This window comes from Portunus trituberculatus, unplaced genomic scaffold (assembly GCF_017591435.1).
Source record: "Portunus trituberculatus isolate SZX2019 unplaced genomic scaffold, ASM1759143v1 PGA_scaffold_310__1_contigs__length_181738, whole genome shotgun sequence".
In the NCBI taxonomy this organism is placed as follows: domain Eukaryota; kingdom Metazoa; phylum Arthropoda; class Malacostraca; order Decapoda; family Portunidae; genus Portunus; species Portunus trituberculatus.
The window spans coordinates 107,270-179,358 of NW_025541478.1; the positions used below are offsets into that span (position 1 = coordinate 107,270).

Here is a 72,089-nt window from a genome sequence, read left to right on the forward strand (position 1 = left end):
CCTCACTTAAGTAATTCGCTTATCATTTTTTTTGTTGTGGTTTAACATCTATTTAATATGGCTTCCGCTCAGTTTAACGTTAAAGATTTTGTGCCGACCCTTCTCTGGAACAACTTAAATATGCTAATATAAAGAAGGACCAATGGAAAGCCATCGCTAAACATTTTGATGTTCCCATCACGTCTCAGATGACTAAAGAGGTCATTAAGAATGTAGTTGTTGAACATCTAGTGCAAGAAGGTCAGTTGCTAGGAAATGCCATAGAAGAGTTAACTCCCATGTCAGCCTCTACGAGGACTATAATACACAGTCCCCAGGAAGAACAGGATAAGAGTAGGATAAGTCAATGGGAAATTGAGAAGCTTAGACTAGAATACCGGCTGCAGGAAAACAAATGCAACTACAGGCAGAAAAGGAAGAAAGAGAATTTCAGTTACAACTTAAAAGGCAGGAGAAAGAGTTAGAAATTCAGGAGTTAACCCTACGAAATGACGCTAAGTTTAGAGGGGAAGAAATAGATATAAAGAAACAGTTAGCAAGCTTTAATCCTGCTACAGCTGCTCCGCTAGTTCCCCCTTTTGATGAATCTGATGTTGACGGGTCATTTCGCGCTTTTGAGAGCATTGCTCATAGGAATAAATGGCCCCAGGATCAGTGGGTGTCTCTCCTTGTCCCTAAGCTAGTAGGAAAAGCTTATAGGGTATACAACGGCCTTAGTGATGAGGTAGAATATGAAGAGATCAAAGGTAACATTCTAGACGCCTACTCTATCACTTCTGATGGATACCGACAGCAGTTTCGAAAGTATGTGAAACCAGAGTCTCACACCTATGTTGAATTCGCTAGTGAGAAACTAAGACAATTTAAGAAATGGTTAGCCGCCCTTAACATTACCACCTTTTCGGAGTTGCTCAATCTAATGGTCCTGGAAGAATGGAAGAACAAGTTACCATTTAATATTCTGAGGCATGTGGAAGAACGGGGAGAGTGATCTTATGTCTGCCGCTAAAGTGGCTGATGCGTTTGCTTTGTTGATGGGATCCCTGGGTAGTAGAGGTCGTGGTTCACTGTCTAATGTTAGGTCCTCCTTTGGGGAAGGTTTTGGGGCGCAGGTGGTAAGCCAACCGGATTCTCGCCAAATGCATATAATTCCCCCTGGTGTACATACTGTAAGAAGCCAGGACACACGATCCAGAAATGTAGACACCCACATTGCAAGGGTTCTCAACGTCAATTTTCTTTTGTGGCCCCTAGACCTAACACATTTGAGAACAAGAAACCAGTGGCCCTAGCTAACCCTGTCAACTCTCCTCTAGAACTTTATGACCCGTACATGTATCAAGGTAAAGTGTCCTGACTGATGGTAAAGACAAGGCAATAAATATCAAGGTTCTGCGTGATACAGGTGCTGCCCAATCCATCTTAAGGGAAGATGTCATCCCTAACATCAAACAGGCTTTCACTGGGAGAAGGTGATCCTTACAGGTCTCGAATCACAGCTCTCCTATCCCTTGGCTAATATTAGCTTACAGTGCCCGTTCATTTCAGGAGAGGTTGAGGTAGCCATTAAACCTGGTGAACTGCCAGTACCGGGGTACATCTTGTACTGGGTAATGATCTTGCGGGTAACTTGGCTGTTCCAAACTTAATTGTTCTTGATTCTCCCTTAACAGAAAGTCCCACTAAGATCCTGGACGAAACATCCCCTCACTTCTTCCCAGTGTGTGCAGTCACCAGGTCTCAGTCCAAGTCCCTGCCCTTTCATCACCTCCTCCACCAATGATTGCCTCTACTGACAATTTGTATAATGACATCATTTCAAAGGAGAATTTGATTAATGCTCAGGAACAGGATCTCACTTTGGCTAAGATCAGACATGTGGCCAGTGAGACAAAGGATATGTCTAAATTGCCTTGTTTTATTATCAGGAAGGAGTCCTCATGCGTGCCTACAGACCACCTGAACTGAAACAACTAGACACCTGGTCAGAAACCCATCAAGTTGTCATCCCTTGTCTGTAAGACCAGCCATTATAGAACTAGCTCATGATGGATTGTCAGGTCATCTAGGCATCCAAAAAACCTACAAGAAGGCTCTTCAACATTTCTTTTGGCCAGGAATGAAAAGGATGTGTCACTCTATGTAAAACATGTCATATATGTCAGGTTGTGGGTAAGCCTAACGAACGCCTTGTGCCAGCTCCTCTGACGCCTATTCCAGTTCAGACGGAGCCCTTCGAAAAGATCATACTAGACTGCGTAGGGCCCTTACCCAAAACCAAACGAGGGAATCAGTATTTGTTAACCCTCATGGATCCCACTACCAGGTACCCTGAAGCATTCCCTCTTAAGAACATCACATCAAAGACCATTGTAAAACATCTAATACATTTTTTCACCTCGGTAGGAATTCCAAAACAAATTCAGTCTGACAAGGGTAGCAATTTCACTAGCCATTTTTTCCAACAGATAGTGAATGAGCTAAACATCGACCATGTTACCTCCTCGGCTTACCACCCCCAATCCCAAGGCTGTCTGGAGCGGTTTCACCAAACATTAAAATCCATGCTGAAGAAGTATTGCTTGGAGCATCAAGGAGACTGGGATGAAAGTATTTCTTTCCTTCTCTTCGCTTTAAGAGAATCTCAAGATTCTTTAGGTTACTCCCTTTGAATTACTCTATGGTAGACAGATCAGGGGGCCTCTCAAAATATTAAAGGATCAATGGTTTACTCAAAATACTCCTTCAAGCCCCAGTGTGTCTGACTACATCAGTAACCTTAAGAATAAAATCAGTGAAGTCAGATCTTTTGCTAAATCAAACTTCCTCAAATCTCAAACTAAAATGCAACAGAATTCTCTTCCCAAATCTGTCATGAGAAGTTTCAAACCAGGAGACAAGGTTTTACTTTTCTCCCACTCCAGGCAATGCTCTTCACAGTAAGTTCATGGGACCTTATGTTGTGGCTCAAAACTAAGCCCATTAAATTATGTGGTCCACACTCCTGACCGTCGTAAGGATTCCCAACTTGTTCATATTAATCTAATGAAACCTTACCACTCCAGAGAACCAGAGGACGACTTGTCTCGCGCTGTACCTGTATGTCTGATAAGAAAGGAGTCTGGTCCTGTGCCCCCCGAGGAAGAGTCCGACATCGAATTCCTCTTCTCGTCACCTAAAGAACGCCCCTCAAACAGCCAAATCATGTCCAACCTGGATGAGGTGTTTGTTTCCTTAACACCTTCACAACAGTCTGATCTTAAAAGTTATTGCCAGACTCCTACCCATTGCCCTTGATAGAGGACCTTATAGATAGTATAGGAGTTGAGCCAGCTCTTGGTTTTCTGGATTGGCAGTTGAGATCCATAACACAACGCCTCTTGGTTCTGCCGTGGGATCAACCATTACCCAGCATTTCACCACTGCGACACCGCATAAGTATCACTTCCCTCGTCCGTGTTTTCCACATTGCCTCTATATAGGATTAGGATTATTGTTAGGTATTAAGTTGGGTTCTTTATTGTTGTATTTATTACTGTGTTATATGTATATGTATAATGTAACGTATATGAACGTATGTATGTAATATATATGTATGTAATGTAATGTACTGTAATGTAATGTATGTGTATGTTATGTGAGGCAATGTATATGTATGTAAATATCTGTAGTATGTAATGCAGACTAACATTAATTAAAAGTAATGTCATGTAATGTAATGTTAGTCTGTAAATAAAAATGTAGTGTAATGTTAGCATGTAAGAAGCACTTCACCTTCACCTCACCCCACCTCACCTCACCTGTAATGCAATGCAGTGTAATGTAATGTAACGTTAACCTGTAAGTACCTGTAATGTTAGCGTGTCAATACCGTCACCTCACCTCACCTCACCTCACCTGTAATGTAATGTAATGTAATGTTAGCCTGTAAGTGCCTGTAATGTTAACGTGTCAATACCTTCACCTCACCTACTTATAGGGATGGTGTGTTCCTGCCGTAAGCTTCACTGCGTGCGCGCGCGCGCGTGTGTGTGTGTGTGTGTGTGTGTGTGTGTGTGTGTCTGGAGGTGTACGGAGGGGTAGCACCTTGGTAAGAGGATGGGCGGAACGGCATGTCACGGGAGATCTGAATTATGCTGGTCCCCACGTACGCGCGCGCGCTCGCGTGTGTGTGTGTGTCTGGGGGTGTACGGAGGGGTAGCACCTTGGTACACTGTAATGAATCGTTTTTGTATAAACGGATAAAATGCGTTTTTTTGTTACACATTAAAAACATTTTTGTTACACTTTAAAAACACATTTTTTTTTGTTACACTTTAAAAACACATATTGGGGTGTTTTACGTTTTGTTGGGAACATGTGATATTTCAGTGTAAACATATGTGTTAAGATAAACACACGTTAACTAGAAAACATCTTTTATTTTCATGTAGGCGTTTAACAAAATTTTACGTTTTTTACTAATCACTAGTGTTATAGATGTGTTTAAAAAACAAGGTGTTTACTGGAAAACTTCATTCCGTTTTATTGTTAATAATGCGTTTAACAAAACATGACATTTTTAATTAAACACTAGTGTGCCCATGATGCGGTTTTATAAAAACTGATCCAGCCGTTTTAGTGCCTGTTACACTTTAAAATCGGATCTAGCCGTTTATAAGTGAAAAATACGTTTTCCTTCAAACACTTTTTTCAAAAAAAGTGGTTTAAAGAAAACACACACACACACACACACACACACACACACACACACACACACACATATATATATACATATATATATATATATATATATATATATATATATATATATATATATATATATATATATATATATATATATATATATATATATATATATATATATATATATATATATATATATATATATATATATATATATATATATATATATATATATATATATATATATATATATATATATATATATATATATATATATATATATATATATAACAATAATCCCTTGGCGTACCCTTTGTGGCTACACCTCTTTGTAGCGGCTTTGGTATATAGATAGATCCTCTTTAGTGTTAGCGGCTTTGGTATATAGATAGATCCTCCATAGTGAAAAAATACAAAACAAAATCCTTAGATAACATGAGAAACATTTTAGTAACATCATCTTCTTTCATAGTGAAAAAAATACAAAACATAAAATGCTTAGATAACATAATAAACATTTTAGTAACATCATCCTCTTTTATAGTGAAAAATGCATGTAGAACATGAAAATCTAGGGAACCTAAAATCCTTATCCAATGAAACTCTGACATTGTGCAATGAAGTGCTTGTAGTCAGATGACTTTTCAAGATGATAATGGTCATGCATAACACATTGCTGTAGGAACCCCAAGAGCTGAGAGTAAATACGGGGATATGAGAAATCAAAGCAATAATAACATGCCAATAATGTTATAAAGATTTCTCCAGCACTTTTGAGATTCTTGCAAGCAATCTTACAATATATCCATCTACATATTTACTTCCATCGAGAAACATCACAATGCGAGGAGGAGATAATTCACAGGAGGTGCACAAATCATTCTTGTCAGCATCAGAGATGTTAAAATCCGCAACCGTAAAGCAGGATTTCGATTTAATACCTTTACCCTTCTTAAAGGCAACAGATTTTTCAATGAATCTGATGATGTCCACGGTATGCTGATCATTCTGAAAAAGTAATCATAACTATTTATTTTTACTTTGCCTACCGAGAGATTATATATACATGTTTTTTTTCAATGTTAGATTTATATTGTATAAAAGATAAAGTAGAATCAACGAAGACAGGAACTGACAAAAATTGTCTGAACTAAACAATGATAATATGCAATAAGTCTCAAACACAAAAAATTGCTATAATAGTTCCTGTTGAAAAGAAAAAAACCTATGCATACATATCTCAAAGTAATGGTTTTAGATACCTTTTCTGATGGAGAGAGAGAGAGAGAGAGAGAGAGAGAGAGAGAGAGAGAGAGAGAGAGAGAGAGAGAGAGAGAGAGAGAGAGAGAGAGAGAGAGCGTGTGTGTGATTCACCTCGGTCGTCTGCTGGTCATCCAGCCAGTCTTCCCCATTACGGAGCGAGCTCAGAGCTCATAGACCGATCTTCGGGTAGGACTGAGACCACATAACACACTCCACACACCGGGAAAGCAAGCCTACAACCCTTCGAGTTGCATCCCGTACCTATTTACTGCTAGGTGAACACACCCCACACATTAAGAGACTTGCCCATTTGCCTCCCCGCTTACCGGGATTCGAACCTGGCCCTCTCGTCGATTGTGTGTATGTGTGTGTGTGTGTGTGTGTGTGTGTGTGTGTGTGTGTGTGTGTGTGTGTGTGCGTGCGTGCGTGCGTGCGTGCGTGCGTGCGTGCGTGCATGCGTGTGTGTGTGTGTGTTTCACTGTTTGATCTGCTGCAGTCTCTGACGAGACAGCCAGACGTTATCCTACGGAACGAGCTCAGAGCTCATTATTTCCGATCTTCGGATAGACCTGAGACCAGGCACACACCACACACCGGGACAACAAGGTCACAACTCCCCGATCTACATCCCGTACCTACTCACTGCTAGGTGAACAGGGGCTACACGTGAAAGGAGACACACCCAAATATCTCCACCCGGTCGGGGAATCGAACCCCGGTCCTCTGGCTTGTGAAGCCAGCGCTCTAAGCACTGAGCTACCGGGTCTGTGTGTGTGTGTGTGTGTGTGTGTGTGTGTGTGTGTGTGTGTGTGTGTGTGTGTGTGTGTGTGTGTGTGTGTGTGTGTGTGATAAACTTAAAAAAAAAAAATTCTTGTAAATATATTCTTATATAGAAAACATGCCAGATGGGGCAAGTGTATAGTCACGTACCCAATAAACTGACACATTTACAAGAAAATAAACACTTCCATCATTGTTACGTGTACTAGAAGGTACTTGATCACTCAGAGTCTCTACAATTTTCTCCAATCTGTCTTTCCATGTTGATATTTCACATAGCAACATGCGTTCCACTTCACGCAGTACCTAAAAAGAATATCCAAAAGATTGTCATTTACAAAAAAGGAAAATCAAACACTATTGTTCGAAATTATGGATTAGAAATAAGTAAATAAAATCATCAACAACAGAATTTGAAGGAATGGTTATCAAACGAAATGAAATTAATAGTTGCATGCAAAAACAACAAGGATTAACATAATTTCTTTACTCTTGACTCTTGAAAACATGGGAATTTCTCCAGTATTGGTGCCAATTTTCCATTTGGTAGATATGGCAACCATTGTCTTCTGTTGCAGTAGGATTCCCTAAGCAGCATATCTACATGTGAGCTACTGCATGCTGAAGTATTCCAAACTTTCTGGATTTCAAGAACATGCTTTTCAAACTCTTCTTCTGGAAGAGCACTGCTGGCGTCTGTAACTGTGTGCTTCCCCATGGTGAATCTTTTAGGGGGCAGCTGTTGTTCTTGAGTTACAGGAAGGCTTTTCTTTTACGTCTAAAACGCTCTGTGCGTATACTTTGACTGAGTGCTTTCGCATACTGGCTCTGAAATGAATGTGAAAATATCGAATATTTGAATTAACAAATAACTTCAACTACTCAGTACAAGTGTGCCTTGTCGAGGTGGCTATTCTGCCACTTTAGGGAGGATTCACGAATTTATCCTCACTTTTTTTTATTATTGCCATTTTCTAGCCACAAAAGTGTATATGGGCTCAAAAATTTATTTGAATTTGTTGGAATTAAATATCGTTATCAAACTAACCAATGTATTCACAGCGTAAGAATTCATTGAAAGTGGACATTTATGAAGGAAGTGTGTATTGTAGATTAAAAAAGAAAAAAAATCTTACCCATTTATGTTTCCCTTCCCTCTCGATACTAGGGTAAGCAGCTAACATCTTCTCTCCAATAATCTTGTATGCCGGATAAAAGGTGCGGTTACACTAGTCACTGATACCCCTGGGCTGGGCGATTTAGCCGGGGCTGGGCGCCCAGCCCTGGCTAAATCGCCCAGCCCAGGGCAAAGTTGAGTGGACGCGCCAGACCGTTTTCTCCCCAGCTCTAGGCCTGGGCACACCACTAGGAACTAAGAGACTATATTATTCACGCAAACAACTAAACCCAAATTTTCCTAAATAATAAAATATCTAGATATTGTATCACTATATCTGCAATTTATTTATTTTCATGCATGATTAGTTATAATTAGCTGCACACAAATTATTAGAAAACATCATCCCTCGCTTGACCTGGGAAATCCTCAGATGTAAACAAACACACGCTGCAGGGCAAGGTTTTAAACATGGCTTCTGTTGAAAAGTCCATTGCGTGGCCACAAGAGGCCATATATAGTCTCCTAGAGAAGCCATCTTGAGGTCTGATGCGCTTTGTTTAGATCGGCGCACCAAGTATCAAAATCAAGATCAAGAGTGCCCAGGACTGGTGCTGGGCTATGTGTAACCACTTGCCTTGTAAACCCAGGCCCAAGGCTGGACCCAGGGGTAGCAGTGGCTAGTGTAACCGTAGCTTAAGGGTTTTCATCAAGCAGAGGGCAATACTTCATGTAGTAGTTCTTGGATTCTTTTATCAGCTGCAACCAGACCCGTCTTGATTTATCTCCCTGTTGTAAGTCATCTCGGGTTGCCCGTGAGAGTTCTGGCAAAGGCAATGCTGCAATAAAGCAAGCATAAAAAAGTTGCTAATTGTGTCATGTCATGGTGCTTGTAGACTCGGCTTTTGACAGAACAAGTTAAAACTACCTGTAAAGTAATGCTTCCCTCTAACTAAATATAAAATTTATTGATGGAAGTATGTTCCTATAAAAGCTTCAACTTTAACAAGAGACCATATTCTAAATATTACTAAAACAAGCTGTGTGGTCATCTATTTCAGTGAGGAACATATCTTTCTTTACAATGAAAAACGTTATGACGTACTTACATAATGTGTTGCATGATTTGTGACTGGCATATGCCTCTGTCTCACTTGAACTTGTGCTTGCCTTTTCGTTGTCACTTGCACTCCTGCTGGGTTGAAGTACATCGCCTGTAGTACATGTTACCAAACTTCGAGTAGAGTCAGGTATTTGCTGAGCTACAGATGGTGTATAAGTTTCTCCATCAGCCAACAATAGTAAGACTTCATCAGCAATTTCTTCCAACACCTCATCGTCGTCCACCTCTGTACCACATTTCGCTAGAACTAACTTCGTAGGTCCTACCAACTCCAAACCGAGTTTTTGTGTTGCTGTTGAAAGAAAAACTGTTGAAAACTATTTATACGCAAAATGGGCAGAGCAGTTGCATATATGGGTGTCCATCATTACGTTTCTAAAATACACAGAAAACCCCAGTAAATAATACAAAAGTAAGGGAACCTTGATATACAGTAATAGTTGGGGACAAAGACTATCTGATGAAATAAAAGTTTTGATAAAAGGACGTCTGGAAGCCAATCTGTTATTGAATAGCGTCAAGGAAGTATCTGGAAAGAAATAAAGAAAAATAAACATTGCAGATTACTTGCACATGCATAAATTTTCTTACCTTTTTTTCTTTAGTTCTTCAATTTCTGCTACTGACACAACCGATTTCCTTATGATGCGATCAGCACACCAAATACGGAAAACTGGCATTCTGGAGCATTTTAGGAATAAAGTTGAGACAGTTGTAAATCAGTTTTGACATATATGCATACATACATATATGCTTCACACAATGGAACACACAAATGCATCATAGATACTGACTGATATGAAGCGTTTAATAATTCCGATAGGTTTAGGTTAAATTGCCCTTCCATGTTTTTTCTTATCTTTTTTTCTTTTTTCATTAGTTTGTTACAATCCATCCATCTATATACCTAGGCCAAAAGGGTACACCCCAGAGAGGGCGCAATCTAGTGGTTTTAAGGGTGTCTATACACTCCACTCTCTGTGTGTGGTGTGCCCACTGTTTCTGGGAGACCATACAGTGTAGGGGATCCTGTCCCCTCACTTAATTATTTGTTTAATAGAGTGATCCTTCTCCTACAATTCATCTTAAGGCCATATCACACAGGCACATTTTCCTGCGACAACATTTACGACGACCTGCCATCCTTGGAAATTATCAAAGACAATTGTTTAATTGTTGTAGTCGCAGAAAAATAAACGACGGTCTTTGATAATTTCCGAAGACGGCAGGTCGTCGGAAATGATGTTGCACAACACGATGTCGCAGGAAAATGTGCACGTGTGATACAGCCTTAAATATGTAGACACAACCTATAAAGCAGCAGGTGGTTTTATATCAGAGTTTTCCTTCTCCTATGATGCAGTGTAACGTCATGCTCATGACTGTTACCATAGGTCTATATAAATTCAACAAAGTGACAATATCGGTTAGTAACATACATTTCATTGTTGACATGGTATACACTCAAAGGCCACTTGTTTTCAATATCAATAAAACTCTGTACTACTTTATTTCCAGTAGCTTTCAAAACATATGCATTATAATGGCCATCAAATCCTGAAGTAATCAAGTTTTCCAATATGAAAAACTTCATGCTGTCATGTATGAGGTTTTGAAGCACAAGACCAAAAGTTGGAACACCTTCTACATAATTAAGATGCAAAATAATTCCAGGTTTATAGGTGTGCCCATGAAGGCAAACTTCAGGTGATATGTAACCTGTTAGTGGATATGCAGTATTCAAATGGTGCTTTGTGAATAAGTTCAGACACTGTTCTTTCAATCCTGGAAGATCCTTCTCAATATCTATTACGCTACCATTTTTCACTAAATCGCCTGAATAAAGGAAATTTACTGCATGATCCAAAAGCATCGGACTAGAGCCTAACATTCTGTAGCACATGTACTTCTCATGAAGATCAGCCATTTATTTTGGTAAATTCTTAAAATTATGCCACTTTTTTTTGTTTGAAAAATCCACTTGTCTGTGGATTTTTTTTTTTTTATGTATCTGTTTCTGTAGTCAATAAATTATCTATCTATCTGTCTATCTATCTTTTGGGGGGCTTCCAGTCACACAGCTTTGCTTGATAGGGTGGAATCGAAAGCTCTTCGTCTCATCAACTCCTCTCCTCTCACTAACTGTCTTCAGCCTCTTTCTCACTGCCGAAATGTTGCATCCCTTTCTATCTTTTATCGCTATTTTCATGGTAACTGTTCTACTGATCTTGCTAACTGCATGCCTCCCCTTCTTCTGCGGCCTCGCTGCACCAGGCTTTCTTCTTCCTCTCATCCCTATTCTGTCCATCTCTCTAATGCAAGAATTAACCAGTACTCTCAATCATTTATCCCTTTCACTAGCAAACTCTGGAACTCCCTCCCTGCATCTATATTTCCGAATTCCTATAACTTGTCTTCTTTTAAGAGGGAGGTATCGAGGCATTTGCTCCCCTAATTCTGGCTGACGGTTTTGGCACTTTTTACACTTTTTAGAGAGCCAGCTCACAAGGGCCTTTTTTAACTTTCTATTTTTGGCCTTGGCTGGCCCTCTTCCCTCCGTAAAAAAAAAAAAAAACTTCCCTTAGGAGACACGTCAGTTATTGTCCCTATCAACTAAACACAAGCTACCACCCACTATCTCTTCCCTTCTTCTCTCTTACACTTAACTATCTCACACGCTTTCCCACCATAAATAATCTTCCTGTCAAATAAACACAACTATTCTCTTTCCTTTATATCAGAGCGACTCCTCACTGTGGGCTCTCCAGCAGCGCCTGGAGGGAGGCGTTTTTCAGGGCGGTGCTTCTGGTTTACCAGTAAGTTCCGGCCACCTCCTGCAGCCATCCTCAGCCGCTGGTCGTCCTGGCACCCGTCATGCCACCAGCACCAGTTGAGGGTGGTCAAGAGTGTGGTATTGAGGAATGCGCACCCTCTCTGTCACCTAAATCCATTCATTGCGCAGGTCTCTCCTCCTTCTCCATGAGAAGGAGAGACGTCGTCATCGTTAGCGATGGACAACCATAAGTGTGTGTGTGTGTGTGTGTGTGTTTGATCTGCTGCAGTCTCTGACGAGACAGCCAGACGTTACCCTACGGAACGAGCTCAGAGCTCATTATTTCCGATCTTGGGATAGGTCTGAGACCAGGCACACAACACACACCAGGACAACAAGGTCACAACTCCTCGATTTACATCCCGTACCTACTCAATGCTAGGTGAACAGGGGCTACACGTGAAAGGAGACACACCCAAATATCTCCACCCGGCCGGGGAATTGAACCCCGGCTCTCTGGCTTGTGAAGCCAGCGCTCTAACCACTGTGTGTGTGTGTGTGTGTGTGTGTGTGTGTGTGTGTGTGTGTGTGTGTGTGTGTGTAATTCACTTTTTGATCTGCTGCAGTCTCTGACGAGACAGCCAGACATTACCCTACGGAACGAGCTCAGAGCTCATTGTTTCCGATCTTCGGATAGGCCTGAGACCAGGCACACACCACACACCGGGACAACAATGTCACAACTCCTCGATTTACATCCCGTACCTACCCACTGCCGTGTGTGTGTGTGTGTGTGTGTGTGTGTGTGTGTGTGTGTGTGTGTGTGTGTGTGTGTGTGTGTGTGTGTGTGTGTTTATTTACCTAGTTGTAGTTTTACAAGGCCTGGGCTTTACGCTCGTGTGGCCCCGTCTCCATATCTACACTTATCCAATTTTTCTTTAAAAAAGAAACTTCCTCACTCAAACTGTTCCAAGTCTCAACACATCTTTGCGGGAAACTATATTTTTAACATCTCTCAGACATCTTCCCTTCCTCAGTTTTTACTATGCGATCTTGTGCTTCGAATGTCATATTCATCTCTCAGTATCAGTGTTTGATTATCCACTTGAACAATTCCGTTAATCAATTTATCAGATCCCTTCTCTCCTTTCTCTGTTCCAGGGTTGGTAGATCCATAGCCTTTAGTCTCTCCTCATATGTCATGCCTTCAAATTCTGGAACTTGTAGCCATTTATGTAGTCTCTACAACTTCCTTATGTCTTTCTTTTTATGAGGGGGTCCATACAACTCCTGCATATTCCAATCTGGGTCTTATTATAGTACTTATCGAGTTGCTTGTGTGTGGCAAGAATAGTTAAACATCCACTTTTCTGAAAATACAAACAATCGTGCGCGTGAGCGCACACACACACAACACACACACACACACACACACACACACACACACACACACACACACACACACACACACACACACACACACAGAGAGAGAGAGAGAGAGAGAGAGAGAGAGAGAGAGAGAGAGAGAGAGAGAGAGAGAGAGAGAGAGAGAGAGAGAGAGAGAGAGAGAGAGAGAAATAGAAATACGTTCAACTCAAAACCAAGAAAAGATAAAACAAACATTCGGATCTCTTCCTTCAGAATGTCAGACACATTCAAATATATATGAAAATGAAAAAAAAGTAAGAAATATTCTTTGGCAGCGAATGAGAGAATGAATCCTTCTCAAAAGTGAGAGGAATGATAAGTTAACAACATAAGAACATCAGAAAATGAGGGAAGCTACAAGAGGCTGTCACTTCTACACGGGGCACTCCCTGTATGAGCAAGGTTATCTAATTCCATCTGTCATAAAGTTATCTAATCTTCTTTTAAAGCTCCCTATTGACTCACCACTAACAACATCATTGCTGAGTCACTTCCATTCATCAGCCAATACTTTACTTCAAAAAGAAAAAAAAATCCTCATTTGTCTCCTAAATCTGAATTTCTCAAATTTCAACCCATTATTTCTGATTCTATCCTCGCTACTGATCCTAAGAATTTCGCTCATGGCCCCAATTCCACTTATATACTTCTATCAGGTCCCAGCTTAACCTACTTCTCTCTAAGGAATGCATATTTTGTTTCTTTAATCTCGCTTCAAAAGGAATATTCCTCATCCCCTGTATCTTTTGAGATATCCTTCCTGTGATGTGAGGACCAGCTTTAAACTGCATCACCTAGATGCGGTCTGACCAGCGCCAAATGTAATTTTGATATTACTTCGGGACTTGTACTTTTAACACTCATCAAAATGATTCCTAGTACCCTATTTGCCTTATTTCTGGCCTTTATCCAATGCTTTCTTTGACCAAGAGCGGAGCTAACTATAATTCCTAAGTCTTTTTCCTTTCCTGAACCTACCAGGGCCTCGTTGTTCATCGTGTATCTATCTCGTGGATTTCCTCTTCCTACGCTACGTAGTTTGCATTTGTTAATGTAGAACTGCGTTTGCCATTTGTCTGCCCCTTCGTTCATCCTATTGAAATGTGCCTGAAAGGCGTTGGCATCCGAATCTGAGCTAATCACTCTACCTGTTTCGTAAAACCCAATCTCTTCCTTACCTATCCCAACAACATCTTAAGAAATCCTAACAAATCGTAAAAATATCCTACTACCCACATACAACACTATTTCTCATTTTTTCATTAAAACTGTGTAACGACTTATGTAAATACTTCCCTTTAGGATCGGAACACCATGCAGACAAAACGATTAGGTATTAGATGCGTTTTTAATGACCATCTTTCACTATTATAAGTAAGAGAGTTTGTGTGGTGTTCAGTCTCTTAGGAAACAGAAAAAAATTTATATCCTATCTTCACAAATCACAAGACAATCAAAAGCAACAAAAAATGGAGTGTTGTCCGGTGAATTAACACAAAGATCCTGTCCTTCACTATTCACAAGACAACTAAATGCAATAAGTGTGATATCCATTGTCAACACGTCTCAATTAAGTACAAAAGAGTCCGATTCTTCACTACTGATTTGGAACGAACGCACGCGGTAAAGAAGGTCACGCGGTGTCCATTGCCTTAAGAACACTGAACTCCTTTCCTTCACTGTGATTGGACAAAAGCAGGTGTGTTAAGACAGGTAGTGTGAAGTGCAGTGGCTAATAGTGATGGCGAAGAAAAAGACACTAAACCACACAGAAAAACAAAAGCTGAAGGAAGAGGGATATGGAAAGGAGAGCCGCCCACGCAAATACACAAACTGCTTTACTTCACTGTGACTGGACAAAAGCTGGTGTAGTGGTGCACGTTGATGGCCACGGAAAAGAAACCAAACCTACATGGATACTAAACGAAAGGAAGAGAAACATTGACACAAAGGCAAAACGACCCTTCAGAACACCAGTACACCGTGTATGACTTTCCCCTCAGCAACCTTCCCTTAAGAGTAACATAAACTATTGCCCTTACGAACTAACCACAACCTGCCACACTCCTTTTCCTTCCCTTGCACTAGAGCAGGGGTTCTCAACGTGGGGCACGCGTACCCCCAGGGGTACGTGAGAGCAATTTTGGGAGTACGTGGCAGGTTTCTCAAAATGCTTCAGTTTTGAATAGCTGCAAATTTGTTTGTAGTATACAATGTGGCCTACATGTGCTAGACTGGATGTGATCTTCACTAGAACCAGGACACGTTAACAATGTTAACAAAGAAACTCTTGGAGTTATATCACTTGAGAAAAAGCTCTCTTGGATTACAGTTGCCACACAACCTTGCAAACCTATAATATTTGTTCTGCTTTATTATTTTATACGTTATTCACACACACAGTGACTTATTTATCACTGTTACTAGTTACAAGTTGCAACTAGCTGCAAGCAACACTAGTTCACTGCCATAATGATCAAAAATTGTCTGATATATTTCCTTTTTGGTAAATGTATTGTATGTTAGTCACATATAGTGTCTCCCTGTGAGGTACCAGTTCCTATCGACACTACCTCATAGAAACATACAAATATTAATTAAGAATTTTGTCTGCTCCCCATATACAACTCAATTTAAACTTAATAAAGTAAGTCAATAAACCATGCATTTATTCTTACCCTTCCAGACGCTGCATTGTGGGTAAGGGGTACGTGATCAATACTGAAAGACTTCGAGGGGTACATAAGATTAAAAGGTTGAGAACCCTGCACTAGACTAACCTCCCTCACTCCCAGGTACTTCCGACGCTTTCCTATCATCTCTTGCTAAAACAGCTTCTATGAAGTTAGGTGTTTTGAGGCGTCTCCGCCAGTTTTTCTCGCCCCTCCAACTGCTTACTCTGTATAAGGGCCTTATCCGTCCCTGTATGGAGTACTCTTCGCATGTTCCTGTCCTTGACGAACCCATATGTCCCTCAGAGGTACATAAACAGGTACGACGAATGAAACTTAACAAAGCATGTGGTCCTGATGGTATTCCTCCAGGCGTTTTCTCACTCTTGCCAGCGCAGTGGATTGTTACACTTGCCACATTATTCAATAATATATTTACATCCAATGTGTTCCCTCATACTTGGATAAGAGCGAAAGTTTTTTGTTGTTTTTAAGAGAGGAGACAAGGCTAATCCTAATAACTATAGAGGAATAAGTGTCATAGATGGTATTGCAAAACTATATGAGATGGTGTTAGGTGAACGCCTAAATCAATGGTTTAAACCAGATAGAACGCAGGCGGGAGCTCAAAGGAAACGTGGTTGTATGGAGCATATAGTGACTCTTAGACTTATTACCAATATAGCCAGAATGAAGAAGATTAAATTGTTTGTTTTGTTTGTAGATTTTTCGAAAGCATATGATACTGTCCCAAGACACAAATTGTTCATGGTGCTGAAGAGTTTAGGGTGTGGGGCAATAATGCTGGCAGCGATAATGGCCATGTACCGCACCACTGAAAGTGTTATCGGCTCTGCTTTGTTTACATCCACACAGGGGGTCAGGCAAGGCTCTCCAACCTCTTGTTTGTTGTTTATTATTTTTGTCAATATGTTAATAAGAACTATCAAAGAGAAATGTCAGCCAGAAGGTTTTATAGAGTGGTTACAAATATTAATGTTTATGGATGATACAGTTTTGTTATCGACAAGTAGGGTGAACATGTACGAGAAATTGAGGATATTAAAAGACTATTATAGAGAATATGGTATGAAGGTAAACAATGAGAAAACCAATTTTTTTGTCATTAACGGTGGAGCAGGTGATGTTGAGCCGTTTCAAGTAGGAGAGATGATTGTAGAGCATTGTACCAGCTACATATACTTAGGTTCACCATTCACGAGTGATGGCTCTGTAACCTCGTCCGTAAAGTTACATGCCAAAAATAAGTTGTGTCATGTGCTCAAATTCATTTCATTTTTGAAGAAGAATAATGATATTCCGTTTATAGTGAAGAGACGAGTGTTCGATGCAGCATTACTATCGTCCCTCGTGTATGGCTGTGAGTCGTGGGTGTGTGCTGACATCAATCAAGCCTGTGGTGAAGCTTTACAATTGGGCATTGAAACAGCTGCTGGGGGTGAGGAAAACAACACCTAATTATGTTTGCTATGTGGAGTCAGGCTACCCGTCTCTTCCTGATTTTGTTAAGTACAGACAACATCAGTTTTTTAGAAAAATGTGGAATGAAAGGTCCAGTATGGATGATGATTCACTTGCTTTTGCAATCAGGAAAGTAATTGCAACAAATACACAAGCAGGAAATTTTGTGAGTGAGTTAATAGAGAGTGAAATACCACAAGTATCTGTACTATTAGAAAAAGCAAAAGTTGTGTCAGAGAGTCAGTAGCATCGAGGTGTGTGGTGTATAAAGATCTCAACCCTACCTTGACTACTCATGATATATACACTCGAGGCAAACCCTGAATGAATTTCATAGATTTGAATTTACAAGATTTAAAGTGTCAGGCCACACATTAGCCATAGAGACTGGGCGATGGAATAGGCGTGGCCGGGGTCGCTTACCACCTGAAGAGCGGTTGTGTACTTGTGGTGCAATACAGACAGAAAGACACGTGGTGGAGCGCTGTACCCAGACACAACATCTCAGGAACAGATATGCCTACCGCACACTGGAGGACATCTTCAATATTTTTCAAAATGAAGTAGTTTGTGAGATATTATACAACGTACTGCAAACATATAAATGATAAAGATAGTTGGCTATTTTGGATATGTGTATTTTACATGTTAAGAATGAGTATAGGTATGGAATTGAATAGGCTATGTAAGTTTGGTAATTTTTCTATTCACGGGAATTTTTATGAGAGCTTTCAGGTTGATATAATTGCTATTTGAGTGACTTGATATTTTTGTGGACTACAGTATTTCACTTGTCTGTGGATTTTTTATGTTTTTTTTATGTATCTGTTTCTGTAGTCAATAAATCATCTATCTATCTATCTGTCTATCTATCTTTTGGGGGGCTTCCAGTCACACAGCTTTGCTTGATAGGGTGGAATCACTGTTTCAATCTGCTCTTCGTCTCATCAACTCCTCATCCGATCTTCACTCCTCTCACTAACTGTCTTCAGCCTCTTTCTCACTGCCGAAATGTTGCATCCTTTTCTATCTTTTATCGCTATTTTCATGGTAACTGTTCTACTGATCTTGCTAACTGCATGCTTCCCCTTCTCCTGCGGCCTCGCTGCACCAGGCTTTTTTCTTCCTCTCATCCCTATTCTGTCCATCTCTCTAATGCAAGAATTAACCAGTACTCTCAATCATTCATCCCTTTCACTAGTAAACTCTGGAACTCCCTCCCTGCATCTATATTTCCGAATTCCTATAACTTGTCTTCTTTTAAGAGGGAGGTATCGAGGCATTTGCTCCCCTAATTCTGGCTGACGGTTTTGGCACTTTTTACACTTTTTAGAGAGCCAGCTCACAAGGGGCCTTTTTTTAAACTTTCTATTTTTGGCCTTGGCTGGCCCTCTTCCCTCCGTAAAAAAAAAAAAAAAACTTCCCTTAGGAGACACGTCAGTTATTGTCCCTATCAACTAAACACAAGCTACCACCCACTATCTCTTCCCTTGCACTAGACTAACCTTCTCTCTTACACTCAACTATCTCACACGCTTTCCCACCATAAATAATCTTCCCTGTCAAATAAACACAACTATTCTCTTTCCTTTATATCAGAGCGACTCCCCTCCACGCTCAGCACTCGTTCTACACAATAAGGCTCCACATTTTAAATCCCATACCTTACCTCTTATTCAATCAGCCTCGTTGAAGATATTATATGGTATGCAGTCTTGCCATCTGTCTGCTCCCTCACAAATAACGACTCTGGAAGTATTGATAATTGTACAGCGAGATGTTCCAATCAGCATAGCGCAAGGATACTGATACTGATGAGTGTTGCGCAGTAACCTTTGTAACGACACCACTCTATCATGGTGTACAATTCAATGCTGGTGTGAGGGTTGGGTCTGGCAGGGTGATAAGGTGTTCATCTTACCGCCTGTACATGATCTTCTCCACGCTCTCGCTAAATCATACTCTGTTACACTGGAGGCTTGGATCTTCGTGCGTTATTAATTCAGTGTTACTACGAGGGATGGTTCTTTGAATGACAAAAAAGGTGTTCGTTTTAATTCCTCCATATGAAAATTTTAGATACCTTATTTATTTATTTATCTTTTTTTTTTTTTTTTTTTCGACACACTTTCGGGACTTTCATCTACGGTGAACCTGTTTTTTTTATCCTTCTATTTCTTATTTTGCACATTTGACCAGAGCCCATTTTCCATAAAACTAATGAAATATTATCTATAAATTGCCACCAATTCTTGCTTTTAACTTGTGAAGGTTGGTGCTTACCTGCACCTGACTTGTACGTGCTTTCCTTCCTTGATTTACCCTCATTTCATCTGGAAAGCCTTAGTGATGCAGCAATTATCCTGTACCCTCACTTTTATCAGAGAGAGAGAGAGAGAGAGAGAGAGAGAGAGAGAGAGAGAGAGAGAGAGAGAGAGAGAGAGAGAGAGAGAGAGAGAGAGAGAGAGAGAGCAGTATCTATGAGTTAATATCATCCTGATCATATCAATTCGGTCAAAACTTGTACCAAAAAGTCTTCATCACGTGCAGTCAGTGTCCACCTCCGCTCCTGCTGTCACTCCCTGCCCAGCTAGCTAGCTCACTGATCGCGCCTCCGCCACACTGCGGGAGGCGTAACAATGCATCTACTTTCTCTCTCTCTCTCTCTCTCTCTCTCTCTCTCTCTCTCTCTCTCTCTCTCTCTATCTATCTTCGTATCTATTTATCCATCTATTTGTCTATCTATCTATCTATCTATCTATCTATCTATCTATCTATCTATCTATCTATCTATCTATCTATCTATCTATATATATATATATATATATATATATATATATATATATATATATATATATATATATATATATATATATATATATATATATATATATATATATATATATATATATATATATATATCTATCTATCAATGCATCTATTTTTATCTACCTATCTATCTATCTATTTATTTATCTAACTATTTATCTATCAATTTTTCTACCTATTTATCTATTTGTGTATCTATCAATCTATCTATCTATTTTTATCTACCTATCTATCTATCTACCGGTCTGCCTCGCATCACCCTCTCCTACAGACACACAGCCAATGCTTCAGTAAGTAACGCATTACTTAATTTACTTCCAGGCAATACACCAGCACTTCGTGTGCGACGCACATCAATCACCAAGCTGCCCTGCTCTGCCCTCTGAACCCTGAGCCAGCCCTTCCCTCCCTTACGCTACTTAGCCTAATGGACTCAAGTCTGAATAGGAGAGGAAGCTTACGTGGACTTGTACTCGTACTACTTTCCCCATGCAAGATATAACTAGAATTTTGAACACGTTTAGAGGTGTGTCCCGCTATTACTGGTTCATGTGCATGCGTCTTCTGAATCTTGGCTGAGAGTAGGAGAGTCGGGTATTAGCGGTAACCTAACCTAACTTACCCTAGCACTCACAGGAACCCGGCTGATCGTCTGTTGCCTAAGAAACAAACTATGATGAGAGTGTTTAGGAATATGGATCATCAGTAATTCCTGTGGTTAAAGAATAGTCAACAAGAACTGTACCTTCACAAATTACCAACGTTGTTACTTGTGTTTGGCACCACAATTACACTCCTTGTGATGGAACAAAGAACAAAACATTCAATAAAACCTTTCCTCACTAAATGACGTACGTTAAACAATGACTTTTCCTGCCAAAGCCATCAAACATTATTGCGTGTCTTTGTACCGAGGATAAAAAGCGCAGAGGAGCGTTAAGACTGCGAGTGTGAGACATACAACCAAGGTGAAGGTAACGATGTACACCAGTGACTAATACTTACTCACACTGTGACATGACGAACACCAAACTCTGCCGGGTCAGGTACAAACACTCTGCTACAGGGAGAGTTCACTCATCATTAACACAGAGGTAAAAAAAAAAAAAAAAAGAAGAAAAGTGATAATAGTAATGGTAATAATGATGATCAAGATGATGGTGATGGTGATAATATCAACAACAACAACAACAACAACAACAACAACAACAACAACAACAATAATAATAATAATAATAAAGATTATGTTGATATAAATAATAATGATAAAAATGATAAATATAATTTTGACATTGGATAAAAAGAAATACTGACAACAATGACGATATAAACAACGTTAATAAAAGAAGCTTGTAAATAATAAACGTTCTGTCTGGCTCCAGCAGTGAAACTATTGAAATCGATCAGAAAATTCGGTAAAAATATCAACAAAAAGAAAGAAAAACGTGCTAATTTGTTCTTTGAAAAGGTGAAAAAATTAAACTCATGATGAATCTAATTTTTGTTGGATATTTTCATGAAAAGATTAAATTTATTCTCGAACTGGTGAGAGAGAGAGAGAGAGAGAGAGAGAGAGAGAGAGAGAGAGAGAGAGAGAGAGAGAGAGAGAGAGAGAGAGAGAGAGAGAGAGAGGGAGAGAGAGAGAGAATGGAGGCTTATATCAGGGATCAAAATCTGTGATAATCAGTGTAAAGAGGGACAAAACTTGACAGGGCTGATACTGATGATGATAATGATAACAATAATAATAATAATAATAATAATAATAATAATAATAATAATAATAATAATAATAATAATAATAATAATAACAGTAACAACAACAACAACAAGGGGAAGGACAGCAGGAAGTGCAACAATGTACCTGATTGCGAGAGTTACCACATTACCACAACAATTCATGTCCAAGGCGAGCTGTGTGTGTGTGTGTGTGTGTGTGTGTGTGTGTGTGTGTGTGTGTGTGTGTGTGTGTGTGTGTGTGTGTGTGTGTGTGTGTGTGTGTGTGTGTGTGTGTGTGTGTGTGTGTGTGTGTGTGTGTGTGTGTGTGTGTGTGTGTGTGTGTGTGTGAGGTGAATCATTTCCACAGTCCTTAACCTTCTCCTTTACAATACATAAGTAGGCTCCAGCTGGTGTCAGTCAGGATTGAAGAAGCCGCCACATTTACAGTAAATAAAGGTGTAATTGTTTTGGACAAGTTCAAAGTGATTTCTAAGTCAGCCATTACGAAAAAAAACTCTCCTTGTAAGTTTATTAGTATTTACAGAATGAGATTATACTAATTGTGTGGCACGGCAGAGTTATATGAACTAATAATGCACCCTGCAGGCGCACTGTTATTAGTCCTGCCCAATAATAAATCATTAGGGCACAAATACAACCCCATCTCAACATCAATGCCAGGCTTCATACCAATGGGCCTATCATTCAGAAGATTTGCTGTTTCAAATAAGACAGTCTGCAGTTCCCCAAAAGTCAGTCTAGAATCACTAATAGCAATAGCTAAAGCCCGTTTCACTGATCTTATTAAGGCTTCACTGCAACCATTTTGCCAGGGGGCCTCAGCTGATTTATTGAATACCCATGTGGTGCCCTTGTTGACACTGGAATTCATGATCTCTGGTACATTCCAATTTTGCCTAATCAGTTTCAGTTCCTTACTTGCTGCAACTAATTGAGTACCTGAATCTGAATGTATAGTATGAGGATATCCTCTTATGGCTACAAATCGTCTGAATACAGTCAGAAAACTTTCAGTGTTATATCTGTCTGCCAAATCCAAGTACACTGCACGGGTCACAAGACAACTGAAAATGATACCATATGCTTTACCAACAGTACGCCTTTTAACTGTGTCCTTGATAGCAAATGGCCCAAATAAGTCTAACGAAGTGTAATAGAATGGAGGGGCAGGTTTTAGTCTCTCAGAGCATAATTCACCCATTCTCTGTTCAACAGTCACTGTTTCTAACTTTCTACAGATAATACATTGCCTCTTAATATTCTTTATTAGGCGTCGTGCACCTGGGGTCCAAAACTTGTGTTGCAATTTGGCTAACGTTTTCTCTATTCCTCCATGATCGATCTCATGTAGATGTTTGATATACAGTTTAACAACCTTACTGTTTGAGGGCATGAGGATAAAGAGATCCATGTTCCAATTTTCTTTAAGCCAACGAGACATTCTTTCACCTACCAGTATAATACCTTCACTGTTCATGTTAACTCCTAGTCTCTGATAGTCATGCTTCCAGTTGGGTTGCAAAGCCTTCTGCTCTACTCGGACGAGATATTTTTCGGCATCTCTAAGTCCGTCCGTAGTGGGTTGACACAAAGCAGCCTTAAAGGACCTCGTCTTTGCTGCTGCGATTACCCGTGCCGTCACTCGTAGCAGTTTGTTGTAGCTACTATACCTTTCTATCTTTATGAGGGTAGAATCTGACTCCTGTACCGTGGCAGCTTCACACATCAAAGTGACACCTACTCTGTCAGGTAGATCTTCATTACACAACTTACTGATTGGCCATTCAGAGATCCTGTCTGAAAGGAAATCCGGTCCTTTCTGCCACAAGGAATTGCTGCGTAGGTAGTTAGGATGACAAGGCCTAGTTGTTAGGTCAGCTGGATTTTCACTAGTTTTTACCCACCACCAGTCATTAGGATCTGTCTTCATCTGAATTTCAGCAACTCTGTTAGCCACAAAAGTACCGAAACCATAAGATTCCTTTTGAATTTGAGCTCTTACGATGGATGAGTCAACTATGTGCAAGACAGACTGAAATTTCCAATCAGATTCCTTTTCAATAGTGAGACGTAAACGGCATGACAACACTGCACCACACAACTCTAAACGAGGTATCGTTATCTGCTTGACAGGAGCTATACGATTTTTTGCCATAATTAGGCGTGACTCAAAGCGCCCGTCATCCAACTCCCACCTGATGTATGCACATGCACCATAAGCGAGTGAGCTACCATCCGAGAAAATTACAAGGACCGGGTCTCCTACTGCATTGTTAGGCTTGACACACCTAGTAAAAGTTACAGACTCTAATTCATACATTTCGTGGAAGAGCTTAACCCATTTTTCCTTCAATCTGTCTGGTAGCACATCATCCCATCCGTATGCAGCACCTGCATTTTTTTCACTGGTAACAATTTCCCTCATCAACAATTTTGGGATCAATGTAAAAGGGACAATTAAACCCAACGGGTCATACACAGTTGAAACTTGGCTTAGTACTACTCTCTTAGTTAAAGTCTTAGGTATTTGACTCTCCAAATTTGATTTAGTTAAGCAGGGACCTTCTCGTACATTCCTGAACTTCTTTGAAAAATTCAACGTGACCCTGTATCCAAATGTATCTTCCCTAGGGTCCCATTTTAGACCAAAAATCCGTTGCTCATGACTATCTAGGAGACCCAAATCTGTGTCACTCAGTTCGTCACCAGCCATAATCCACTGCTTGATTTTAAAACCTCCTTGGCTCAAAACTAGATCAATATCACTGACTAATTGTCGAGCTTCATGCATATCATCACAACTGTGCACAATGTCATCTACATATGAGTTTTTGGTTACAACATCTTTAACTTTAGGAAACTTTGTTTCATACATCTCCACGGTCTTCTTTAGGGCTGTCATAGCAATGACACCACTGGGTTTATCACCGAAAGTTACTGCAGTCATGATGTAATGGTCAGGTGGTCTTTCGTTGTCCATATTCCGCCAAAGAAACCTATGGGTATGTTGATCCAAAGTTCCCATTTTCACAGAGTTATACATCTTAGAAATGTCACCTGTAACAGCAAACTTTCCCTGACGAAACCTTATGAGGATGCCTAATAAACTGTTCAGGACATCTGGACCTTTGGCCCAATAATCGTTCAATATATGGCCCATGTAGGAGGCTGAGGAGTTGAACACAATGCGAAGGGGAGTTGAACTGGAGCTAGGTTTGAGGACTTCATGATGATGAATACAATGTACTGGTCCTTCATAGTTGTTCAACTCCTTGATGGATAACCTTCTGGCAACCCCTCTGTTCACCATATCCTGGATTTGGTCATTATATAATCCACAATAGTGCGTCCCCAATTTACTGAGTCTTTTTTCAGTTGACTTCAAACGAGCAACAGCAACAGATACATTATTAGGTAAATCTTCAGGCTCTCTAATCCAAGGATATTTGACAGTCCAACATTTTTCATCAGGATCATGGTTCAGACCTGCGCTAATCAATGCCAACTCTCTCTCTTCCTTAAGGTTGTAATTTTTGTCTCCTGGGGTACATGAACCACATTTACAACCTCCACATTTGGGGACACAATAAGTACCTAAACCTTCAATTTCAAAAAACTTCTCTAAATTCATCTTCAACTTAGTTATCTTCCTCTCTTAACTCACTAAGGTTCCTGGAACAAGCAATATGACTAATCCTGACTCCAAAACATTGCTCCCTGGTTTATGGAACTTGATCAAAGGGTGTGACCCACGAATGCAGTACCCGAACATACTCCGCATAAGCTGTAAGGTACCCACAGACGATATAACCTCAGGCATTAGGTTACACCAGTCCGTACCTATTAATAAATCAATGTCGCCCTCTGGCATGTCAAGATCAGTAACGGAAACGCCTTCAAATAATTTCGTCACTTCAGTTAAGTCTACCTTACAAACGGTTGATGTTATGCTCTCAATACCGTATGCAGTAATACGCCAAATTTTCCCATCCAAATCCTTGAGGGGGATGATATATTCTCGACTATGCAGCCGTTCGGTTCTCCCACCATCCTTAGTGACTGACAGAGTTACTTCTTTACCGGTGAGGCCCAATCTAGACGCTGCGTCAAATCTCACCAAAGTTATGTCACTTCCAGGATCCCAAAGTGTGTTCAAAGGTGTGGAACAGTTGGTGGAATACAATTTGTTCATCATCAACAGTGTCCTGTCTCTTACTCTACTTTCCAATTTTCCCGTCAGTGTCATGTGGAACATTAGCCCCTCAATATAGGCTTCATGAAGTAAGGGATGGTGGTCCTTGCCACACCTTTGTCCATCCGAGACAATATTACATGGTCTCTTCGACCAGCACTTCTTTGACATATGACTCCCCTTTAGACAACTGAAACAAATCCGATTTCTCTTCACTACTTCCACTTTATCACTATTGCTCATTCCACGAACTCATTACAATTATGTATGCTGTGGGAGTAAGAATCATGTAGCCAACACTTAATACCCTGATATTGAGACTGCTCTGAATCACCCTTTCCCAATCCTAGATCACGTATGGACTGTGTTAATTGATTCAAGCATTGCTTCATTTCATTCTGATCTTCCTGGAGTTTCTTGATAATAGATGTCATGCCACCATCACTTCCTTCTTTATCTACCTGACTAATGGCATTATGACAAATTTTGTTGCTTGCATTACATCTTACGCTTGAATCCATATACTCAAGTACCCTTTTTCCCTGAGTAAAACTCCATTAATCTTTCAAAAAGATCTGTGGAATTTCTATATTTCTCAGACCAAATAACCCACTCACGTCTCTGTGTGCCAGGCATAATTCTCTCCACAAAGCTCACCATGTTTACAGTGTTCATTTCTCTCTCTAGATTCATCCTTCTCATGTCAAGCCAGCATCTTTCAAACTTTTCTACCATCCTAACGAACCCTTTGATATCACCTTCATTGATAGGTTTGGTTGACTTCAAATCACATAACAGGGTATCCACTAATTTACAATTATCTCCAAATTTTTCATCTAATCTGTTGAACATTTTGTCATAATCATTCTCTACTCCTTGGACGGCATCGAGTGCTGCACCACTCAGACATGACCTTAGAGCATAAGGGTCTTTACGAAAACTACTTTCCATCAATCTCTTATAGTCTTCCTTGAAGGTGGGGTAGGTCCTAATCTCCCCATTAAACACTGGAGGCTGAATACTTTTCACCTTAAGCAATCCATCTTTGTCTGGATCCTTCCCTGAACACAATTTACGTTCAGTGGCCACCAAATCAAGCTTTCTCCTTTCTAGTTCATCAATGTATTGTTCAGCTTCCGCAATGACACTTTCTTCCTCACCATTTTTTACGAGGATCGACACGTATTCCTCGTGACATCGTTCAACTTTCGTAAACACATCACATACCTCTGCACAGATGTCACTTAACACAACGTTAGCGTCACGCCGAGTAACTGCTTCATCAAAAAGCTTGCATTTCCTCGTGAATGTCCTCTTGGCTACCGTGCGTGCATCCTTCACCTTCTGTATGTCCTTCCCATCCATCTTGGAGCCGCGTTGAAATGTAGGATGACCAATGATAGAGCGGGCAGGACGTTGCAACTTTAATGCTGTGTTGTTTCAACCTGCAAGTGCCACTTATCATAATAACAAACCCCTAGATGATTACATGTATCTCCCAAGCAACTGCTAACTAAGCTAAACACAAGACACATAAACCACAGCAGATATCATGAATCACACACAATAAATATGTTCTGCACATAAGTCACATCATCAAAGGCGTACATAGTAATATACGTAGAAACTTACGCGGTACCTCCCGTCACTGGACACCCACAATGCATCCTAAAGCACACACAGATCGGCGGACCCTGCACAACCCTTGGCGATAACAACGTCGGTCACCGGCATTCCACCACCTACTCCCAGTATCGCAGCCGTCACCGTGTAAATCCTTACAAGGCCGACCCAGGAGCACGGGCACCTCACACAGCCGGCACCGCCTGCGTGTCGACAAACCCCTGGCCACGTCACGACTGGCCACCCAGAGTGAACCCATGAAAGACCTCACCTCCGTAACTAATGTAAATCCTCACTCAAGTAACATACAAAAAATACAATACATACATTTTTATTAATATAACAGAGAAATATACTTACAAAATACATGAAACAAGAAAACTTAATAATACACAGGACCGTCCCGAATCCGGGCGAAAACGAACGACCACAACTACCGCTAAGTATCCCAATTAATCGTGATTCATGATACAGAGGGTGACACACAAATATGGCTCACTGTCAGATTGAATATTTAATGTGAGACAAAGTACCACAAGAGTATTCCCAGAATTGAAGATATGAACGGAGACAGGAAAACATGTAAGACTCTGCAGTTGTAGTGGTTGTCACGAGAAGGGAAGAGGCATACAGTGAAGAGAGGCGTTATAGAGGTACGGGACAGGAGACGCGGGAGAAGACCAAGGTGGATGTGCATGCATTGAAGGGAAGAGTTCAGAGAGAAACATTAGTCGTGTGATGATGTGTACGAGCAGTCTTGGTAGAGGAGACCTGGCAAAACATACACGTGTAAAAAGGTCTCCAGAAAAAAAAGAATGTATATCTGGTTTTCCTATTTCTATTCTTAAAGTGTTGAAATATTGGATTTTTTTTCTTTTACAAGGGAAGAGGAACGTTTTCATTCCAACATATTAGCTGTGGCTTTTTGCCAGAATGCCAGTCATTTACTTCATGTGAGGTCACCTTTCTACACAAAAAACAATAAGAATAATATGTTGATAAAGAGAGTAGTTATATATATATATATATATATATATATATATATATATATATATATATATATATATATATATATATATATATATATATATATATATATATATATATATATATATATATATATATATATATATATATATATATATATATATATATATATATATATATATATATATATATATATATATATATATATATATATATATATATATATATATATATATATATATATATATATATATATATATATATATATATATATATATATATATATATATATATATATATATATATATATATATATATATATATATATATATATATATATATATATATATATATATATATATATATATATATATATATATATATATATATATATATATATATATATGTTAGAGTCAGAACCCGAAATCAGCCAGAACTAGTTTCAACTAGTCAGAAGTAGAAGTATAATTTATTGTTTGTAAAAACTAGTATTACCTAGGCAAAACTAGTTTCTTAACATAAAGGCTCGGTAAAACACGAAATGTATTTTACACCTAGTTTTACCTACACACTTCAGTCAAAACTAGTTTTAACAATTGTTAAGTTTGGGAAAACTAGGTTAGACTAAAAGTGAAAGTGGCAGTTCGGCCTTACAGTGGAGAGGTGGGCGTTAATGATTGGTCACAATATTATCATAGTTTTTAGGGTGGGGAAGGGGAGGATTCATTCTCATTTACCTGGTTCACTGATTTACTTCACCTGTCAGTTGTTCGTGAGCCACCATTACAAGATGGCAACTTGGAGCTCACCTGGCCATCCTGAACACCCTCCTGACCACCCTCCTAACCAGGCAGTTGACACTGAATGGGAGACTATGTTTTTACAGACCATACTGAAGTGGGACGAGCAACAAGAATCACACTACAACATACTTACTGCAGAAAAATACGGTTCACTGCTGCAGGAGGTAAAGGAGGCTAAAACTGCTAGGAAGAAAACGTCTCTACAGTACAGAAGACTGAAGCGGTTTGATGTCATTGAAATTGGTGGTGTTCTAAAACTGATTGCAAGAAGTAAAAACGACGAAGTTCGTTATTACGTTCCTACTCCCGAGATTTATGAAGTCATTAAGACATCTCATGTAGCAATCGGTCATGGTGGTCGAGATAGACTGAAATGTGAAATTAGCAGGAAATATGCAAATGTGACAGCCGATATGATAAAGCTCTTCTTGACCATGTGTGAAGTGTGCCAAAGTAAGAAAAATAAAAAGAAAAGAGGACTTGTTTCCAAACCAATCTTACACTCAGAGCTAAATAGTCGGTGTCAAGTGGACTTAATTGATATGCAGACACAAACAGATGGATAATATAAATTCATAATGGTTTATCAAGATCATTTAACTAAATTTGTGATACTACGTGCATTGCAATGTAAACGTGCTGAAGAAGTTGCTTATCACCTTGTTGATATTTTTTTAACATTTGGAGCACCCTGTATTTTACAGAGTGATAACGGAAGAGAATTTGTAAATAGTGTTATAACGTTCTTAGCTTCTTTGTGGCCAGAGTTGAAAATTGTGCATGGAAAACCAAGACAGTCAAAGTCAAGGGTCTGTGGAACGGGCAAATCAAGATATTGAAAATATGTTAAGTGGATGGATGAAAGACAATGATACAGCAAGGTGGTCCGAAGGATTACGCTTTGTACAATTTATGAAGAACAGAGCCCATCATTCTGGTATAAATCGAAGCCCATACAAAGCAATGTTTGGTGTAGAACCAAGGCTTGGCCTTGCAACAACATGCATTCCACGAGAATTGATTAAAGTTGTAAATAATGAGGAGGATTTGGAGAAGTTAATTGCACATGTAAACAAGGACACTGTTGGGGAATCAAATGTTGCTTTGCAGATGACAAATCAAGATGACATAAATTCACGATCCAGTAATAGAAGTGAAGTGTTTTCGTGTTGTGTGTGTGTGAAATGGAAATAAATGAAGGTCACTACTGTTCGAAGTGTGGCTCACATATTCACGAATCTTGTGGAATAAACGTTGAGAGCGGCAAGGATGGTTTTGGATCTAATGTTATATGTTTAAAATGTAATTCTGAAGCACAAATATCACATGTTAGGCAAGTAGCTAGTACTAGTTTGGAAAAGCAGGCAAAAAGAATGAAGACAGTATCTGATGCGTCTCACCCTCCAGCAAGTGTGGGACAAAATGTCACTGTACCAATTCCAGATGTTGACAAGGGAAAAGGAGATTTGCGGAATATCATTGCAGTTGTTTTAAACAGAAGTACTCAAACGAGTGGTCATATCCTCACCTACTTTTGACATTCAGTACCGTTGTTGAATCTAGTTTTAACTTAAACAATCAGATAAAACTAGATTTAACTAGTTAAACTTTGATATTTCTAGTTATACTAAACACATTAAGGTATAACTAGTTTTGGCTAGGTAATACTAGTTGTTCACCAACACATTGAAAATACCTAGTTAAAACTAGTTTTGACTGATTCCGGTTTTGACTGTAATATATATATATATATATATATATATATATATATATATATATATATATATATATATATATATATATATATATATATATATATATATATATATATATATATATATATATATATATATATATATATATATATATATATATATATATATATATATATATATATATATATATATATATATATATATATATATATATATATATATATATATATATATATATATATATATATATATATATATTATATATATATATATATATATATATATATATATATATATATATATATATATATATATATATATATATATATATATATATATATATATATATATATATATATATATATATATATATATATATATATATATATATATATATATATATATATATATATATATATATATATATATATATATATATATATATATATATATATATATATATATATATATATATATATATATATATATATATATATATATATATATATATATATATATATATATATATATATATATATATATATATATATATATATATATATATATATATATATATATATATATATATATATATATATATATATATATATATATATATATATATATATATATATATATATATATATATATATATATATATATATATATATATATATATATATATATATATATATATATATATATATATATATATATATATATATATATATATATATATATATATATATATATATATATATATATATATATATATATATATATATATATATATATATATATATATATATATATATATATATATATATATATATATATATATATATATATATATATATATATATATATATATATATATATATATATATATATATATATATATATATATATATATATATATATATATATATATATATATATATATATATATATATATATATATATATATATATATATATATATATATATATATATATATATATATATATATATATATATATATATATATATATATATATATATATATATATATATATATATATATATATATATATATATATATATATATATATATATATATATATATATATATATATATATATATATATATATATATATATATATATATATATATATATATATATATATATATATATCGTGTCTGCAAGTTGCATGATCTTGTTGCGTCCCTAATCTTAGAGAATGCTTTGTGGGTTCAAGGGAACGCCTCTGAGTTTTTTTTTTATAAACTTTACTTAATTATATTATTTACAAACATTTACACTTTACGACCCTTACGACAACAAATAAAACCACGAAAACCACGAAATTTTAATCACTCTCTTCACGCAAGGTCCACCTTCAAATGCCTCAGATTCTGCCACATTATATCTTGAACTCAAATTCATTACACACACAATAACTTCATTGATAACACATTTCTCTCTTCACTTAATTTCTTCTAATGTTCCAGATTTCTTCACATTGTTCCCGTTATCCAACTCAGATTACGCAATTTAAATTCAAGGATAAAATACATCCTAACACATCCTACAATTTACCTTCCAATAAAAACAACACCCTACACAACCTACACATAACCATTTTTCCTTATCAAAATATGACACCAACATTTTCTGTGACTGCATTACAACTGTCTGGCTACACTTACTGGTCTTGAGATAAGCGGCGCGCCCATTTTGACTCTCTGGTCTGACAGCTCTCTCGCTGTCGTCTCTCGCCTTCTCCTCGGCGTTCTCGGCTCTCTCTCTCTCTCTCTCTCTCTCTCTCTCTCTCTCTCTCTCTCTCTCTCTCTCTCTCTCTCTCTGACACCTAATATACACGTGTTACTTGACCTCTCGTCCATATCATTTACTTCCGGCGACCTTTGATTACTACCAGATATGGGGAGAATGCTCCAGAAGCTTCTTGTAATTTACTGCTCGTCTCCGGCTGTGTTTGTCTTGCCATGACTCACCGTCTCTTGTTGTTCTCCTCGGTGGTCACGAGACTTCTTATCTATCAGATTAGTGATAGCGTCTTATAATCTTGGTACCTGCTTTCGTGTCTCTCATGTTTCTTCATTTATTATTCTCCTTCTCACTTCCATCTTCATCTCTTCATCCTTGCTCTCTTTTTCTTTACGTATTTAATTTCTTCTCGATTTCCATGTCACAATATATATATATATATATATATATATATATATATATATATATATATATATATATATATATATATATATATATATATATATATATATATATATATATATATATATATATATATATATATATATATATATATATATATATATATATATATTTGAGAGGCCCACTGAGTGTCCGGTCTCCTTACTGGTCCGAAGGGATTAGCCAAAAGACAGGGAGAAATGGGTCGAGACTTCCCTCTTGAATGAAGTCAAGTCATGGGAGGTTGGAAATACATAAGGGAGGCATGCAGTTAGCAAGATGAGAAGAGCAGTTAGCATGAACAATGGTGGTGGAAGATAGCAAGAGATGCAACATTCCGGCGGCGAGCAACAAAGTTTACAACAGGATATCAAGTGGAGTGTTTCGGAATAGGAAGAAGTGGTGGTCACTTTGGAAAACAGACAGACACTAACACTTATTTTCCTTCTTTCAATCCTATCCTGGGAAGCACCAGTAACAACTGAACCACACCATGCCTGCCGAGAGCTTCCTTTTACTGAAATGAATTACCTTTTACTGAACTGAATTACAGGAAAAATTGAACAAAAATACTGTTTCCTTTGGAACAAAATGAGCCATCTACACTAATATCTGTGTATAACATTTATTTAGAGAGGGGTGACCGTTACACAGTTTGTTGTAGTCAATGTGATCGTGATGTGATCTGATCTCTTTGTATAATTAGTGTTGGCACAATGTGATGTGAATAAGCTCATTATTAACTTTATTTAGTTATCCAACACTATTTACTTGCACGTTATTTTCATACATCATTTTAAAAGATAATACTTGTACTATTTTGCAAGCATTTTCCTCTTCTGACTCCTAGGAATACTAATCCTGTTTGCATCAATCTTGTTGCGTCCTTTATGTGAATACCTTCATCAGATCCTCTCTTGGCCTGTCACTTTGTAAGGAACACAGATAGAAAGAAATCGTTCGTAGGAATTTTACGTACTCATTCTTACAACCTTTTAATTTCTTTTTTGTTATGTAAAAAACTCTTCTTTATGCTCCTTTGTGTTGTCTGGGTAAAATTAATATTATTTATGAAAACAATAAGAGAAAATATAATTAATGTATCACTAGAACTCTCTTTGAGTAATTATGCCTGATGCATAATTACTCTTGCTTCCAAGTATTTGTAATCCACTGGAGTGTGTTATTAGTGCACCTGTCACCAATTACTACAAATGTCACGTGATCTGTTTGTCCGGCGTCATCATATCTCATTATAGATTGTTCAATGTTCATATTGAATTAATAGATACCTTTAAAATAAGATTAGGCAAATTGATAGATATAAATGATAAATGGGTAGAGATAGTGTTTTTTATACAAGAGGTGACACGTAAAGGCATGATGGATTGTTGCAGCTTTTCTTTCTTGTGTGTTTGTGTTAGTGAGAGACACAGATAAGCAGGTTTGTGTCTTCCAGTACAATGTGGCATCATTTCAGGGCGCGGCGCCGTGTTCCACAAAGGTGCTGTTACTCACATTAGTGTGTGATAAACGACCTTTCAGCCTTACAGTAAGATCAATGCCCACTTTCAAACGCACACACACACACACACACACACACACACACACACACACACACACACATTGTCTTTTTACACACACACCCGGTAGCTCAGTGGTTAGAGCGCTGGCTTCACAAGCCAAATGACCGGGGTTCGATTCCCCGGCCGGGTGGAGATATTTGGGTGTGTCTCCTTTGACGTGTAGCCCCTGTTCACCTAGCAGTGAGTAGGTACGGGACCTTGTTGTCCCGGTGTGTGGTGTGTGCCTGGTCTCATGCCTATCCGAAGATCGGAAATAATGAGCTCTGAGCTCGTTCCGTAGGGTAACGTCAATCTCGTCAGAGACTGCAGCAGATCAAACAGCACACACGTACAGACACGCAGACACACACACACACTCTCTCTCTCTCTCTCTCTCTCTCTCTCTCTCTCTCTCTCTCTCTCTCTCTCTCTCTCTCTCTGCCATGTAAACAACAATAACAATTTCATTACCATTAACGCGTCTCACCTCGTTACACAATTCCCTCCCTAAAGTCTGTAGTTTCCTCTAAATAATAACTCAAACTAAACGCTCCTCGAGGTGGATGAGTTGAAGAATACGACAGATTCTGGGAGGCGTCAGTTACTTCAGTGGTGAAGGAATCCACGGAATTGATGAATCTTTTCAGGTCCGTATTCAGAAACGCTTTGCTCTCTCACCACGCCTATTTTCCAAGGTCACAGAGATGATTAGCGGCGTTTTCAAGAGTTTCTTCAGTTAATAATGTAGAAATCTTGTCAATCTGCCTCTAGAACCGTAAAATCACCTTTAAAATTTCGTGTAATTTTAATAAAGCCTTTTGAAATAGTGTACATAAAGCACATAAGTGTTTGGGAATACGAGCCACAAACGCACTGGGTGAATCAATCAGTTATTCAAGGTTATACTAATGTGGTCTGGTCAGGGCATGAGGAGAAACTTGGATTCGCCTTTATCCATGTCAGAGCGTCACTCCTCTCGGGCAACAAAAGAACGAAAAATAATGGCGCCACTAAGGTAGTCACTAAGAAAGGCCAAAAAAGAATTATCCAGAATTTAAGGGGACTGCATAGAGTTTGATGAATCATGAAGAAAAATGGATGGAATTTAATTAAACTTAATCAAAATGTCAAAACTACCATCCACATGAGCAAAACCAAATTTTAAGAAATTTAGATTTTCATGTAAACCGTATTTTTGATATATAATTAATTCATCAGACAGAAATCCTCTACACACCATACTCTGGAAAGAAAAATTAACAGAATAAAAATTAGTTAAAAATAAAAAATGTAGTTACTCATAGAAGCATCAAAATGCATCAAAAATCCATTCTTGAGAAAACGGCTCTCAAAGTTTGGCTATGATTAACTCCTATAACAATCCATTTCTCAGAAAATTTACTTAATATATTTTATAGGCCTTTTAATGTAGTTTCCAGAAAAACAAACCGACTTGAAATTGGGTAATTAATAAAAAAAGATACAGTAATTATGGTATCACTAACCAAAACGTTTTTCCATGACGGCTATTGAAAAAATGGGAAATGTTACCATATCATACAATAAGCTTTATGCAAATCAATCTTAGGAGGTTCAGGCTCTTCCACACGACCCATGAGGTGGCTTGATACCCACAAAATGCCTAAATTATCGCGTACAAGACTAAACAGACGTGCGAGCATGTCCAGGATTGCTTCTATCTACAATCCACTGAAAGCAAACGAGAGGAGAGAGGAGAGAAGTGAGGAGAGAATCGAGTCTCCTTCCACCACCACCAACACGACCACCACCACCACCACCACCAGCTGTTGCTTCCTCGTCCAGTTCCAGCAATAGTTTCTTGGATAATGTTGAATCTGAGAGTTCTGGTGCATTGAGGAAGAGGCTAGTAGCTAATAGACTACCTGTTCTAACACCAACAAGTCATGAAAGTGTAATAATAAGCATCAGTTCTCTTAATGATATTGCCAGCAAAACCAAGTGTAGTGTGTGTACTGGAGCATCAGTTCTCTCAATGATTTTGCTGGCAATATCATTAAGAGAACTGATGCTTATTATTCCACTTTCACGACTTGTTGGTGTTAGAACAGGTAATTTATTAGCTACTAGCCTCTTCCTCAATGCACCAGAACTCTCAGATTCAACATTGTCCAAGAAACTATTGCTGAACTGGACGAGGAAGCAACAGCTGGTGGTGGTGGTGGTGGTGGTTGGTGGTGGTGGAAGGAGACTCGATTCTCTCTCACTTCTCTCTCTCTCTCGTTTGCTTTCAGTGGATTGTAGATAGAAGCAATCCTGGACATGCTCGCACGTCTGTTTAGTCTTGTACGCGATAATTTAGGCATTTTGTAGGTAACAACACGAGAAATACAATGTAATCACAAGCGTCACATGCGTGTACCTCCCTCACGGATCACGGTCAAGCCAGCGTCCCTCACTCTCAGACAAGCCCAACGTATCGTACACCAACCAGAATAACTTTGGGTTTCTATACAGCAAGAAACAAAACGAAAAAAAAAAAAAAAAATGAAAAGAAATTTTTCACTATATGATATGGCAACACTCCCAGTCAGCTGATCCATTTAAATTCCCCGCTGGGCATTTAAATGTTCGCAAAATCCAAAATAAACACGCGTCTGGCAACGCCAATGCATCTAGATATACTATAATGTCGAAAACTGAAATTGACTTTTCTAACGATTTTTACGTGTCTGAAGTCTTAAGATAAACTGCCTTGAAACCCTGGAGAAAAGAACGCTGGGAGTGGATGTGCGCATTTGACAGGAGAAAAGGCGACTAACTGGAGAGAGGCTTTACAGATGCAGTGAAAGAAGACACGCTTGCTTGAAGTGAGTCTGAGTGAAGAGAGCGGAGAGGACCCAACACTCTGAAAAAAGGGTGATGTGTTTGATGACCCCTAAGAAAAAGACTGTCAGCAGATCAGAGGACTTCAGATTGAGGAAGACACAAAAGACAATAAAAAGAAAGTGTAAAACGTTGCTTGATTTCTTAGCACAGTGTCTGGCTGGCTAAATAAACAATACAGGTAAAGATATTGTATGTAAGAAGGAAAGTACTTGTATAGGTAAATAGGTGGATACATGTATAGGTACGCGGGTGGATGAGTGAGCCAGTAGAAGAGTAAGTGGACAGTAAGTTCGAGCGATGGCAAGATATGTGGATAAGCAGGTGGCTGAATGAATGGCAAGTGGGTGAGTGAGTGCAAAGGTAGATAGGTTGACTAGATGGGTGAATGGATGGATGTACAACTGGATAGCTTGGCAAACAACATATTTCAGGTGGTAATTAATGGTTACCTGGGAACAGTGCACGGTTGAAAGTTGAAATGGGACCACTGATGAATATAATGAGTAACAAAACAAAACTGTGAGGAATTTATTACCAGTCAGTGTTTCATGCTTCATAACTAATGGTGTAGTATCAGTTGTGTCTAATACATAACTGTGGATATTAACAAGGGTTGGGAATACAAGAAGCAAGCCATGTTTGTGTTATTGCAAAAATAGCAGTGTTATTGTCAAGAAGGTCATTAATGTGGTGTATTTTATTAAAGCAAACAATTAACAATAGCAACAGCACACTGAAGAATTATATATGAATTCTTTTAGAAATGGAAATTAGAGAAAATTTGCTTGTTGAGAAGGTATAATGCATGGATGGGGGGGAGGATAGACCCATGGGAGTGAGGCATGTTGATGGTGAACAGGTAGAGTCATCCTTTAACCATCCACTGGTTACAAACTCGGAAGTGAAAACAGTTATCATTAGATACAGCTGACAGTGACAGCACCTACGTATAATTGGCTAATCTCGCGGAGGGACGCTTCTCAAGATTGCAAGGAAGCAAGGCATCAACTTCCCTTCACATGTTAATATTACTGCACCAAGAATGTCGAGATTTTGTGTCAATATGATATATTCATTCTTCTGCCGAAATATTTCCAAATAAATTTGTTTTGTAGCCTAGTTTTTATAAAATATGGAAGTGCGAGGGCCTTGTGACTCGAGCATGTTTAATCAGCTTTGCTCGGATCGACTACGCCAATAAATTAGTAAGTTGAGTACATTTCTCACTGACAATTTGCCTGGAGCAGCATAAAACACCCTTTATCTAACATACCAAAAGAAATGTTGAACTCGCTGTATTTATTACAAATATTAAAGTGCGTGATGGAATGTTGGTGTCGTGCGGAACTGTGCCTGTCGGAGCTATTTGGAGGCTTCAAACATTGGATAAATAGTACATTATAAGACTACACGCTCATAATGACAATTGATGATCATGCTTACTCTGGCTAGGATGTCAGCTCCATAGATCCTTCTATCCACCAGCTTAAGCAAAGATAACAGAGGGCTGTGGAACCCACGAGATATTTTCGCATACGTGGAGGAAAAATTTCGCACGCTGCACCGCCGCCACTACCGCCAACACCCCTGGTACACACCGTCCTACACTTCCCAGCATCTCCCACTCTCTCCTTTCCTTCCCTCTCCCTAACAGAAGTTCTGATCCTATTTCCATCCAGTTTTCTCATTGGCCTTCCTTCTTCCTTCCATCACCACTCGGAGGTTGCTATTCTGTAATTCTAATTCCTGGCTGGCTTCGCGAAGGTCCAGAGCGGGTAAGAATGAGGGTCTGGGTAGGATGTCTTTAGAATTTTGTTGTAGACGTCAAACGGAGATGGTTGTTCAGGTTCTCAAGAGTCTTTCTCCTATTCATAATGTAGACACGTTAATCTGTACTTAGACCATAACGACACTCTTAAAACCTGCGTCACTTCAAGTACAGCCTTTGTAAAGTAGTGGAGGTGCCGCCTCAAGTGTTTCAGAATGTACACCTTACAACACCAGGTGAGTAAAAATGTTGTGATCTTTGACTGGATAAGCTGCCTAGGTTTGTTTTTATGAAAGAGGGAAATCCGGCCAAGGGCAACAAAATTTGTGGTTAAAAAAAGGCCCACTGAGCTGCCAGTCCCTAAACAAGGTGAACAAATGATACTTGGGAGAGAATCCCAAGATGACAACATAAGTTATCTTTTTTTTATTATTATTTTTGGTGAAGAATGTATATGTCGGTAGTGCATGTAGTTTTGTGTGAAGAAAGAAAGTGGTGTTTAGAGGGCAGGCTGTGACTGCCCCCTTGTGTTGTGAGACAAAGGGAAACGTTGAGTGAGGTCACAGCTGGCTTTAAGGAAGGTTCCCAGCACCCCCTGAACCAGTGCTATTAGACCTCGCTGGGAGTAATTATCGTTTGGGCAGGGTTCTACTGCCTCCTCCATGGAAGGGCATCTCACCACAAATCAATATCCACTTACTTACCACGACTGATATCATACAAAGAGACTTATTTGTTCTGCAACTCAAAGCAATGACGACCTAAATTACAACACTGCCCTTTCTGGTCGCCCTTTGGTAACACTGCAAACGATCATCATGACGGACACACACAACAAAAGAAGAGCAGGTTAACTTATCTTTCCTGAGCTGCACAACTAACACAATCAAACACAAACAACACAAAACAAACGTTGTAGACGAATATGGTGCCAAACAATATGTCGCAGCGTTACCCCGCGGGACACACCACCACCACAATGTCACGCTCGCTGCCCACATATGATCACCTCACACACACACACACACACACACACACACACACACACACACACACACACACACACACACACACACACACACACACACACACACACACACACACACACACACACACACACACACACACACACACACACACACACACACACACACACACACACACACACACACACACACACACACACACACACACACACACACACACACACACACACACACACACACACACACATACCAATCGCCCGCACAATCAAATACATTAACAAAGCACATAACTTTATACACATTTTGTACACAGACCCAACAATAAGTTTGTGCCATTAGAGGAATTACATGAAGATTAATGTGAAACAATAGTACTTACTATTTTTTTTTTTCAAGCAAAGGAAAAAAATGCAAGAAAATAAAGAAGTAAACTTTCCGGTGAACAACAGAGCATGCAGGTAACACGGAGCTTAACTGAGAGTATTGCAGAATTAATACTCCTTCCTGGCTTAGTGTCCGTCGAGTTGGTACAGCGCATCACTTTCTCTTCTTTATTCCTTTGTCTTGTCACGCCCATCACCCGCGAGTCATCATCATTCATTGCGTGCATAGTCTCTCTCTCTCTCTCTCTCTCTCTCTCTCTCTCTCTCTCTCTCTCTGTCTGGTAGATCCATCTCCAGCATTCTCCTGCCCACACACTCATCTCTCCTCTGCCAGACAGCCACGCCACCTCACTCTCGCCTCCCGACCTTCGTCCTAACTATATAGTATTCTGAAACGCTTTTCTCTCCACCATCACTTCCTTCCAAAGGCTCCAGTTGAAGACACTCGTGTTCTTAAGAGTACTTTTATGGTTCTGATGATAGATTGGCAAGATTTCTAGTTTATTAAAAGGAGAAACTAACTTGAAAACCCGGCTAGTCGTCTCTGTGGCCTTGGACGTAGTGAGAGTTGTCGTAGTGAGAGTTGTCGTGGTGAGAGGTGAAGGCGTTTGTGAATACGGGCGTAAAACTGATCGTAGAAAAGTGTCCTTTGTTGTGCTCATTTCCAGCTTTGTCGACCTCGTTACTTGAGAGGAGGTGAGGAAACAAACATAAGAGCATAAGAACGTGAGAAAAGAAAGGAGGCTGAAAGAAGCCATCACACGTACTACACTTGGCCGTCCCGGTATGAAACACCGCTCAAAGTTACTTGTACGTTTGGCAAAATAAAACAAAATAGAAAATAGGACAATAACAAACTACAAGACAGCCCTGTACGTGCATGAGACAAATACAAGAGGGAGTTTTGTTACAAAGGCGAGTCTCCTCCGCACCATCACTTGAACCTGAACCTGAGCCTCTCCAATCTTACCTTGCCTTCCTTTCTTCGTGAGTCACCAACGCAAGACACCAGTTGCAGCCTGTCACAACATTTATGCTCCACACAAGAACTACAAAGACACTCTAAGAAATAAAACATTGTTCAGAACACAAAGAGAACACAGATCGGACCAGTCATGGTGCCTCAATGTTGCCATGTTGTCAGGCGACTGACTACAAACATTCCCACCTTGAAAAATGTAAATGTCATTCAATTTTTCTAACTTTCTACATCAGCGATAAACGATAAAATCTCCAGTATGTGAAGCACTTTCTTCCCTTCTCGTAAGACATTAATAACCAACGCTTAATGAACACAGTCATACATCAAGAAACCAATGACTCGTGTGAAATTTTGGCACGACGTATTTGAAGCTAAAAAAAAAACATCATTCGTTTGATATTGGATCGGTATTTTGATTTTGTTCACCAGATAATGAGTGAGGCAGTTGTACAGAGTATTAATGACAATAAAAACAAACGACCATAACAAAAGTAAAGGAAGCTACAAGAAGCCGCCGGAGCTACACGTGGCCGTCCTTGTATTCCTCTCATTCTCAGCCATGAATTTCTCCACTTCTTTGGATAGTTTGACAGGTCATGTTTGGGGCAATGGCAGAGAGGCGACAGTGAGGTGGTGTGTCCAGTGAGGAGAGGTGAGGAGTGCGTGGGGAGAAGGATGCTGGAGACGCACCCTCCAGGCAGGAGGAAGAGAGACAGACCACAGACGAGCTTCCTGGATGCACGGAAGGATGGCATACGGGTGATGGTGCGACGAAAGAACACGTAGGAGAGAATAAAGTGGAGGTTGTCATGGGCCGGCTTGGCCAGAGGGAAACAGAGGAGCCTTTCTTTTCAAGGTTTTACTCAGCTTGGTAGAGTGAGCCAGTGTGCTGGTGGAGACAGCAGGAGTAGGTCTGACAAGGCTCCGAGAAGTACATACATAGAAACAACACATCCGTAACTTTTGACAGTCTAAAGATACAAGAGAAGAAGGAAACAGTGTATCAAACATGGAAGAAGAGAGAAAGTCAGCGGAAGGACTTGTCGAACAGAGCAGAATAGAAAGATACGAAACACCACGGTACAAAGGCCAAGCTTCCCGACCTCCACTTGACCTGACCTCAAAGATACAATGAGTCCCACGAAACACGCCTTAAACCCGAACAGTGAAGCATAGACAGTGAACAGCGCTCAGATCAACTTGTAGCTAGCATATCAACACTCATGACACGAGTGATGCACAGTGGCCACCTTGAACGGATCCACCACCAGGAAGTTCCATTATTAACCTTGCACTACTCTCATGGAATCTACTCTATGATATGTATTCCTTGCAGGCTTTTTATTAATCACAATCCTTACTCATGTAGCGCACTATAATAGGAATAGGCTTCTCATGTAACGTGCATTCCAATTAAAACTCTGCCGATAAAGTTTGTTGTTTAAGTTTTCTCCTCCGTGAGTTTAGTAAGATTAACCAATTCAGAGCTATGACGCGTTTCCATATTCATTCTGCTTACTATTTGGAGATTTTATATAGCTTCAGAAACTTATGTAGGGATCAAAATAGTGAAGACTGTCCATTAATCTTCTGACCTCCATACTCTCTTCCTAATGTAAATCAAATAGTGTAATCACACCCAAAAAATCATGATAAGAGTGCTTCCCACTACTGAAGGGATTAAATTCCCTTTGAGACACTGACCAGAAAAGTGACGTTGATGTGATATTAGAGTTGATTTGACAGACGTGTGGCAAGTTCAAGCAATATAATGAAGGATAAGATGATAATTGATGAAAACATTTGTAATTAATGTAGCAGATAATCACACACACACACACACACACACACACACACACACACACACACACACACACTGATTTTTGGGATGATTATTGTTTTCATGTCAGAGATCCTCCTTTGCCGAGAACAGAGTGATTATCTCTGGCATGGAGCTATACATTCTCATACTTTCTCTAACCCTAAAGCTAAAAAGCCTTGGTTTAACTCTGCTTGTTCTCGTGCTGTCAATGATAGAGAGGCGGCTCACAAACGGTTCCGTAGCCATCCAACTGCTGAAACTCATGCCCTATATATTTCTGCCCGTAATCATGCCAAATCTATTCTCCAACTTACTAAAAACTCTTTCATCAATAGAAAATGTCAAAGTCTTTCCAATTCTAACTCCTCTCGAGATTTCTGGCATCTAGCCAATAATATCTCTAACAACTTTACTTCTTCGTCTTTCCCTCCTTTACTTCATCCAGATGGCTCTACAGCTGTCTCTTCTTTTCTAAAGCTGAACTCTTCGCTCAAACCTTTGCTACCAACTCAACTTTGGATGATTCTGGGCATATTCCTCCTGAAAACTAGGTTAGACTAAAAGTGAAAGTGGCAGTTCGGCCTTACAGTGGAGAGGTGGGCGTTAATGATTGGTCACAATATTATCATAGTTTTTAGGGTGGGGGAAGGGGGGGAGGATTCATTCTCATTTACCTGGTTCACTGATTTACTTCACCTGTCAGTTGTTCGTGAGCCACCATTACAAGATGGCAACTTGGAGCTCACCTGGCCATCCTGAACACCCTCCTGACCACCCTCCTAACCAGGCAGCTGACACTGAATGGGAGACTATGTTTTTACAGACCATACTGAAGTGGGACGAGCAACAAGAATCACACTACAACATACTTACTGCAGAAAAATACGGTTCACTGCTGCAGGAGGTAAAGGAGGCTAAAACTGCTAGGAAGAAAACGTCTCTACAGTACAGAAGACTGAAGCGGTTTGATGTCATTGAAATTGGTGGTGTTCTAAAACTGATTGCAAGAAGTAAAAACGACGAAGTTCGTTATTACGTTCCTACTCCCGAGATTTATGAAGTCATTAAGACATCTCATGTAGCAATCGGTCATGGTGGTCGAGATAGACTGAAATGTGAAATTAGCAGGAAATATGCAAATGTGACAGCCGATATGATAAAGCTCTTCTTGACCATGTGTGAAGTGTGCCAAAGTAAGAAAAATAAAAAGAAAAGAGGACTTGTTTCCAAACCAATCTTACACTCAGAGCTAAATAGTCGGTGTCAAGTGGACTTAATTGATATGCAGACACAAGCAGATGGAAAATATAAATTCATAATGGTTTATCAAGATCATTTAACTAAATTTGTGATACTACGTGCATTGCAATGTAAACGTGCTGAAGAAGTTGCTTATCACCTTGTTGATATTTTTTTAACATTTGGAGCACCCTGTATTTTACAGAGTGATAACGGAAGAGAATTTGTAAATAGTGTTATAACGTTCTTAGCTTCTTTGTGGCCAGAGTTGAAAATTGTGCATGGAAAACCAAGACAGTCAAAGTCAAGGGTCTGTGGAACGGGCAAATCAAGATATTGAAAATATGTTAAGTGGATGGATGAAAGACAATGATACAGCAAGGTGGTCCGAAGGATTACGCTTTGTACAATTTATGAAGAACAGAGCCCATCATTCTGGTATAAATCGAAGCCCATACAAAGCAATGTTTGGTGTAGAACCAAGGCTTGGCCTTGCAACAACATGCATTCCACGAGAATTGATTAAAGTTGTAAATAATGAGGAGGATTTGGAGAAGTTAATTGCACATGTAAACAAGGACACTGTTGGGGAATCAAATGTTGCTTTGCAGATGACAAATCAAGATGACATAAATTCACGATCCAGTAATAGAAGTGAAGTGTTTTCGTGTTGTGTGTGTGTGAAATGGAAATAAATGAAGGTCACTACTGTTCGAAGTGTGGCTCACATATTCACGAATCTTGTGGAATAAACGTTGAGAGCGGCAAGGATGGTTTTGGATCTAATGTTATATGTTTAAAATGTAATTCTGAAGCACAAATATCACATGTTAGGCAAGTAGCTAGTACTAGTTTGGAAAAGCAGGCAAAAAGAATGAAGACAGTATCTGATGCGTCTCACCCTCCAGCAAGTGTGGGACAAAATGTCACTGTACCAATTCCAGATGTTGACAAGGGAAAAGGAGATTTGCGGAATATCATTGCAGTTGTTTTAAACAGAAGTACTCAAACGAGTGGTCATATCCCTCACCTACTTTTGACATTCAGTACCGTTGTTGAATCTAGTTTTAACTTAAACAATCAGATAAAACTAGATTTAACTAGTTAAACTTTGATATTTCTAGTTATACTAAACACATTAAGGTATAACTAGTTTTGGCTAGGTAATACTAGTTGTTCACCAACACATTGAAAATACCTAGTTAAAACTAGTTTTGACTGATTCCGGTTTTGACTGTATATATATATATATATATATATATATATATATATATATATATATATATATATATATATATATATATATATATATATATATATATATATATATATATATATATATATATATATATATATATATATATCGTGTCTGCAAGTTGCACGATCTTGTTGCGTCCCTAATCTTAGAGAATGCTTTGTGGGTTCAAGGGAACGCCTCTGAGTTTTTTTTTATAAACTTTACTTAATTATATTATTTACAAACATTTACACTTTACGACCCTTACGACAACAAATAAAACCACGAAAACCACGAAATTTTAATCACTCTCTTCACGCAAGGTCCACCTTCAAATGCCTCAGATTCTGCCACATTATATCTTGAACTCAAATTCATTACACACACAATAACTTCATTGATAACACATTTCTCTCTTCACTTAATTTCTTCTAATGTTCCAGATTTCTTCACATTGTTCCCGTTATCCAACTCAGATTACGCAATTTAAATTCAAGGATAAAATACATCCTAACACATCCTACAATTTACCTTCCAATAAAAACAACACCCTACACAACCTACACATAACCATTTTTCCTTATCAAAATATGACACCAACATTTTCTGTGACTGCATTACAACTGTCTGGCTACACTTACTGGTCTTGAGATAAGCGGCGCGCCCATTTTGACTCTCTGGTCTGACAGCTCTCTCTCGCTGTCGTCTCTCGCCTTCTCCTCGGCGTTCTCGGCTTCTCTCTCTCTCTCTCTCTCTCTCTCTCTCTCTCTCTCTCTCTCTCTCTCTCTCTCTCTCTCACCTCCTAATATACACGTGTTACTTGACCTCTCGTCCATATCATTTACTTCCGGCGACCTTTGATTACTACCAGATATGGGGAGAATGCTCCAGAAGCTTCTTGTAATCTACTGCTCGTCTCCGGCTGTGTTTGTCTTGCCATGACTCACTGTCTCTTGTTGTTCTCCTCGGTGGTCACGGGACTTCTTATCTATCAGATTAGTGATAGCGTCTTATAATCTTGGTACCTGCTTTCGTGTCTCTCATGTTTCTTCATTTATTATTCTCCTTCTCACTTCCATCTTCATCTCTTCATTCTTGCTCTCTTCTTCTTTACGTATTTAATTTCTTCTCGATCGATATATATATATATATATATATATATATATATATATATATATATATATATATATATATATATATATATATATATATATATATATATATATATATATATATATATATATATATATATATATATATATATATATATATATATATATATATATTTGAGAGGCCCACTGAGTGTCCGGTCTCCTTACTGGTCCGAAGGGATTAGCCAAAAGACAGGGAGAAATGGGTCGAGACTTCCCTCTTGAATGAAGTCAAGTCATGGGAGGTTGGAAATACATAAGGGAGGCATGCAGTTAGCAAGATGAGAAGAGCAGTTAGCATGAACAATGGTGGTGGAAGATAGCAAGAGATGCAACATTCCGGCGGCGAGCAACAAAGTTTACAACAGGATATCAAGTGGAGTGTTTCGGAATAGGAAGAAGTGGTGGTCACTTTGGAAAACAGACAGACACTAACACTTATTTTCCTTCTTTCAATCCTATCCTGGGAAGCACCAGTAACAACTGAACCACACCATGCCTGCCGAGAGCTTCCTTTTACTGAAATGAATTACCTTTACTGAACTGAATTACAGGAAAAATTGAACAAAAATACTGTTTCCTTTGGAACAAAATGAGCCATCTACACTAATATCTGTGTATAACATTTATTTAGAGAGGGGTGACCGTTACACAGTTTGTTGTAGTCAATGTGATCGTGATGTGATCTGATCTCTTTGTATAATTAGTGTTGGCACAATGTGATGTGAATAAGCTCATTATTAACTTTATTTAGTTATCCAACACTATTTACTTGCACGTTATTTTCATACATCATTTTAAAAGATAATACTTGTACTATTTTGCAAGCATTTTCCTCTTCTGACTCCTAGGAATACTAATCCTGTTTGCATCAATCTTGTTGCGTCCTTTATGTGAATACCTTCATCAGATCCTCTCTTGGCCTGTCACTTTGTAAGGAACACAGATAGAAAGAAATCGTTCGTAGGAATTTTACGTACTCATTCTTACAACCTTTTAATTTCTTTTTTGTTATGTAAAAAACTCTTCTTTATGCTCCTTTGTGTTGTCTGAGTAAAATTAATATTATTTATGAAAACAATAAGAGAAAATATAATTAATTTATCACTAGAACTCTCTTTGAGTAATTATGCCTGATGCATAATTACTCTTGCTTCCAAGTATTTGTAATCCACTGGAGTGTGTTATTAGTGCACCTGTCACCAATTACTATAAATGTCACGTGATCTGTTTGTCCGGCGTCATCATATCTCATTATAGATTGTTCAATGTTCATATTGAATTAATAGATACCTTTAAAATAAGATTAGGCAAATTGATAGATATAAATGATAAATGGGTAGAGATAGTGTTTTTTATACAAGAGGTGACACGTAAAGGCATGATGGATTGTTGCAGCTTTTCTTTCTTGTGTGTTTGTGTTAGTGAGAGACACAGATAAGCAGGTTTGTGTCTTCCAGTACAATGTGGCATCATTTCAGGGCGCGGCGCCGTGTTCCACAAAGGTGCTGTTACTCACATTAGTGTGTGATAAACGACCTTTCAGCCTTACAGTAAGATCAATGCCCACTTTCAAACGCACACACACACACACACACACACACACACACACACACACACACACACACACACACTAATACTTACAATCACTCAGCACACACGTACAGACACGCAGACACTCTCTCTCTCTCTCTCTCTCTCTCTCTCTCTGCCATGTAAACAACAATAACAATTTCATTACCATTAACGCGTCTCACCTCGTTACACAATTCCCTCCCTAAAGTCTGTAGTTTCCTCTAAATAATAACTCAAACTAAACGCTCCTCGAGGTGGATGAGTTGAAGAATACGACAGATTCTGGGAGGCGTCAGTTACTTCAGTGGTGAAGGAATCCACGGAATTGATGAATCTTTTCAGGTCCGTATTCAGAAACGCTTTGCTCTCTCACCACGCCTATTTTCCAAGGTCACAGAGATGATTAGCGGCGTTTTCAAGAGTTTCTTCAGTTAATAATGTAGAAATCTTGTCAATCTGCCTCTAGAACCGTAAAATCACCTTTAAAATTTCGTGTAATTTTAATAAAGCCTTTTGAAATAGTGTACATAAAGCACATAAGTGTTTGGGAATACGAGCCACAAACGCACTGGGTGAATCAATCAGTTATTCAAGGTTATACTAATGTGGTCTGGTCAGGGCATGAGGAGAAACTTGGATTCGCCTTTATCCATGTCAGAGCGTCACTCCTCTCGGGCAACAAAAGAACGAAAAATAATGGCGCCACTAAGGTAGTCACTAAGAAAGGCCAAAAAAGAATTATCCAGAATTTAAGGGGACTGCATAGAGTTTGATGAATCATGAAGAAAAATGGATGGAATTTAATTAAACTTAATCAAAATGTCAAAACTACCATCCACATGAGCAAAACCAAATTTTAAGAAATTTAGATTTTCATGTAAACCGTATTTTTGATATATAATTAATTCATCAGACAGAAATCCTCTACACACCATACTCTGGAAAGAAAAATTAACAGAATAAAAATTAGTTAAAAATAAAAAATGTAGTTACTCATAGAAGCATCAAAATGCATCAAAAATCCATTCTTGAGAAAACGGCTCTCAAAGTTTGGCTATGATTAACTCCTATAACAATCCATTTCTCAGAAAATTTACTTAATATATTTTATAGGCCTTTTAATGTAGTTTCCAGAAAAACAAACCGACTTGAAATTGGGTAATTAATAAAAAAGATACAGTAATTATGGTATCACTAACCAAAACGTTTTTCCATGACGGCAATTGAAAAATGGGAAATGTTACCATATCATACAATAAGCTTTATGCAAATCAATCTTAGGAGGTTCAGGCTCTTCCACACGACCCATGAGGTGGCTTGATACCCACAAAATGCCTAAATTATCGCGTACAAGACTAAACAGACGTGCGAGCATGTCCAGGATTGCTTCTATCTACAATCCACTGAAAGCAAACGAGAGGAGAGAGAGAGAAGTGAGGAGAGAATCGAGTCTCCTTCACCACCACCACGACGACCACCACCACCACCACCACCAGCTGTTGCTTCCTCGTCCAGTTCAGCAATAGTTTCTTGGATAATGTTGAATCTGAGAGTTCTGGTGCATTGAGGAAGAGGCTAGTAGCTAATAAACTACCTGTTCTAACACCAACAAGTCATGAAAGTGAAATAATAAGCATCAGTTCTCTCAATTATATTGCCAGCAAAACCAAGTGTAGTGTGTGTACTGGAGCATCAGTTCTCTCAATGATTTTGCTGGCAATATCATTAAGAGAACTGATGCTTATTATTCCACTTTCACGACTTGTTGGTGTTAGAACAGGTAATTTATTAGCTACTAGCCTCTTCCTCAATGCACCAGAACTCTCAGATTCAACATTGTCCAAGAAACTATTGCTGAACTGGACGAGGAAGCAACAGCTGGTGGTGGTGGTGGTGGTGGTGGAGACTCGATTCTCTCTCACTTCTCTCTCTCTCTCTCTCGTTTGCTTTCAGTGGATTGTAGATAGAAGCAATCCTGGACATGCTCGCACGTCTGTTTAGTCTTGTACGCGATAATTTAGGCATTTTGTAGGTAAATAACACGAGAAATACAATGTAATCACAAGCGTCACATGCGTGTACCTCCCTCACGGATCACGGTCAAGCCAGCGTCCCTCACTCTCAGACAAGCCCAACGTATCGTACACCAACCAGAATAACTTTGGGTTTCTATACAGCAAGAAACAAAACGAAAAAAAAAAATGAAAAGAAATTTTTCACTATATGATATGGCAACACTCCCAGTCAGCTGATCCATTTAAATTCCCGCTGGGCATTTAAATGTTCGCAAAATCAAAATAAACACGCGTCTGGCAACGCCAATGCATCTAGATATACTATAATGTCGAAAACTGAAATTGACTTTTCTAACGATTTTTACGTGTCTGAAGTCTTAAGATAAACTGCCTTGAAACCCTGGAGAAAAGAACGCTGGGAGTGGATGTGCGCATTTGACAGGAGAAAAGGCGACTAACTGGAGAGAGGCTTTACAGATGCAGTGAAAGAAGACACGCTTGCTTGAAGTGAGTCTGAGTGAAGAGAGCGGAGAGGACCCAACACTCTGAAAAAAGGGTGATGTGTTTGATGACCCCTAAGAAAAAGACTGTCAGCAGATCAGAGGACTTCAGATTGAGGAAGACACAAAAGACAATAAAAAGAAAGTGTAAAACGTTGCTTGATTTCTTAGCACAGTGTCTGGCTGGCTAAATAAACAATACAGGTAAAGATATTGTATGTAAGAAGGAAAGTACTTGTATAGGTAAATAGGTGGATACATGTATAGGTACGCGGGTGGATGAGTGAGCCAGTAGAAGAGTAAGTGGACAGTAAGTTCGAGCGATGGCAAGATATGTGGATAAGCAGGTGGCTGAATGAATGGCAAGTGGGTGAGTGAGTGCAAAGGTAGATAGGTTGACTAGATGGGTGAATGGATGGATGTACAACTGGATAGCTTGGCAAACAACATATTTCAGGTGGTAATTAATGGTTACCTGGGAACAGTGCACGGTTGAAAGTTGAAATGGGACCACTGATGAATATAATGAGTAACAAAACAAAACTGTGAGGAATTTATTACCAGTCAGTGTTTCATGCTTCATAACTAATGGTGTAGTATCAGTTGTGTCTAATACATAACTGTGGATATTAACAAGGGTTGGGAATACAAGAAGCAAGCCATGTTTGTGTTATTGCAAAAATAGCAGTGTTATTGTCAAGAAGGTCATTAATGTGGTGTATTTTATTAAAGCAAACAATTAACAATAGCAACAGCACACTGAAGAATTATATATGAATTCTTTTAGAAATGGAAATTAGAGAAAATTTGCTTGTTGAGAAGGTAGGCCTCTTATATATAATGCATGGATGGGGGGGAGGATAGACCCATGGGAGTGAGGCATGTTGATGGTGAACAGGTAGAGTCATCCTTTAACCATCCACTGGTTACAAACTCGGAAGTGAAAACAGTTATCATTAGATACAGCTGACAGTGACAGCACCTACGTATAATTGGCTAATCTCGCGGAGGGACGCTTCTCAAGATTGCAAGGAAGCAAGGCATCAACTTCCTTCACTTCACATGTTAATATTACTGCACCAAGAATGTCGAGATTTTGTGTCAATATGATATATTCATTCTTCTGCCGAAATATTTCCAAATAAATTTGTTTTGTAGCCTAGTTTTTATAAAATATGGAAGTGCGAGGGGCCTTGTGACTCGAGCATGTTTAATCAGCTTTGCTCGGATCGACTACGCCAATAAATTAGTAAGTTGAGTACATTTCTCACTGACAATTTGCCTGGAGCAGCATAAAACACCCCTTTATCTAACATACCAAAAGAAATGTTGAACTCGCTGTATTTATTACAAATATTAAAGTGCGTGATGGAATGTTGGTGTCGTGCGGAACTGTGCCTGTCGGAGCTATTTGGAGGCTTCAAACATTGGATAAATAGTACATTATAAGACTACACGCTCATAATGACAATTGATGATCATGCTTACTCTGGCTAGGATGTCAGCTCCATAGATCCTTCTATCCACCAGCTTAAGCAAAGATAACAGAGGGCTGTGGAACCCACGAGATATTTTCGCATACGTGGAGGAAAAATTTCGCACGCTGCACCGCCGCCACTACCGCCAACACCCCTGGTACACACCGTCCTACACTTCCCAGCATCTCCCACTCTCTCCTTTCCTTCCCTCTCCCTAACAGAAGTTCTGATCCTATTTCCATCCAGTTTTCTCATTGGCCTTCCTTCTTCCTTCCATCACCACTCGGAGGTTGCTATTCTGTAATTCTAATTCCTGGCTGGCTTCGCGAAGGTCCAGAGCAGGTAAGAATGAGGGTCTGGGTAGGATGTCTTTAGAATTTTGTTGTAGACGTCAAACGGAGATGGTTGTTCAGGTTCTCAAGAGTCTTTCTCCTATTCATAATGTAGACACGTTAATCTGTACTTAGACCATAACGACACTCTTAAAAACCTGCGTCACTTCAAGTACAGCCTTTGTAAAGTAGTGGAGGTGCCGCCTCAAGTGTTTCAGAATGTACACCTTACAACACCAGGTGAGTAAAAATGTTGTGATCTTTGACTGGATAAGCTGCCTAGGTTTGTTTTTATGAAAGAGGGAAATCCGGCCAAGGGCAACAAAATTTGTGGTTAAAAAAAGGCCCACTGAGCTGCCAGTCCCTAAACAAGGTGAACAAATGATACTTGGGGAGAGAATCCCAAGATGACAACATAAGTTATCTTTTTTTTATTATTATTTTTGGTGAAGAATGTATATGTCGGTAGTGCATGTAGTTTTGTGTGAAGAAAGAAAGTGGTGTTTAGAGGGCAGGCTGTGACTGCCCCCTTGTGTTGTGAGACAAAGGGAAACGTTGAGTGAGGTCACAGCTGGCTTTAAGGAAGGTTCCCAGCACCCCCTGAACCAGTGCTATTAGACCTCGCTGGGAGTAATTATCGTTTGGGCAGGGTTCTACTGCCTCCTCCATGGAAGGGCATCTCACCACAAATCAATATCCACTTACTTACCACGACTGATATCATACAAAGAGACTTATTTGTTCTGCAACTCAAAGCAATGACGACCTAAATTACAACACTGCCCTTTCTGGTCGCCCTTTGGTAACACTGCAAACGATCATCATGACGGACACACACAACAAAAGAAGAGCAGGTTAACTTATCTTTCCTGAGCTGCACAACTAACACAATCAAACACAAACAACACAAAACAAACGTTGTAGACGAATATGGTGCCAAACAATATGTCGCAGCGTTACCCCGCGGGACACACCACCACCACAATGTCACGCTCGCTGCCCACATATGATCACCTCACGCCCACACACACACACACACACACACACACACACACACACACACACACACACACACACACACACACACACACACACACACACACACACACACACACACACACACACACACACACACACACACACACACACACACACACACACACACACACACACACACACACACACACACACACACACACACACACACACACACACACACACACACACACACACACACACACACACATCGCCCGCACAATCAAATACATTAACAAAGCACATAACTTTATACACATTTTGTACACAGACCCAACAATAAGTTTGTGCCATTAGAGGAATTACATGAAGATTAATGTGAAACAATAGTACTTACTATTTTTTTTTTCAAGCAAAGGAAAAAAATGCAAGAAAATAAAGAAGTAAACTTTCCGGTGAACAACAGAGCATGCAGGTAACACGGAGCTTAACTGAGAGTATTGCAGAATTAATACTCCTTCCTGGCTTAGTGTCCGTCGAGTTGGTACAGCGCATCACTTTCTCTTCTTTATTCCTTTGTCTTGTCACGCCCATCACCCGCGAGTCATCATCATTCATTGCGTGCATAGTCTCTCTCTCTCTCTCTCTCTCTCTCTCTCTCTCTCTCTCTCTCTGTCTGGTAGATCCATCTCCAGCATTCTCCTGCCCACACACTCATCTCTCCTCTGCCAGACAGCCACGCCACCTCACTCTCGCCTCCCGACCTTCGTCCTAACTATATAGTATTCTGAAACGCTTTTCTCTCCACCATCACTTCCTTCCAAAGGCTCCAGTTGAAGACACTCGTGTTCTTAAGAGTACTTTTATGGTTCTGATGATAGATTGGCAAGATTTCTAGTTTATTAAAAGGAGAAACTAACTTGAAAACCCGGCTAGTCGTCTCTGTGGCCTTGGACGTAGTGAGAGTTGTCGTAGTGAGAGTTGTCGTGGTGAGAGGTGAAGGCGTTTGTGAATACGGGCGTAAAACTGATCGTAGAAAAGTGTCCTTTGTTGTGCTCATTTCCAGCTTTGTCGACCTCGTTACTTGAGAGGAGGTGAGGAAACAAACATAAGAGCATAAGAACGTGAGAAAAGAAAGGAGGCTGAAAGAAGCCATCACACGTACTACACTTGGCCGTCCCGGTATGAAACACCGCTCAAAGTTACTTGTACGTTTGGCAAAATAAAACAAAATACAAAATAGGACAATAACAAACTACAAGACAGCCCTGTACGTGCATGAGACAAATACAAGAGGGAGTTTTGTTACAAAGGCGAGTCTCCTCCGCACCATCACTTGAACCTGAACCTGAGCCTCTCCAATCTTACCTTGCCTTCCTTTCTTCGTGAGTCACCAACGCAAGACACCAGTTGCAGCCTGTCACAACATTTATGCTCCACACAAGAACTACAAAGACACTCTAAGAAATAAAACATTGTTCAGAACACAAAGAGAACACAGATCGGACCAGTCATGGTGCCTCAATGTTGCCATGTTGTCAGGCGACTGACTACAAACATTCCCACCTTGAAAAATGTAAATGTCATTCAATTTTTCTAACTTTCTACATCAGCGATAAACGATAAAATCTCCAGTATGTGAAGCACTTTCTTCCCTTCTCGTAAGACATTAATAACCAACGCTTAATGAACACAGTCATACATCAAGAAACCAATGACTCGTGTGAAATTTTGGCACGACGTATTTGAAGCTAAAAAAAAAACATCATTCGTTTGATATTGGATCGGTATTTTGATTTTGTTCACCAGATAATGAGTGAGGCAGTTGTACAGAGTATTAATGACAATAAAAACAAACGACCATAACAAAAGTAAAGGAAGCTACAAGAAGCCGCCGGAGCTACACGTGGCCGTCCTTGTATTCCTCTCATTCTCAGCCATGAATTTCTCCACTTCTTTGGATAGTTTGACAGGTCATGTTTGGGGCAATGGCAGAGAGGCGACAGTGAGGTGGTGTGTCCAGTGAGGAGAGGTGAGGAGTGCGTGGGGAGAAGGATGCTGGAGACGCACCCTCCAGGCAGGAGGAAGAGAGACAGACCACAGACGAGCTTCCTGGATGCACGGAAGGATGGCATACGGGTGATGGTGCGACGAAAGAACACGTAGGAGAGAATAAAGTGGAGGTTGTCATGGGCCGGCTTGGCCAGAGGGAAACAGAGGAGCCTTTCTTTTCAAGGTTTTACTCAGCTTGGTAGAGTGAGCCAGTGTGCTGGTGGAGACAGCAGGAGTAGGTCTGACAAGGCTCCGAGAAGTACATACATAGAAACAACACATCCGTAACTTTTGACAGTCTAAAGATACAAGAGAAGAAGGAAACAGTGTATCAAACATGGAAGAAGAGAGAAAGTCAGCGGAAGGACTTGTCGAACAGAGCAGAATAGAAAGATACGAAACACCACGGTACAAAGGCCAAGCTTCCCGACCTCCACTTGACCTGACCTCAAAGATACAATGAGTCCCACGAAACACGCCTTAAACCCGAACAGTGAAGCATAGACAGTGAACAGCGCTCAGATCAACTTGTAGCTAGCATATCAACACTCATGACACGAGTGATGCACAGTGGCCACCTTGAACGGATCCACCACCAGGAAGTTCCATTATTAACCTTGCACTACTCTCATGGAATCTACTCTATGATATGTATTCCTTGCAGGCTTTTTATTAATCACAATCCTTACTCATGTAGCGCACTATAATAGGAAGAGGCTTCTCATGTAACGTGCATTCCAATTAAAACTCTGCCGATAAAGTTTGTTGTTTAAGTTTTCTCCTCCGTGAGTTTAGTAAGATTAACCAATTCAGAGCTATGACGCGTTTCCATATTCATTCTGCTTACTATTTGGAGATTTTATATAGCTTCAGAAACTTATGTAGGGATCAAAATAGTGAAGACTGTCCATTAATCTTCTGACCTCCATACTCTCTTCCTAATGTAAATCAAATAGTGTAATCACACCCAAAAAATCATGATAAGAGTGCTTCCCACTACTGAAGGGATTAAATTCCCTTTGAGACACTGACCAGAAAAGTGACGTTGATGTGATATTAGAGTTGATTTGACAGACGTGTGGCAAGTTCAAGCAATATAATGAAGGATAAGATGATAATTGATGAAAACATTTGTAATTAATGTAGCAGATAATCACACACACACACACACACACACACACACACACACACACACACACACACACACACACACACACACAGAGAGAGAGAGAGAGAGAGAGAGAGAGAGAGAGAGAGAGAGAGAGAGAGAGAGAGAGAGAGAGAGAGAGAGAGAGAGAGAGAGAGAGAGAGAGAGAGAGAGAGAGAGAGAGAGAGAGAGAGAGAGATGAGTATGTGTACGTGTATTACGTAACATAATATGTATGCCTGGAACAAAGACAGGATCAATGTACAGGAGGAGAGAAACAACCAAAAATTAGGAAGCAAAGTGAGGGAAGAAGGAGAGATGGAAACAGGACAAGACGGTAGGAAAGGAGGAGAGGGGTGGGGAGGAGGGGGAGGGGAATGGACTGTCAGGGTTAGACAGTCGAGGCAGGGATTAAAATGTGTCACACCCCAGTAGTTGACCTCATGGGAACTGTTGGACAGATGCATTGTTTTCATGCAATCTTTTCCAGTGACTTTGATTGTCAAATTGACTTGTTGACACTGAATGTTTTGTTCAAGGTAAGAACTACCTGTCAATTTGAATGATCTTTTGATGCAGCAAGTCTCGGCACGTGAGCTGGGTGGCTCATGCTGTGCTCCAGACTGGCTCACGGTACACAAGCTGTGGTTAGACGTGTGCACGGTACAAAGTTTTAGCACTTCACTGGATATTAAATGTCTTAATTTATGCAGCACAGCAATGCTTCTTGAATGTTTGGGGGAAACATTACTGACTAGCAAATCAAGATTAGATGATCTACTTATCATATCATTATTGATTTTCTAACACGCAAAAAACATTTGTTTTATTAGAAAATAGCACATGATAACTTTTATTGGTATTCATTAAAAGTGTACTCGTATTACTTGAGCACCTAATACTTAGTTCGTTGAGGTCTTGATTAACCTATAGAGAGAGTGACTCAATACTAGTCTGTGGGATACAAGGCCATGCCATCTGCAGACAGGAGGGTGTTGTTACTGCACGAGTAGAAATACTTGGTGTGGAAGATGTGTATGCAAATGTTTTAAAGAGAGGAGATGGTCTTGATAACACTGGTAACGTCAGTACAAGTGACAGGAAGGGCAGTCGTGGAGCTTGACAATTCTTCTTGGATAAGGTGGATAACATTGTGTTTGGTTATAGACAAATACTTTGCCATGTTTTACTCGTACTGTTTCTAGAAGTACTGAAAATATTTATGTAGTAACTATACTTGGCTGCTCTAATTAATCGCGTAAGATGGTGAAGGTATAACTTGTACTAAGTGTACCAGTTGCTCTTTTAAGCAGCAGCAGCAGCAGCAGCAGCGGCGGCGGCAGCAGCAGCAGCAGCAGCAGCAGCAGCAGCAGCAGCAGCAGCAGCAGCAGCAGTAACAACAGCCTGACTAATATTAACGGTGAGACTTTAAGAAGATAGTGGAAGCCACGACAGGCCATCAGGTGTACACGTGGCAGTTCTTGCATGAAACATGCCGACCTATTCCCACCTCTCATTCTCGTTTATAAAGGTGTGATTTTCTTTGAAAGCCTCATAATGGCTAGGCAACAACAACCTGATATTTGAGTCCACTCCACTCATTATGTGTGTTTCACTGTTTGATCTGCTGCAGTCTCTGACGAGACAGCCAGACGTTACCCTACGGAACGAGCTCAGAGCTCATTATTTCCGATCTTCGGATAGGCCTGAGACCAGGCACACACCACACACCGGGACAACAAGGTCATAACTCCTCGATTTACATCCCGTACCTACTCACTGCTAGGTGAACAGGGGCTACACGTGGAAGGAGACTCACCCAAATATCTCCACCCGGCCGGGGAATCGAAACCCGGTCCTCTGGCTTGTGAAGCCAGCGCTCTGTGTGTGTGTGTGTGTGTGTGTGTGTGTGTGTGTGTGTGTGTGTGTGTGTGTGTGTGTGTGTTCTTGTTTTTTGTATTTCTGCCTGGTATATTTCAGTGTAGAAGTGTTGTTTGTGTTTAGTTTGTATCATGTTGTATGTACTTTTGATTCTATTCTGGTTTACTCTCTCTCTCTCTCTCTCTCTCTCTCTCTCTCTCTCTCTCTCTCTCCCACACCCTCTCACACGTCAATTTATTCATCAGTAACTATTGTATCACGTATTCAGTAGTCTCCGTCTCTCTCTCCCAGCCGCCCCATAAATTACAAACCAGCGCTCAATAGAAAACGGGAGTCGTGGAAAATTATTAACCTTCCAAATGCCGCGCTTCACTTTTGGCGTTCGAACAGACGAGACGAGTCAGAAGCCGAAGCAGTGAAGCATTGACACTGGGAGGAGGGATGGAGAGAGGAGGAAGGGAGAGAGGAAGAGGAAGGGAGGAAGGAGGAGGAAGAAAGGGAGAGGAGGAAATAAGTAGCAAGGGAGGGAGGGACGGAAGGAGGGAGTGAAAGTGGAGAGAAATTTGGGAGGGATAGAGGGAGGGAGGGAAGGAAGGGAGAGAAGGAGGAAATAGGTATGTAGGTATAGGAAGGAGGACGGGAGTGTGGAAAGGAGGGAGGAAATTGGAGAGAAACAGGGAGGATTAGAGGAGGGAGAGATAGGGAGGGAGAGGAAAGAAGGGAGGGAGGGAGGGAAGAAGATAGGGAGGGAGGTAAAGAGGGATAATGGGAGGGAGGGAAGGAGTGAGCGACTGAGGGAGGGAGTGAGGGAGAGAAAGAGGAGGAGGGAAGGAAGGAAGGAAGTAGAGAGAGGATAAGAGGGAAGGAGTGAGGGTGAGAGAGAAGTGAGTGATTGAGAAAGGAGAGAGAAAGTAAGTAAAGCACTGAGTGAGTGAGTGAGTGAGTGAGTGAGTGAGTGAGTGAGTAAAGCATTGAGTGAGTTATTTCAATGGTTTTCTTTTATATTTTATTTAATTTATCTATTTATTTATTTATTTATTTGTTTAATATGTGAGAGACGGCCAGCCAAGGGCAAAACAATATTAAAAACAGGCCCACTTATACTTATATCAATTCCACCTATGTAGAGTATTTATCAACTAACACATTTCCTAATTATATTTTTGTGTTATCGTTCAGCATTTTTCTGTTATAATTCTTATCGTGTACAGATATTCTTAAAATTTTCAAGCGTTCTTTTAGTTTCATCCCTTCAGTACCATGACGAGTTTCCATATTCACTCTGCTAACTATTTGGTGATTTTTATACAGCTTCAAATACTTATGTGGGGATTAAAACAATGAAGACTCTGGCCATTAATCTTCTGACCTCCATAGACCCTTCCTAATCTAAAGAAAATCGTCCAGTCATACCAAAAACTCCTGGTAAAAAAAATGCGTCCCAGCACTGAAGGGGTTAAACATTCATAACTTATTTTCTATACTTTTCAGGTGTGCTTGGAAGAGAGAGAGAGAGAGAGAGAGAGAGAGAGAGAGAGAGAGAGAGAGAGAGAGAGAGAGAGAGAGAGAGAGAGTAGAGTATAAAGAGAGCTGGGAGTTTGTGTGCACTGGGAATTTGGAAAGAGAAAAGAGTGTGTATTTTCTTGCTTCTTTGCTTTCTTAGTGATTGATTGACTGATTAATTGACAGAGTGACTGACTGATTTGTTGGTCAATTGACCTACTGACTCACTGAAAGACTCATTAACTAACAGACTGACTGACTTCTGCATTAACTACTTTATTTCTAATTTTACTGACATATTGTTTGCCTACTTACCAACACTTCTTGCACATTTACTGACTTACTGACTGACTGACTTGCTACTTACGTGCTCAATTACTTTATTTCATACTTAGTTGAGGGATGGAATATTACACTATCGTCAATATAAACTTGTCAGTAAACCCACAGATAGAGACTTGAAGAATTTATTCTGGATGTTTCGAAGGCCACTGCCTTCATCTTCAGCAGTACAAAGTAGAATGAAAAATACAAGCGAACTGAACCAAGAGAAGGGGGAGGGACAGAGGATGAGAGCAACGTGGCACAGTGTGATTGGCCAACCCCACCTGTGAGCTCCACCCTACTCAAACCCTATCAGGACCTGATCTGTCTTTACCACTAATCCCTAGATCTGGTAGGGATTTAGTCACCAGTGCTCTAGTTAATGGATCTAGCTTAAACATGCCTTAATTTAGATTATAATTCTTATGGTTCTGTTTACAAACTGATTCTAAAATCTTACGTTTATTGATATGCAGGAAAAACACTATATTTGTTAAAAACGTCTTATTTATGTGTTTTTAAGGTTTTGTATGAAAAATAACTATCTCGAATGAAAATTTTGTATATTCACGTCATTTTACATTGTTATGCTTCAAAATGATACAATTGATGAAAACAAGCCAAAGTAAGAGTAGAAAAAAAGTGGTATTTTAGTATTTTCAGCTTTTTTGCACCAAAACACAGAAATGCAGGCAAAAGGCATGATTACACACTATTTGTTTATGGCACTAAAATATGTCAAAATGGGTTAATTTGGTGTTTTCCAGCATTTTATGCACCAAAACTCAGAAATGCAGGCAAAACACTATATTTGTTAAAACGTCTTCTTTATGTGTTTCTAAGGTGTTTTATGAAAGAAAAAACACTATCTCGATTGAAAATTTTGTATATTCACGTCATTTTACATTGTTATGCTTCCAAACGATAAAATTGATGTAAACAAGCCAATATAGAGAAACTAAAGTAAAAATAACATAAACGTGTTATTTTAGTAGTTTTCAGCTTTTTTTGCACCAAAACACAAAAATGCAGGCATTACGCATCATTACACACTATTTGTTTAACCCTTATACTGCCATGGCCGCCGGGGTGGCTTGTCTAGTAGGCTGCCATGCTGAGCCGCCCGGGCAGCTCTGGCATAACTTTTCCTCTTCGTACGCAGTCATTAAGTCTTATTAACAGTTATAGAAATAGTAGCAATAGCAAAAGTAGGAGTAGTAGGAGTAGTAGTAGTAGTAGTAGTAGTAGTAGTAGTAGTAGTAGTAGTAGTAGTAGTAGTAGTAGTAGTAGTAGTAGTAGTAGTAGTAGTAGTAGTAGTAGTAGTAGTAGTAGTAGTAGTAGTAGTAGCAGTAGTAGTAGTAGTAGTAGTAGTAGCAGTAGTAGCAGTAGTAGTAGTAGTAGTAGTAGTAGTAGTAGTAGTAGTAGTAGTAGTAGTAGTAGTAGTAGTAGTAGTAGTAGTAGTAGTAGTAGTAGTAGTAGTAGTAGTAGTAGTAGTAGTAGTTGTTGTTGTTGTTGTTGTTGTTGTTGTTGTTGTTGTTGTTGTTGTTGTTGTTGTTGTTGTTGTAGTAGTAGTAGTAGTAGTAGTAGTAGTAGTAGTAGTAGTAGTAGTAGTAGTAGTAGTAGTAGTAGTAGTAGTAGTAGTAGTAGTAGTAGCAGCAGCAAAAAAAAAAACATTTTATCTCACCCCTTCATGCCTTCCTTTTTCCTTATATTTACAGAATGCTTTGGTTAAAAGATGAAAAATAATTCAAGGACATAAGAAAATCAGAACCTAAAGTAGACCAACCTGTGGCAGTTCTTGTATACATGTTTACTTACGTCCATTCATCCTCCCTATCCAGAAATCTACTTGATCTTCTAAAGTCCGCCATGAAGTAGGCAGCCGCCAATGCATTACTGGCTCTATCCAGGCATCTAGGAACATGTGCATCATGATATTCACGGGCAACAGACGGGCAAGGTACACACTCCTTATGTTATACTAAGCAATGCAAAGCTGCCTTGTGTTGTTTCACTGATCACCTTAATTTTCCACAATTTGCAAACACCCTCGTTTTTCACTTGCAATCGATGATTTTCTATTCGGATCAAAATCTAAATGAAAATTGAAAACAGTTTCGGCCAAAATTTGTTGAGGGCCGTGACGGCCTTGGGCGCCGCACTGGGGGAGAAGGTGGCTGTTGGGTCCTGCCTGGGGCCCAAGGCAAGGAACTGGCAGCAGGTCCTTCTTTTCCTTTGTAGCCTTAAGCTTCATTGATAATCATCCACTTGCAGTGCCTCATACTAGGCAAGGAGTTGCCATAAGCAAGGGATCAATGTCTACCATTCACCAGATGTTGACCAGAGGGGGGAGTCCTTATAGGGAAATAAGAGCTCCTTCCATAGAGTCTGGTGGAGGGTGTCTCTTGATTGTGGTAGCACTGGGCTGAATAAATCGCCATGAACGAGGGCACGCTGTGCACCATGCACTAGACACTGGCAGTACGAAGGGAGTTCTTTAGAGATGAGAGGGCTCACTTCATGCCAGGTTCTGGGGCGTAGTGTGTGGCACGCTGTGCACCATGCACCAGACACTGGCAGTACGAGGGGGGTCCTTCAGGGGTGAGAGGACTCACTTCATGTCAGTAGCTGGGGCGTGGTGTGTGGCACGCTGGGCGCCATACACCAGGCACTGGCAGTACGAGGGGGGTCCTTCAGGGGTGAGAGGACTCACTTCATGCCAGTGGCTGGGGTGTGGTGTGTGGCACGCTGGGCGCCATACACCAGACACTGGCAGTACGAGGGGGGTCCTTCAGGGGTGAGAGGACTCCCTTCATGTCAGTGGCTGGGGGTGTGGTGTGTGGCACGCTGGGCGCCATACACCAGGCACTGGCAGTACGAGGGGGGTCCTTCAGGGGTGAGAGGACTCACTTCATGCCAGTGGCTGGGGGTGTGGTGTGAGGCACGCTGTACGTTATGCACCAGACATTGGCAGGAGGAGGAGGGACCTCTACTGGTGAGAGGACTCACTTCATGACAGTGGCTGGGGCGTGGTGTGTGGTGGGTCATTGCTCATGGCGATCCGTGTGAGGCGCGGCAAGGTTGCCTCGTCACTGCTCTCACACCCTGAGGACTGGGAAAATATTACCGTGGAAAATATCATCGTGGAAAATCGAAGCGTGGAAAATATCATCGTATAAAATCGAAGCGTGGAAAATATTATCGTGGAAAATCGAAGCGTGGAAAATATTATCGTGGAAAATCGAAGCGTGGAAAATATTATCGTGGAAAATCGAAGCGTGGAAAATATTATCGTGGAAAATCGAAGCGTGGAAAATATTATCGTGGAAAATCGAAGCGTGGAAAATATTATCGTGGAAAATCGAAGCGTGGAAAATATTATCGTGGAAAATCGAAGCGTGGAAAATATTATCGTGGAAAATCGAAGCGTGGAAAATATTATCGTGGAAAATCGAAGCGTGGAAAATATTATCGTGGAAAATCGAAGCGTGGAAAATATTATCGTGGAAAATCGAAGCGTGGAAAATATTATCGTGGAAAATCGAAGCGTGGAAAATATTATCGTGGAAAATCGAAGCGTGGAAAATATTATCGTGGAAAATCGAAGCGTGGAAAATATTATCGTGGAAAATCGAAGCGTGGAAAATATTATCGTGGAAAATCGAAACGTGGAAAATATTATCGTGGAAAATCGTGAGGTGGTTTATTTATTTATTTATTTATTTATTTATCTATTTATCATATACTTTATGATATATATGTGCTGTACCACGGTGTTATTTGTACTTCAAGATATTATTTTTTCATTTATAATTAAGGACACACTACCTAAAAACAAGCGAGAGAGAGAGAGAGAGAGAGAGAGAGAGAGAGAGAGAGAGAGAGAGAGAGAGAGAGAGAGAGAGAGCGGTGTCGTAGTGGATAAGGTGGTGAGCGTGAGATCGGGCAGACGTCCACGCGTAGGTTCAAATCCACCACGTATCGCCTTGACACTGCCATTTGTCGAGTAGTTTAAAATCACCTACATGTCACCATGATACCCAAGTTCTAGGTCAGCGCTTTCCAATCTGGGGTGGTAGCACTCTCTGGGGTGCTGAAATCAATTATTGGAGGTGCTGGGAAGTGATGCACACACTTCACTTTCTTTTATTCTTCTTATAACAAGATTTTAGTTAGGGGTGCTGGACTCCTTAGACATGACAACATGTCGTTTCGCTATCTTATTTCATAGTGTATTATCAGTGTGTGTGTGTGTGTGTGTGTGTGTGTGTGTGTGTGTGTGTGTGTGTGTGTGTGTGTGTGTGTGTGTGTGTTTCTATTTCATTCCTTATTGTCCATCTCTTATCTCTATTCAGTATTTTACTTGCTTTTACTTTTATTTCTTATTCATCACCTCATTTCCGGGGTTCAACGTAGACGGTTCAGAGAGAGAGAGAGAGAGAGAGAGAGAGAGAGAGAGAGAGAGAGAGAGAGAGAGAGAGAGGAGAGCAGAAGACAGAAAACAGTGAAGAAAAAAAGCGAAATTAAGATATTTTTAGACTATTGGTGGTGTTTTTATTGGTTTTTTTATTGTTTTCTTTTCTTGTATTTCATTACTCGTTTTATCTTCTGTTTTAATTTTGCTTCCTTCTCTCTTAACTCTTGCAATTTAAAACAAATCTTTATTTAGAATATGGAACAAATTTGTATCTTTCACATTTCTTCTGATGCTTTCTCTCTTATTTGGTCTGATTCACTATTTTTTCTTTCTCGCTGTTATCTTCCTTCTCTTCTATTGTGTTCCCTCTCCTTTCCTTCTTTTCATCATCTTTTTTTCTCTCCTTTCTTTCTTTTCATACTCTCTATTCTTACTGTCTCCTTTCTTTATTTCATGTTCTTCTCTTCCCTCTTTTCTCTGCTTTTCTCACTTACCTCCTTCCTTCTTTCAGGTCCTTTTTCTTTCTCTTTTTCTCGATTGACACAATTTTTCCTGTTTCCTTTCTTCTTTTTCTTCTTCTTCATGTCATATTTCTCGTTTCTCTTTCCTTTTCTTTCCTTTATTTCATGTTCTTTCCCTTCCTTCTTCCCTTCCGTTCTCTTTCTCTTACTTTCTTCCTTCTTTTTTTTTTTCTCTTTCACTTTACCTTCTTTTCTTCCTACCTCTTACATATCAAATTCTCTCTCTCTCTCTCTCTCTCTCTCTCTCTCTCTCTCTCTCTCTCTCTCTCTCTCTCTCTCTCTCTCTCTCTCTCTCTCTCTCTCTCTCTCTCTTCAAATCTCTCCCTACCTCCATATGTTCTTCCTTCTTTTCCTTTTCACCTTCTTTTCCTCTTTTCATCTCTCCTTCTTCTTTTCCCTCAATCCTCTTCCTTTCTCCCTCCTATCTTCTTTCCTTCCTTCCACTTTAATCCACTCTTTCCTTTCCTTCCTTTAGTCTTCCTTTCTTCCTTTCTTCCTTCCTTCCTTCCTTTCCTTTCCTTTCCTTTCCTTTCCTTTCCTTTCCTTTCCTTCCCTCCTCCCATTAGTCAGGTATGAAAGGACAGGTGAATATAGGCGCTGTCTGTACCCATCTCGCTCTCATAACTGTTTTAAAGGTGTGTGTGTGTGTGTGTGTGTGTGTGTGTGTGTGTGTGTGTGTGTGTGTGTGTGTGTGTGTGTGTGTGTGTTGTTGTTGTTGTTGTTGTTGTTTATTGTTGTTGTTTATCTAATATTGCTACTTCTTCTGCTTCTGATGATGATGATTATAATGATGATGGTGATGATGACAATGATGATTATGATAAAGATGATGATGCTGATAATGGTGATGATAATAATGTTAGTATAATAATGATTATAATGATAATAACAATAATGATGATAATAATGATAATAATAATAATAATAATAATAATAATAATAATAATAATAATAATAATAATAAAATAACAACAACAACAACAACAACAACAACAACAACAACAACAACAACAACAACAACAACAACAACAACAACAACAACAACCAACAACAACAACAACAAAAAGACCAAGAAGAAGAGGAAGATATATATAGGATATATATATATATATATATATATATATATATATATATATATATATATATATATATATATATATATATATATATATATATATATATATATATATATATATATATATATATATATATATATATATATATATATATATATATATGATGAAAATATGACCTTTAAGAATCATATAACGAATGTAACTCTTAAACTTTTCCGACTTGTGTGTATGTTGCATCAAATTAGAGAATTAATGCCTACTGATGTTCTGAAAATGTTATATAATGCCCATGTCTTACCTCACCTACACTATTGTACACCGGTTTGGTGCAGTACTTATCCTACTCATTTACTACCTTTATTTAAATTGCAGAAAAAAATCATTAGAATCACAACTAAGAGTGACTACTTTGCCCACACACAACCCCTATTCAAAGAAACAAACTTGCTAAAACTTTTGGTATAAATAAGTTACAAATTGGTACTTATATGTATAAAAGTCAAAAATAGCTACATCAGTCATTTTAAATCCACAACACACCTATTTCACCAGTACTCATGAAGATTTACGTGTACCTGCACATAACCTAACAGTCTTTCAACATTCTCTTGCTTACCTCGCTCCTAAAATCTGAAACTCTATCCTCTTAATTCAAAAATTATACCTCTACATTCCTTTAAGAAGCAACTTAAAAGAAGATATAAATCTTAATTCAAAATCCTCTTAATTCAAAAATTATACCTTCACTACATTCCTTTAAGAAGCAACTTAAAAGAAGATATAATTGCCAATTATTAATGTGTCCATGTTTCTAACACCATGATATGTCCTCATTCTCGCCCACTATTTTTCATAACTCATCATTATCTTTATCTTTTATTTATTTATTCATTTATCTATTTATTATTATTATTATTATTATTATTATTATTATTATTATTATTATTATTATTATTATTATTATTATTATTATTATTATTATTATTATTATTATTATTATTATTATTATTATTATTATTATTATTATTATTATTATTATTATTATTATTATTATTATTATTATTATTATTATTATTTATTATTATTATTATTATTATTATTATAATTATTATTATTATTATTATTATTATTATTATTATTATTATTATTATTATTATTATTATTATTATTATTATTATTATTATTATTATTATTATTATTATTATTGTTATTTATTGTTGTGTGTGTGTGTGTGAGGTATGCCACAATCGAGTGGCGTGGGCCTTAACTGCCTTTGTGGCGGCCTACAAATTATTATTGTTATTATTATTATTATTGTTCCTATCATAACTATAAAGTTATTAACCTGATTGCCTTAATATTAGAAGAGCCATCTGAGTTAGTAAATATTAGTTATTTGCCACTGTATGCACATATAGCATATATTGTCTGCACTATAATTCCTTTACTGCCCAAAAAGCTTGTAGCTTCTAATGGGCTCCCCTGTACTTATATATTCTCACTTATAAATGATTGTATTTATTCAAGGGATAATAAAATGTCTAAATGTTTAAATGTTTAAATGTATAATTTTTCTCTTCTTCAATTCCTCTGTTTTGATTGTTACTCCCATTACTTCGACTTTGTCCTCTCCATATTGCACATCCTCCACACATACATTATCACGAACCATTGTCAGCACTCCTCCTCCCCTTTATCCTTCCTGTCTCTCCTCCAGGTATTATATCCCTCCTCTCTAAAGTTAACATGCATCTCTTCTCTTAGTTTTGTTTCAACGATGCACATTACATCCGGCTTTTTCTCTTTCAAATAATCCCTAACCTCCAACATGCTTGATAACAACCCATCTATAAAAGTATAAGTCACTCTTAATTTCCTGCCTCCTCCACGACCTCCTCTTTCTTCTGTAGGTACCACTTCTTTAGTCTCATATCCAGAACCCTCCAGTAAAAAATGTTTCTTCTCTATCTCTGTCCTTTTCTCGTTTCTTTCCTTAGCTTCACTTCTTAGCACCTTCTCCTTTTCACTCTCCTCTAGGTTCATATCTTTTTTTATCCATATATCCTTGTGTTCAGTATCATCGGCCAGCTTCCCTTTCCTAGCTATAATTTCATCTACTGCCACTTGGGATCTCATTCTCACTTTCATTGGTCTCCTACCCCCCTTCACTGTATCCTCCTAGCCTGATCACTTCCTCCATTTCCTGGTCTAGTTCCTGTGTGCTGTCTTGTACTTGTTTGATAACAGTTTTGCCCAATTCTCTCTCTTCACGTTTTCTCGTGAATTTATTTGGATTTTTCTTTTCTTCATCCCAAAAATCACGAAGCTTTTTTTCTTGTCCACTGTATCCCGCACCAGGTCTTCTTTTCTCTAATGACTTCAATTACAGCGATTTTCGTGTTTTCCTGTATTTGTTTCTTTACTACCTCCGAAAATTTGACGTCTTCCTGTTCCTGCTTCCATTCATTTCGTAGTTCCTCCAGCTTGTTTTCACCCAATCCACCTTCTACCCTGTCCACAATCCCATCCTGCACTTTAACCTGTAAGTTCCTTAAGGAGTTTCCGTAGTCTTGACAGGCGGCCTTTAGTACGTCATTTTGTTTCTTTATTTCTTTCATCTCTTGTTTTAATCCCTGATTGATTGCACTGACCTTCTCACATTCTACCAATCTCAACTTCAGCTCTGTGTTTTCCGTTGTCAGTCGGTCCTGTTTGTCAATTAGACTCGGCATCACGTCCTTCATATACCTTAATTCCCTTTCCACGTTGATTGACCTTCTCATATTACCTCATTCGTCCATGTATCCAGAAAATCTTTGTCCATAATATCATCTGTTAGTTTCCTTAGTGCAACAGGAGTTTCAATGTACCGTTGATTTTCACACGATGGCGTATGTTTTGAGATCGTCATACGCCTGGCAGCACTACTTTGTTCCATCTCTCTCTCTCGTTCTTCTTTCCGTATATACGATCCAACAACGCTTATTTAATTTGGAGACAGTTTTTCCCTAGGTATTCCAGGCGAGCTGTTTTGGGGTTTGTGTGTGTTTTGTAGGGGAAGGTGTGTGTGTGTGTGTGTGTGTGTGTGTGTGTGTGTGTGTGTGTGTGTGTGTGTGTGTGTGTGTGTGTGTGTGTGTGTGTGTGTGTGTGTGTGTGTGTGTGTGTGTGTGTGTGTGTGTGTGTGTGTGTGTGTGTGTGTGTGTGTGTGTGTGTGTGTGTGTGTGTGTGTGTGTGTGTGTGTGTGTGTGATCTAAAGACATTTCATAAGTTAACAATATATTTTACACTAAGTGTATCTTTAAGTACTGATGACGAGGTCGCTGTGCGACTGATACAGGATAACCTAGATGGGCCCTGGTGGCCCTTTGTTATCCTATTATTTATGTTATGTTATATGTTATGTATGTTAGGTTGGATTTAATTACTGAGAGCTTCGGACCCATACATGATAGGATCATAGAGTGCCAAAAATGCCCCCAGATTTCTTTGAGTTCTAGGATATTTCCTAGATTTTCAAAGGGTAAAAGAAAACATGAATGGAGTTTCTGCTCGATAGATTTACCAGAAATATTCCTTCATGAACTGTGAGATGAGCAACTATGAACATTTATCTTATTTTTGGTACTGAACACATACCTGTTGCTAAGTAGCGCAAGGTAAGCATTAGGCGTTCTGCAGGTGTCACAGACGAACGCATATTTGTGTCCTGCTTCTTGATGAGTGGAGTAACCTGGTCCAATAAGGTCTGGAACTGAGCCTGGTCCAACCGTAGCCACTGCCTCATCGTGTTTGGGTCCGCGGTGCTAATTTCTCGAAGCAACCTGTAGTACACGCTCGGTTCGTTTTCGAGCCAACCATTCCCGAGTCCACAGGCGCTTTCTTCTTTTCATCTCCAGCTTCTTCTTCAGAAGAAGAATGCCCAGAGCGAGCGCTGCTACGTCGGGATCCATGTTTGTTTTGATTCTGCTCAGCTGATATCTCCCATAATGCAACAGTACTCGGCAAGGAAGCTTGGTACCCTGTGTGACCAAACTCGAGAAAAAAGGTTGGCAGAAAATTGTCGAGAGAAAATCTCGGCAGAAAATTCTCGAGTTAGTTGCTCGCGTGACCCAAACTTGGCCATTTGGAGTCTGGGTCACACGAGCAACTAACTCGAGAATTTTCTGCCGAGATTTTCTCTCGACAATTTTCTGCCAGCCTTTTTTTCTCGAGTTTGGTCACACAGGGTATCAAACTTCCTTGCCGAGTACTGTCGCATTATGGGAGATATCAACTGAGCAGAATCAAAACAAACACGATAATGCTGCCCCCCACAAAGCTCGCCTCACTGTGCAGTTCCTGGAGCAGCAGGGGATCACACTTCTCCCCCACCCACCCTACTCGCCGGACCTTGCTTCTTGTGATTTTTGGTTGTTTCCAAAAATCAAGGGTGCGATCGCAGGGAAGTTGTTTCATCACATACAAGATCTTGCACGAGCAGTCAATTCAGAGCTACGAGGTGTATCGGCTTCTGAGTACCGTGATTGCTTCATGAAGTGGCGAAGGAGGATGGAACGCTGCATACAGCCAGGAGGGGAGTACTTTGAAGGAATGTAGGCTACTATTTGGATTTACCTCTGTACTGTGAAAATATATGGTGTCACTGGGCCTGGGCTTTATGCTCGTGTGGCCCCGTCTCCATATCTACACTTACCCAATTTTTCTTTAAAACTATGCACGCCCATTGCTGACACCACTTCTTCACTCAAACTGTTCCAAGTCTCAACACATCTTTACGGGAAACTATATTTTTTAACATCTCTCACATCTTCCCTTCCTCAGTTTCTTACTATGCGATCTTGTGCTTCTAATGTCATATTCTTCTCAGGA

General features: G+C 39.2%; 2 protein-coding genes and 1 pseudogene across 2 annotated transcripts; 1 reads left to right on the forward strand and 2 right to left on the reverse strand.

The window, feature by feature from the left end:
• Positions 1 to 20,586: 20,586 nt before the first annotated feature.
• Positions 20,587 to 25,524, reverse strand: LOC123500487. The gene is made up of 4 exons (XM_045249197.1): positions 22,532 to 25,524; positions 21,163 to 21,213; positions 20,776 to 20,812; positions 20,587 to 20,592 (listed from the first exon to the last, which is right to left on the reverse strand). The coding sequence occupies exons 1-4, from the start codon at positions 25,522 to 25,524 to the stop codon at positions 20,587 to 20,589; spliced, it is 3,087 nt and encodes a 1,028-aa protein (XP_045105132.1).
• Positions 25,525 to 26,610: 1,086 nt separating this feature from the next.
• LOC123500488 lies at positions 26,611 to 28,106 on the reverse strand. Its single transcript, XM_045249198.1, has 2 exons — positions 27,718 to 28,106; positions 26,611 to 27,530 (listed from the first exon to the last, which is right to left on the reverse strand). The coding sequence occupies exon 2, from the start codon at positions 27,448 to 27,450 to the stop codon at positions 26,611 to 26,613; it is 840 nt and encodes a 279-aa protein (XP_045105133.1). The 5' UTR covers positions 27,451 to 27,530; positions 27,718 to 28,106.
• A 1,379-nt stretch (positions 28,107 to 29,485) lies between these two features.
• LOC123500489 lies at positions 29,486 to 46,194 on the forward strand (annotated as a pseudogene).
• Positions 46,195 to 72,089: the final 25,895 nt, after the last annotated feature.

Excerpts from the sequence above, each read along its gene's own strand:
- LOC123500487 (XM_045249197.1), bottom strand. The coding sequence starts at position 25,524 with ATGAATTTAGAGAAGTTTTTTGAAATTGAAGGTTTAGGTACTTATTGT. Across the intron at positions 21,214-22,531 it reads GGCATTGATGTTGAGATGGG|CAGAGTGTTTGTACCTGACC; the intron begins GTTGTATTTGTG and ends CTCTCCCTGTAG. Across the intron at positions 20,813-21,162 it reads GGTGTTCGTCATGTCACAGT|GCAACAGACGATCAGCCGGG; the intron begins GTGAGTAAGTAT and ends TTTGTTTCTTAG.
- LOC123500488 (XM_045249198.1), bottom strand. The coding sequence starts at position 27,450 with ATGGATGGGAAGGACATACAGAAGGTGAAGGATGCACGCACGGTAGCC.